We start from the raw sequence: 72,089 nt of genomic DNA, 5'->3' as shown, positions 1-72,089 counted from the left end.
GCATACACCCATACAACAAAACATAACACCATTCCAAGTATATACATTCAACCAAAATCCACCACAAACAAGGCATCCACACATCATTCACATACTATCATCTATCACATACAACCATCACATGTTATTCAACTCAAACCATACAAATTTCCACATCCATGAAAGGTATCATCATATGCATATACTTAAACCAATATTAGCCAATTTCAATGGTCATTTACAAAATGAATTATCAACCAACATAAGCCAACACATTTGGCCAAATCAATTATGACACATAACAAAAGACTAAGTCCCTATACATGCCATAACTCAAAACATTAAAATCATTGGTACCCAAAATATCAAGTTGATAGTGTGACTGGATCTCCGACAATCTCCAATCCCTGAGCTGGCTTGGTGACACTATAAGACAAGGGAAAAGAAAAGGAGTAAGCTTTAAAGCTTAGTAAGTTCCTATACAAATAATAAGCATCATAAACATACATTTATTATACAATTAACATGAAGTGAGTTAACATATATGTCATTATAAATCTCATAGTCCAACTTGGCATGGATATTATTATAACCTTAATATCATAACTTGTACAATCATAACCTTGCCGAGGGATTCATCACATATCGAGCTCATTAAGCATAAGTTTTACGTACATACCTGTTCCATCTTGCAATATACCATGGTCTTTCGCAACATTAACATTTCCGTTACGATTCCCGTTGAACCATTTGGAATACTAAAGATTACTCGGGAAATCTCACACTCATAGCACCATACCAATGTCATATCCCAGATATGGTCTTACATGGGATCTCATATCGATTCCAATAACCCAGCTATGGTCTCACACGAAGTCTCATATCGATGATATATCCCAGATATGGTTTTACACAAAGTCTCAAATAACCTTAATATCATGACATTTGTATCCTATCTATTCCTAAGGTTCAACCGGGTTTCTCTCTTGTCGAACTTTGTTGGTTACATCCAATGTAATACCCCCTAACCCAAAACCATCGTCGGAACAGGGTTACGGAGTATTACCGGAACTATCAGACAATTTACATAAAATACCTATGTTCAACCCATCTAAACACATTTAAATATGCTCAAAACTTGCTAAATTCAGACATTTTATATATTATCCAATACTCAATTCCTATCACTTATCATATATTATCAATATGATTCAAATTCATACTAAATTAGTCAAGTCCTATTATATACCATTACCAAGCTTAATTCTACTTATTTCATCAATACATTAACAATCCAAAATGACACATACATAAAACATCTTAGGTACATGCAATTACCAACTATTAACACGCTTTAGCTCATTGAATTCGGGATCGGCCTGGGATGCTGATTCAACGATCTAGCTTTAACTTAACCTGCGCACGGAAACAATCGTACGTTAAGTATGAACTCAGTGGTATTTCTATAATCCAAATATTAATTAGTAAAACATACACTTAATATCGTTTAATGATCATAAATATTCATTTATTCATTTCATGGATAAATTCTTTACAACTCATTCAATTTTTATCATCTATTAACCCAATTAACTTTTCAAATAAATTCACAATCATTTAAATAATAATATTTTCCATTCATATGTCTCACTTATACTTCTGTTCACTATTCAATATCAGTAAAAAAATTTAAGTATCGATCAATTTATCTGTTTCATTCAGTAACATTCAATCATTCAATAACAATTAGTCGTTCAATAATATTCAGTCAATCTTTAACAGTCAGTTATTCAGTAACGATAAACTATTCAGTAACAGTCAATTATTTAGTAGCAGTCAGTTATCCAGTAATAGTCAGTTATTCGGTATTTTTATTTACCCCTATTAACATGACTTGGACTCAGACGGATACACAGATTCAACCCACACACCGAGATAGCATACAGTGTTTCATCGACCGGAGCCGAAATACACCGTAATATGATAAAGAATAAGAATAACGATGGCGGTACACGAGTACCTCATCGGAATAAATCAGGGACAAGAATAAGATAAGAAGAGTACAGAGTACCTCTTGAACGAATCCGAACGATGTGATGAAGGCGACACTTATAGTGTCTCATCGACACAAAGTCAGAATATCCCTGAACACTTCCAATCCTATGACATGCCAACTATATCCGACTTAGCCCGATACTGTTAATAAGGTTTCTACTTCATTTTCCAGTTTCCAATCATTACACATCTCAACAATCATATATATTCATAATTCAATATAATTCATTTCACTTTTCGATAACAAATATTCAATTTTCACAATAATCACATATATCTGTATAAATTCAATAAATTTAACACATACCTAATCAATCCATTTCAATTATAAAACACAATATTTCTCACCTTAATTACTATCATAATATTCAATCAAAATCAACAATTAATAAATAATTTCACTTTTCAATTCTAACCGATATCTATTCTAATTCAAATATTCATCTCAAAGCACTTTCTATACATATTAAGTAATAAATTCAATAATTAAATATTAAGTTCAGATTATAGAAATACAAACCGTAATTTTCAAGCTAACCCTCGTCAACTTTGCCTTTTTCTTGCTTAGCCTAGATTTTCGGCACAACGTTAGCTAAGAAAATTTAACAAACTAAATATCAATACACTACCAGTCAAGTTCACATTAAATATTTCAATTTTTATTCAACTTTTGCCTAAATTCCAATTTAATCCTAATTAACACATTTGCTTTTATCACTCAATTCATACTTCATTAATATTCAATTTTCTATCATATTCAACATAAATATCCAATGTTCATGATAAAACTCTAATTTCAAATTTCTTCCAATTTAGTCCCTCAAACATAAAACTTATAGCTTCCTTTACAATTTAATCCCTTAATCAATTCTATCTTGATATGTATTCAATTAAATCCCAAATTCGTCATTTTATTCAACATGAACCATATTTGAAAACCTATGAATTTTCAAAATATCAACTTAATTTCTACAAAACTTTGTTCTAAAACTTTTAAAACATCAAAATTAAAAAAAAAAGTGCTAAATTGACATACCTATTTAAACCTCAAGCTTCAAACCCTCAAATTTCACTTTCTTCTTTCTTTTCTTTCTTTCCTTCTTTCCTTCCCCCTACTAACGTTTCATATTCTGTTTCTTTTTCTCATCTCTTTTGTTTTCTTTTATTTTATGTCTTAACTTTATATATATAATATAATAACATTAATAACTATAAAAATATCTATTTAATATCAAATATTCATTTTACATTTGTATATCATCATCTCCGTACACTTGTCATAATTTGATAATGCTCTAAAATAACGTATTTTTATGTATTAATCATGTGTTTATTCTGAGCTTGATCCTACTAATTTGAGCTATTTATGTCTTTTTATCGATTAGGGACTGATTTGGACGAAAAAGCAAAATTAAGGGACAAAAGTGCGAATTTGGAGACACAATGGGCTGATATGCGACACAGGAAAAAGATTGTGCCAAAAGTGCGAGCATGGAAGACACAAGGACTAAAAACGCAAAAAGAAGAGATTTTATTTTATAAGACTCCATTTTATTTATATTAGGATAATTAATATTAAGATAATTATTAGGATTATTTAATTTTAGGATTTTATTTTAATTATCTTTTTTTATCTTTAATTAAATGTATTTATCTTTTTAGAATTTAAGTTAAATTAGGCTATCTCCCTAGCACTATAAATAGGGGGTGAAGTGACTCTATTTGGGGTTCATCTTTTTCTGTAAACACTCTCCCCCTGAAAGCCTAGGCTTTTGTTTCTTCATATTTTCTTTCAATAAAATTCCCTTTTCCATTTTTATATTTATTTCTTTTTCCACCATTATCATAGCCACTAAAACCTATCTAGCCGAAAGTTGTTAATATTCCCCAAAAAGGGTTCTTGAGGCCTAGAATCCGTACTTAGCCTTCTCGCCAAGTATTCATCGTTTCTCCACACAACGGGCTGACGCTTCCGTCCATAGCCCTTAAGAAGTAAGCTTTTCAGCATATGCAAAGGCGGTTGCTTTATATGTTTTGGAAGGATTGCATAGTCAGTTCGTTAATTTACTGCGTCAGAGGTTGACAAGCCAAAGAGACAAAATGGCGTGGGATTCGCCATTGAGAAGCGTTGATCTAGCATTGATTACTAGCTAGAGTCAGGTTCCCTAAAAATCGTAAGTCTAATCTTTGGAGCTGGTGGTCATAGGCGTCCTCTTCCACTATAACTGGCTTACTTGAGTTGAGAAGGGTCATTTAAAAGCCGAGGATCGAACCCAAGGCGGAATGAGACAACTGGAGGCTGGAATCTACCAATAAGAATTTCTTTTCCTTCAACTCTCTTTATTATTTTTATTATTTTCGTAATCACAATTTCAGTCAACTTTAGATTCTATTTTTTATTTTTTCCAAATCAAATCTTTAATTCTGTTATTTTTTTATTTTTTTCTATCACGCAGGTTTTCTTGGGCATGATTCTGCCCAGGATTTTGAGAAACAAGCATTCGTATAATCCGATCCCTGAGGATTCGACCCTACTTCCCCTTTACTGTTCTCTTTTATTATTTTATAGGGAATAGGATATTTTTGGTGCTCTCAACGACCGCATCAAATTTTGGCACCGTTACCGGGGATCGGTAACTTACTAATCTTGTTTTTTTGTTTCTTATGACCAGATCTGCTCCAGGAACTCTTGCGTTTGATTCAGAAATTGAAAAGAATGCAAGAGCTAATCGCAAGGAAACAAAGCTAAAGAAAAAGCAGTCAGCGGTGGTTAGGACTCAAAGTAATCCACCGCCAGGAATTAGAATCTACGACGAAGTAGAGTCTAGGGTTAACGAAAACCCTACTCAAACTTTTGAAGACAAAAAATTAGAAGTCGATTTCCCAGAAGAAGTGTTTAACGCTAGTGTTGACGTAAACCCTAATTTTGCACCTCAACCTATGGCTTAGACAATTCGGCAATTGGCCGAAGCGCCAATGGAACAACCGTCATTATGCATCACGTATCCTACTATGGATACTGATTTCGAGCTAAAATCAGGATTGATTCAGCTACTGCCAACTTTCCGTGGGTTACAAAATGAAAACCCCCACAAGAATTTAAAAGAATTCCATATGGTTTGTTTGAGTATGAAACCTTAGGGGGTAACTGAAGATCAAATTAAATTGCGCACTTTTCCTTTTTCTCTAGCAAATTCAGCTAGGGAATGGTTATTTTATTTACTCCTAGATCCATTACAACTTGGGCTGATCTATCTCGCTTATTTCTTAACAGGTTTTTCCCAGCATCACGAGCGGCTGAGCTAATAAGGGAGATCGTGAGAGTAAGGCAAAAAGAGGCAGAATCTCTGTGCGACTATTGGGAACGATTTAAGAAGTTGTGTGCGAGTTGCCCACAACATGGTATAACAGAGCAATCTCTCCTCCAATACTTTTATGAAGGCCTGAAACCCATGGAGATGAATATGGTAGACGCCGCTAGTGGAGGAGCATTAGTCAACATGACTCCCCAACAAGCAAGAGACTTGATTTCCACAATGGCGGCAAATTCTCAGTAATTTTGAGCTAATCCTGAACCCCCTAGAAGGGTTCACCAGCTAAGTAATTCTACCTTTGAGGATAGACTTGATAGACTTACTAATATTGTGAATTCTCTTGTTGCAGAAAAAGCAAAACCAGCCCGAGTATGCGGAATATGTGCTACACCTGAACATACGACTGATGCGTGCCCTAGTCTGTGTGACGATACTATGGCCCATTTAGATACTGTGGGAAATTTTTCTGGGCCACCACAAAGGCGATACGACCCTTACGCCAATACCTACAACCCAGGATGGAGGGACCACCCTAACTTTAGTTATGGGGCTAATCCATGATATAACTAGCCATACCAAAATCGGGTCCCACAACAGCCACAAGATTCAGGTAATTCTTTGGAAACTTTGGTCAATAAATTAGCAGCTAATGTCCTTGATTTTCAACAGCAAACTCTTAATTTCCAAAAAGAAACGAAGGCATCTATAAGAGAATTGACCACGTCAATTGAGAAATTGATTTCTCAAAGGAAGCTGCCATCATAAACAGAACCAAACCCGAGACAGAATGTAAATGTAGTAACGTTCCAAAGTGGAAAGGTGCTGGAACCAATTCCTAGAAAGAATCTTGGCCAAGAAATCGCCCAGGAAACTCAAGAAAACGACGAACAGATCTGAGCGAAACCCACAATGCCAAAAATCCGACTTCCATTTCCAGGACGACTAAACCAGTGTCGGAAAGGTAAGGAAGACAAAGAAATCTTAGAAACATTCAGAAATATCGAGATCAACATACCACTGTTGGATGCCATCAGACAGATTCCAAGGTATGCCAAATTCCTTAAAGAGCTTTGCACCAACAAATGAAAGTTAACAGGCAATGAAAAGGTAAGTGTTGGTGAAAATGTTTCGGCAGTGCTACAGCGAAAAATGCCGGTTAAATGCAAAGATAGGGGTATGTTCGCTATTTTATGCAAAATTGGCCATTTAGGAATTAAAAAGGCTATGTGCGATTTAGGGGCGTCTATAAATATAATGCCTTATTCTATTTATGAATCACTTAACGCGGGTTTTTTGACGAAGACAGGTGTTATTATTCAATTGGCGGACAGGTCTATTGTGCATCCCGAAGGAGTCCTCGAGGACGTCTTGGTAAAAGTTAATGAACTTATTTTTCCTGCAGATTTCTACTTAATAAAGATGGAGGAGGACAACACTGCTGGATCTTCAGACCTCCTGTTGGGCAGACCCTTCCTTAGTACTGCTAGCACCAAGATCAATGTTCGAAGCAGCACTCTTACGATGGAATTTGATAGGGAGATTGTGAAATTTAATGTTTACGATGCCATTAGCCATCCAAACAAAATCTTGAGCGTAAACCATGTTGACATGATTGACTCATTAGTAGACGAGACTTTTGAGTCAACTTATGAAGACCAATCTGAATATAGAACTGATGATTATGAATTTGTTAATACATTATTGTCCCCATCAGAAACTAAACTTCTACCTTTTGTCGTGCAGGCTCCAGATTTGGAAATGAAACCGCTTCCCGAGCATCTTAAGTATGCATTTTTAGGAAAAGGTAATATCTTACCCATTATAATTTCAAATAAACTCTCTAAACCCGAGGAAAAAATTTGATCCAGGTACTAAAAAGTCATAAGGAGGTGATTGGCTAGACCATTGCCAACTTAAAAGGGATAAGCCCTTTGACATGCACCCACAAGATTTACTTAGAGGAAAACATAAAACCAATGAGAGAGGCACAAAGACGTTTAAACCCGAATATGATGGAGGTGGTAAAAAAAATAATTAAGTTGTTGGATGCTGACATTATCTTCCCCATTTCTGACAGCAGATGGGTAAGTCCAATACAAGCCGTGCCCAAGAAAACGGGCGTGACAGTAAAGAAAAATGCTGAGGGGGACTTAGTACCGGTCCGAGTGCAAAACGGGTGGCGTGTCTGCATCGATTATAGGAAGTTGAACGCTTATACTAGAAAAGATCATTTCCCTCTTTCTTTTATGGATCAAATGCTTGAACGTTTAGCTGGTAAAACTCACTTTTGTTGCCTTGATGGATATTCAGGTTTCTTCCAGATCCCTATTGCGCTAGAAGACCAGGAAAAGACCACTTTTACATGCCCTTTCGGCACATTTGTGTACAGGAGGATACCATTTGGACTTTGCAATGTACCAGCTACCTTCCAGAGATGCATGATGAGTATATTTTCTGAATATGTAGAAAAACTTATTGAAGTTTTTATGGATGATTTTACCGTGTATGGGAACTATTTTATTGAATGTCTTGAAAATCTCACGATAATTTTGAACAAGTGCATAGAATTTAATCTTGTCTTGAACAATGAAAAGTGTTATTTTATGGTAGACAAAGGTTTGATTCTAGGTCATATAGTCTCGTCTAAGGGAATTGAGGTTGATAAGGCCAAAATTGGCATTATAAATTCTCTGCCATATCCCTCTACTGTTAGAGAGATACGTTCTTTTCTTGGCCATGCAGGATTTTACCGGCGTTTTATTAAGAACTTCTAAAAAATAACTGAACCATTGTGCGAGTTGTTGCAGAAAGATAAGAAATTTGAGTTCAGTCCAAAATGCAAAGAGGCTTTTGATACACTCAAGCAAAAGTTGGTAACTGCTCCTATAGTACAGGTACCAGACTGGAACTATCCCTTTGAAATTATGTGCGATGCATGCGAACGTAGCGTGGGATCCGTATTGGGACAAAAAATAGCCAAAGAGCCTCATGTCATCTGCTATGCCTCAAAAATCCTAGATGCTGTACAAAGCAACTACACGACCACAAAAAAAGAACTTTTAGCTATTGTATTTGCTTTAGATAAATTTCTATCATATTTACTGGGATCTAAGGTGATTATTTTTTCTGACCATGCAGCTCTTAAGTACTTGATAGCAAAGAAGGAAGCAAAATCAAGGCTCATTAGGTGGATATTACTGCTCCAAGAATTTGACATCGAGATTCGTGACAAAAAGGGGTGTGAAAACCTAGTGGCCGACCACTTGAGTAGGATAAAAACTTCGTTCGATGATTTTCCCATAAAGGATGAGTTCCCTGATGAAATCTTCTTTTCGACCAAGGCTCACTATCCGTGGTATGCAGATATAGTTAATCTCTTAACCACGGGATCGTTACCCACTGAGTTAGCACGTTCTGTGAAGGACAAGCTTAGACGGAAAGCTCGGTATTATATTTGGGACGACCCATACTTGTGGAAACACTGTTCAGATCAGATAATAAGACGATGTGTTCCAGAAACTGAGGTAACCTCTATCCTTACTTTTTGTCATACAAAAGCTTGTGGAGGTCACTTTGGCCCTAAACGGACAGCTCACAAGGTATTGGAGTATGGGCTATATTGGCCCACAATCTTTCGCGACGCATATAACTTTTGTAAGTCTTGCAATAAATGCCAGCATACAGGTAACATCATTAAAAGAAATCAAATGCCCCTATCCCCGATTCATGTATGTGAGATTTTTGATGTATGGGGCATCGATTCATGGGCCCCTTTATTTCTTCGTTTGGAAACATATATATACTCCTTGCAGTAGACTATGTTTCTAAGTGGACAGAAGCAAAGCCTACTCGCAATGATAATGCTAAAACTGTTGTGGATTTTCTAAAACAAACTATTTTTTCTAGGTTTGGCACACCTCGAGCTTTGATCAGTGATCGTGGTACCCACTTTTGCAACAAGGTCATGGAGGCACTATTATCCAAATACGGAGTTATCATCGTATATCGACGGCCTACCATCCCTAAACGAATGGGCTAGCAGAGGTTTCGAACAGGGAAATCAAGTCTATTTTGGAAAAAAATAGTTTGGTCCAACCGAAAGGATTGGAGTCTTCGGCTCAATGATGCGCTTTGGGCCTATCGGACGGCATATAAGAGCCCAATTGGCATGACCCCGTATTGACTTTTTTTTGGCAAAGAGTGTCATCTACCAGTAGAACTGGAGCACAAAGCTTATTGAGCTATTCGACAATGTAACATGGAGTTAGAGCCCGCAGGGAAGGCAAGGAAATTGGACATTCAAGAATTGGAGGAGATTCGCAATGATGCCTACGAGAATGCTCGAATTTATAAAAACAAAACAAAACTGTTTCATGATAGGAAAATAGCTCAGAAACATTTCTCGGTAGGGCAAAAAGTTTTGCTTTATAACTCCGTATTAAAGCTGTTCCTAGGTAAGCTTCGATCTCGGTGGCAAGGACCTTTTATTGTGACTGAAGTATTTACGCATGGCGCAGTTGAAATAGAAAGTGAAGAATTAGGAAAGCGGTTCACAGTCAATGGCGGCTGAAGCCATTTTACGAAAATTTACAAGCCCACACGGTCGAAAAAATTCAGTTGGAACCACCATAAAACCGTTCAAGGCGTCGAGCTAACGACGTTAAACAAGCGCTTGTTGGGAGGCAACCCAATTTTTATTTTTATTTTTATTTTTAGTTATTTTATCTTATTATTTTATTTTATTCAGATATTAATAAAATTCTCTTCTTCTAAGTAAATCGAAACGAAGATAGGAAGAAAGGAGGAACGACAAATCTATAGCCAAACAGCTCCTACTCAACACTTTTGGCCAGCGACTAGCGGATCTCATTGCCATCATACGTGAACGACAGTAAATACACGGGGAGTTCCTCTACACCTTTTTCTCCTATTTTATTTATTCCACATCGAGGACTATGTGTTTTAAGTAGGGGGAGGCATTCCTCATTATTTCTGTCATTTTAGATGCTGAATTTTTGTTGTTGCTGCTCATAATTTTTTTTTTTAGGAATATTTTACCTCTTTTCATGCCCAAGAATTTGACCACGACTTGCCCACTGTTTGACTCACATGCATGATTCTTATCTATTGAGTTAATTATGATTTTGCTTAATAAATTTCATCTCCACTGTTTTATTTCTTTTAGTTTAAATAATTATGATTAATGAAGTTAACCCTATCTTGATTTTGTTAAATTTGATTAAGTCTAAATACAATAGGACACTTAATATAATTGCATGCTTAAAATATTTTCATGACTATTAAGGTGGTTATTGAAACTTATTTTTGACACTTGATTGTTTTTCCTAAGTCCTCCAAAATTAAAATTTTGTTTAATAATAATAATGTTTTCGTGGTTATGAGTGCAGCTTAAGACGTGACTAGCTGAGTAACCGGGGTAGGGTGCTTGGGTTGTCATCCTATTTCACGTTAAAAAGTTGTGTGACGTGTTAGGTAAAACTCCGCTAACCGGAATTAATTTCTAAAAATGTGTTGGGCTGAGTAACGGGGGTGAGGTGCTTGACTGTCATCTCTCTTCGCGTCAAAAGGTTCGATATGTTCTTAGGAAAAATAAAAATTAGGAATGTGTTGGGCTGAGTAACCGGGGTGGGGTGCTTGGTTGTCATCTCTCTTCACGTCAAAAGGTTCAATATTTTTCCTAAGTAAAAGTAAATAAATAAAGTTGAAATTTATTTATTATATAAATATCTTATAATATAATTACTTAATTAATAAATATCTTTTATAAATAATAAATTTCTATTAATAATTAAATACATGTATTACAAATGTATGTATTTTTATTAATAAACTTGTATCAAATCATAACCACACATTTGTCTTTCAATTATTTATTTTATTTATTTCATATAAAAATCTATTTACTTAAATAAAAAGCAATTAAATAAAATATATTACAATTGTACAAATATATGTATTACACTTATATATTTTATTTACTATACATTTATCTTTATTTAATTTATTTCATAATATAGTATCAACTTAATAATAACAATAACATTAATATTTACTTAAATAATAAGAAAATATGGACATATATTACAAATGTATGTATAATATTTATTACATATATATTTTATTTTTATCACACACTTGTCACAATTTAATTTATTTATCATATAAATATCTTATAATATAATTATAATAAATTAATTTAATATTATTTATTACTAATAAATATATATATTATAATTAAAATCTAAGTAAAAATCTTAGATTTTTACTTTATATGTCACTCACTTATGCTAAATGGCATAATTGCCATTTTCGTTTTTTTATTTTCTTTTAATCTATAATTCAACTTTCACACTTTATTCAATTTTAATCCTTTTATCCAATTATTCTTAATTAAGATAAATTCACTTAATTAAACTCTAATTAACCACTCAATTAAATTTTTAAATTTTTTATAAATATTTACTTAATCCGTTTTTCAATAACAGAGGCTCGAAAATACACTTTTTCGATAACTGTAAAATTCGGGTCATTACATCAAAGGAGTCAATCATAATTCATACAATATTAAAGCAATTAGAGCATAAATAATAATTCATTATTTACATACGAACTTACCTCGGTATAAAAATAGTGGAAATGAACCTAATCGTCAAAGACTTTGTTTTTCCCCCGATCTAGGTCTGAATCTCATTTCTCTTTATCTATAATAGCAAATTTAACTCATTTATTAACCACATTACTCAATTCAATCCAAAAATCACACTATGGAAAAATTACATTTTTTCCCCTAAACTTTGTCATATTTATATTTTGGTCCTCAGGCTCGTAATATGAAATCTATTCAATTTCATCAAGACCCAAGCCTAGCCGAACCCTATACATGCTTATAATAGCCCACATTTTTCATTAAATCACACTTTTACATATATTTTGAAATCTTTTTAATAATAGGTCCTTTTGACATTTTCATCAAAAATCATCTAGCAAAAGTTGTTTATCTAACATTAAACTTGCATAATCTACCATTAGGCATCAAAATGCACAAATATCTAACATGGGTCACATCCTAGGCCTCAATCATAGCTCAAATTGATGGTAGAAATAGCTAGATCGGATGATAACATCTTCAAAAATGTAAAGAGCATTAAAAATGAGGCTAGGATGCACTTACAATCAAGCTTGGATGTTGAACAAACCCTAGTTATGTAGCCTTCTAATTTTCGGCACATGGAAAAAAAGATGTACAAAAAGTTTGGCTTTATTTTCCCTTTTTATTCATTTATTTACCAAATGACTAAAAGGCCCTTAATGCATAACTTTGAAATTTCATCTATTCATGTCCATTTTTATCCACTAACTTATCCAATGGTCTAATTGCCAACTAAAGACCTCTAATTTTAAATCCCATAGCAATTGGACACCTTTAATGTAACGCCCCAAAAATCCTTAAGTTTATTTTTGTATGTTGTGTTACACAACTGTGTATCTATTTCAGTGGTTAAGTGTCTTGGGAAATGTCTGAGAAGTCTTGGGTTCAAGTCTTGGCTTGTGAAAAATTTTTGTTTCTAACATGAATAAACCCTGCCTTTAGTCAATAGGCTTTTAAATAAATATGGGTAAAACATGTCAGAAAAGGGCCTGCTGGTTTAGGGGATAGGTGGCGTGTGATAGTTACTTGAGGTCTGAAGTTCGAGTCCTGCCTTGCGCATTGGGGTGTTTTATTTTGCTACCTTTTCCATGTAGGAAGTAGAGGTTGACTGAAACACTGCAGAGTTGAGTGGGGTTTGAATTTGGTAGTTGAGGGGATTCTGTTGGAGGGATTTTAGGAGAAAAATATGGGGTTTTGAAATTGTGGGAGAGTTGGTGCCGAATTGGTATTCTAATCACTCAGAATTCATCTTTGGGTTAGTATTGCTCTTCATTTCGGTCGCTGTGAACATTTTTTTAGTTCTTTTCTTTTCTTTGGAAGCCGAATTGTGCTAGGAAGTTGGGCAGTATCTTTTATTTTTGCTTATTTCGGGTTTGCACTTCTCTTAAGGTCCCTTACTTGTCATTTTTGCTCTTCTTCCGCTTTTCTCCTTAGCTGAATGCTCTCCTTCCCTCTCTCTCAATTCTTTTAGGTCTAGAAATTACCCTCTTTTGCTTCTTGTTGCTTGGCTGATTCTCCTTACTTCTCCCCCTCTCTTAATTGATTTTGTTGAGGCTGAATACCTTCTCTCCTTGTAGCCGAATTTTGCCTTTCCTCTATCAATCTCTTCCTCCCCTTCATAGCCGGCTCTCATCCCCTCTTTCTTATTGATGTATTTCTTTCGGTTTCTAAAACTTCTCAAGGAGTGAAGGATTATTCATTGATATTGAAATGATCGAAACCTCTCTCTTGTCACTCGATCAAAGGTAACGCTGTCCTTAGTCATCGTGTTCGACTCGAGTGTTTTGGCTTGCATTCTTGGGTGTAGGCCAATTGCTTTATTCCCCTACTTTTGGGTTCTGTGTTTTCTGTAAATTAGTATACGTTTGATTCAAGCCATGTGTATGAGCAATCATGATCAATAGAATTCGCTTGTAATGCAGATATTCATCAAGAAACTTGTATTCAATCTTTGTCAACGATTTAAATGGGCTAAGCCACATTCGTTCAATCATGGCGGGCAATAATTATTATTTTAGGTTAAGTGTTAAAAAGGGTTGTTTAACCCTATTGATTAAAGGGCTGATAGAGTGTCTTGCATGAATATAGGTTTGGTGCTCGTGGGCATTTGCACATTTTCGCAAACAAGATGTGTAACCACAAACCCAACTTTGAAAATCGACAAAAGTCAGAATAAGTGAACCATGACGCTACACAGGCGTGTGCTCGCTCACGGTGGTCTGTGTTACTAAACATGGGCATTTGATCGTTGAGGCTGGCCATGAGTGATTTCATGGGCCGAGGTCGTTTTGGGCCATTTTGGACCGAATTGGGCCTTGTGGGCCCACGGGCATGTGGGCCCCACACGAACGTGTGAAGAATTTAGGCCAGGTTGTGTAATTCACACGAAAGAGGTTATTTCTGGGCTATGTAGGCCACAGGGGCCTGTGGACCCACATGGGCCCGCAATATGGGCATTGGGGCCATTTTTCCTTTGTTGGATCATTAAGGTTGCACGGTGCCTTGAGACGCATTGTGGACTCTCTTGTTGGGTCGGTAAGTATACCTAGACCCCTAAATTGTTAAAATGACTATTATGCCCCTTTGCACTAAAATGACTGTTATGCCCTATGTGATGTATGATTATGTTAAGCATGTCATTTTAGACATATTGAGTACATGTATGATATTATGACATGATGCATGATGTGTTGCATGGGGATTAGGTTTTATATTGAAAGAAGTGTACTGTATTGGTAGCTCTGCTGTAAATACTGTTTAGTGCTGCAACAGGTACTATTTGGAGTGTAGGGATGGGTGGGTTGATTATATCCCCACATGGAGTGCAGGGTTGGACGGAGATGGAGTGTAGAGGTTGGTTGGGTAGGATCACTTGATTGCATATCTATACTGTTACTGTCACTGAGATAGGCTCAGGCCCAAACTGATACTAATATTTTAATGGGCTAAGGCCCTAACTAAGACTGAACCTTTACTGAATAGGGCTTAGGCCCAGACTGTATGTGCCTACTGTTTGGTTATTTGATATGGGATTACATAATGAGTTTTCATAACTCACCCATCTGTTTATCTGTACAGGTAATCCTCATTGCAGACCGGTGCTGCGAGGGACTCAAAGGTGGCCACACAACAGTTCATACTTTCATATTTGATTTATAAATCATAAGTAATTTTATTTTGGGTAATTTTTATTGTAATAAGGCCTCTTTGGATTTTATTTTTAATTTGGGGTTTTTATTTGCTTTCATTTATAACTGCTAGCAGTAGAAAAAGACGCGGGTTTTCAAAAAGATAAATGTCTTCAAAAATACCACAAATACGCAACCTGTTTTAAGAGCTTCCACAAGAAATAACGTTTTATAAATTAATGATGTTTTAAAATGATTAACTTTTTGCCAAACGACTTGCATTTTGGAAAATGAACGAGACGTCCTAAAAACATCGTTAAAATCACAAGAAGGTTAAATATAAAACGGGTTTTTCAACGATATCTCACTTTACGAAAAATACTTCAATGTGACATCGCCAGATTCAGCCATAACATCCAAGCCGGGTTTCGGGTGTTACATTTAACATGTAGAACTCAACTTTTGCACTCTTTAAAATTTAGTCCTTTTTGCTAAATTGAGTGCTCAAATGTCAAAATTTTCAAAAAAAATTTTCACAAAATCATTCTGTAAAACTTAATACCATGAAAATGTAATTAAAAACAAATTTTTCTACATTGGATTCGTGGTCCCGAAACCATTGTTCTGACTAGGCTCAAAATCGGGCTACCACATAGGACCTCGAAATGCCCATCCAACCCTACACACCACGTATGTGAACTAGGCCACTCAGATGATAATATGTAGCAGAGCTATCATATGTGTCGTACAGTGCAGTAAATCGTAGTACTAATGAGTTACAGTAAAAACTGTCAAAACAAAATAGATCAAACTTCCTTCTCTTCATAACCAAACCCAAAATTTTAATGCAAATGCAAAAATCCACACCATTTGAAGACAGATATACAGAAACAGGATACAGAATTAGAAATTTTATGCGAATGCTTGTATACAAACAGATTATTAACTGGCTTACAGAAACAATACGTAGAACTTTCGAACATTTATACTTCAGTCAAATAGAATCAGAAATACACATAATCAAATGACCAAATTTAGAATCAGAGGTCACGGTACCTAACTACTAGGTAACATCACTTAGGCAAGTTATTAAGTTAGTGCTTTGCTAACAATTAACACTTAAATCAGAGCCAAATGAAGTCTCAGGTACTCTTGCTAAGGCTTAGCCAAAGTTTGGAACACACAAGAACACAAAACAGTCACAATCTGACTCGAAATAAAAAATTGCAAAACATGGCCACACGGTCGTGTGTCCGACTGTGTGGAAGTGCTTAGGTCGTGTAGGGTCAACACGCCCATATGAATGAGACACACACCTGTGTGAAAGGAGGCACACAACCATGTGACTATGACACACACCCGTGTAACCCAAGAGCATGGTCGTGTGGGGTCAACACGCCCATATGAAAGAGACACACACCTGTGTGAAAGGAGGCACACAACCATGTGACTCTGACACACACCCGTGTGACCCAAGAGCATGGCCGTGTGGATAACCCATGTAACTCTCTTTCCATTTGTGCTAAAATAAGTTGCAGGGCATACATGACTATGTAGAAGCCTCACATGCTCGTGTGGCCAGGCCGTGCGGCACCAAAATTTTCCCAAAAACCCTAATTCCCAAATACACACAGCCGTGTGTAGCACACATCCATATGGCAACCCATGTGGCCATGAAACCACCTCAAAACAGCCTGTAAATCGTGAATTTCATCCCCAAACACTCATTAACCTCCAATAATTCAGAAACATACTATAAACCAAATTTGATGCAATCTAATATCAAAACAACATTACGACTGCACCATTACCGAAACACACACGAATTTTCCAAATCCCACCGCCTTTCGACACCAAATTAAAAAATTCACAAATAAAGTTGAAGAGTTCTGAACCCACACTTGATTTCGCGATCAAAGCACCACACCCTCGATTTGGAACTCAATTACCCACTGTCCCGAGACCGTATTTAAGGAAATAGTAAAATCTCCCCAACAAAAAATTTTGGAACCAAAGAAAATGGAAAAATCTCACGTGAGGAAGAATGAGAGAAGAAACTAACAAAAGAAAATGGGAGAGAGGAACGCGAGAAAATTTTGGCCTCTTTCAAAATAAAAATAATTGACATAAATAATAATAAAAGAATAACTAAATATTTAAATTTAAAAAAAAAACTAAACTAAACTAAATCAAAAGTAGTCCTCAAAACACACATGAGAACTTGAACCCGGGAGCCAAAGGTACACCAGCACACAACTAACCACCAAACCAACAAGCCCATTTTGACATAAAACATAACAACAAACCCAATTTTCCGATTTAGCCACTGAACCTACTTACCAATCTCAAAACTTCTAACCCCAAAATCTGGGGTGTTACAAAAATACTTTGAAATTTCAAAATCCATAGCACCTTTAATATTAATAGTCACAAAAACACTATATAAACTAGCAGCCATAAAGATAGAAGAAACAAACAATAACCACAAAAAAAAAAAAGCTTTTCTACATTGGAGAAGAAAACCAAGCACCATTTGCAAAAGAACAAACAAGCCAAAAGACTTTTTTTAAAAAAAAAAAAGAAAAGAAAAGAAAATTAAAAAAAAAAAATCTTGGACTTGTCTAGTTTAGGTGGTTTGAGTTAATCTCTTGGTGATCTCAACAGTCAAAAGTTAGTCGTTAACTAGGGGAGCAAGAAAAGGCCAGAGAAGTCAGTGGCTGGAGAAGATGATCTAAACAATGGTACAACCATTGAAGAAGTAGTTGTTGGAAAAATCCGTTTTAGAAAATGGTTTTCAGTCATAGCAAAAGTTTAAAAAATTTAAAAACTGAGCCAATTTGTGATATTTATAGCAATAAATTTTTTCCCAAAAAGTACCTGTATTTTGTGTGAGACAATATGTATCATTCCCAGCTCTCAACTGAGCGGCCTTCTCCGCTATCCTCGTACCGCAAATTGTGTTGATATGGGCTTGAGCAACACAAACCAAACATAAAATAATAAATAATTTAATTACTTTCAATAGGAAAGTGATTCTCTCAAATAAAAATCAGTAGAAATTGTAATTCCCAAAAAATAGAATTTATTCTTAGAAAATAAATTCTCACTACTTTCTGACAGAATAACAATATATTAAATTTATGTTGTTAATAACTCTACCAAAACCATCTATTTATAGAGAAAATAGGAGAATCCTAAGTATAACGTAAATAATATTTATTTAATAGCAAAACACTCTTTGTCTAACTAGAAGAGGGGTGGCACACCCTAGATAAAAACACTAGGGTTGTCGCCCCTCACATGTAAAATGAAGGGTATTGGGCCTCTCATGTATTGGGTCCAATTATATGTATTTTCTAGATTATTTACCCAGCCATTTATAATTTAATTCAATTCAATATTTGTTTTTTATTTCCCAAAGTAAATATTAATTAATTAATTAATTAATTTAATTGATCAAATTAACTAAATGATAATGAATGATGTGGATGATTGCGAAAGCGGATCGTAATATTTATTCAAGTTGTGAATTTGACTTAGGGCTCTAGACGTTGGGAAAGAAATTTGGATTCTGACACAACTTGAAACACAATCAAATCCAAATTAGATAAAACAATTCAAATAAATAGCTAAGATAATCAAAATAGAATAATAAATTTACGATTAGAACAATAAGGAAGAAAATAAAGAAGATAGATAGAAAGATTGAACGTGGTATGCAAAAGTCCTAAGAAGTCTCGAAAACACGAAGAATCCACAACTCCCTTTAAGCGGCTCTAATTTCCCCTTAAAGAAAGAAAACTTGGCAAGAAAAAGTTTGAAGATGATTCCCACAATCTGAAAAGATTGTTAAAGCTCTTCTAAAAGAAACTCGAGAAATTCTTGAAAAGAAAACTCAAAGAGAATTTATTAACTCAAAAGAATAGTTGAATAATAATGAATTGTTTTCATTGTGTACAATGCAAAGGCCTATATATAGGCTAGCTAAATAAATCTAAACAAGAAGTAAATTTAAACTAAACTTTCTTATTAACATAAAACTCCTAACTAACTTAAAATACTTAATAATTATAAAAAATTTAGAATAAAATAATAAGAGCTGATAAATAAAATATTTGGCTCATATATAATAAAAGTTAAGCCCAAAACTTGAACCAAATATAATTTAAACTCGAATTAAAAGCCTGAAACTCGTAATTCCCGTCATAATCTCGTCCAAAATTCTGCTTGTGCAGTCTTCACTAAAACAGTCATAACTTGATCTCCCGAACTTAAAATCAAGTTATTCAAAGTGTGTTTCAAAGCTAAGATATAGATGTTCGAACTTCATGAAGACATCTCAACCTAGAAATGTTAGGATCCCATCAAAAAGTCATTGCAATTCTGCTGATTCCCAAACTTGAAAATTAGTAGCTTTGGTAAATGTAATTTAATAAATTTCACCCCATTTGTACATGTGTCATTCCCCCTTTCGTTGAAAAGATTCATCCTCGAATCTTGTCTTTGATCAAATCTTGACTTGATTTGCTTGGACTTTCACATTCTTGTTGGGCTTTGAGGTAGTGTAAGCCCATCACATCCATGGGTTTGAAATTGGGTCTTGAGACTCACATCACTAAATTAATTTCTCAATTAAATAATTTTCTCAACCCAATTCTTATTCCGTTAAAATCATGGCAATTTTATCTTAAAAGAATCTATGAGGAAATATATGTAATTTTCATATTCAACGGATTCATAATGACTAATTAATTTCATTTCATTTTAAACTTCAATTATTTAATTACAAATAATTAATTAATAATTTGAAAACCTTAAATTAAGTCTCAAGTCATTTCTATAATCAGTGAGAAAACGCATTCATTTATGAATGCGGCCCATTTCTCTGACTTTATCATTTCTATTCGTTTATGTTCATTTGCTTCTACATGCAATTCATTTCTGGTTTCAACAAATTAGATGAGGGACCAATTAGACATATGTAATTAGGGATCAAATAATTTATAATTAACTTCTAGCTTTTCGCCTATTAATTATAAACTTATTTAGTCACAAAGTCATTCCACTATAGTATCGTGACTAAGCCTCCCTAATTACATACTATTATGAAAGCTACTTAATCAGTGGTTGTCTAATAACCTTGTCGAAACTGGGTTTCCCTCATAGGATATATTTAATCTCTTTGGATTAAATTCGTTTTCCAAATATGATCCTATTTTATCTCATGGTAACCATTATATCTTCCTTCATGAAATGTCAATTACTATAAAATAGTAATCAAGTCATTTATCACAAAGACAAACGACTCATGGTCACGTTTACTTTTAATCTATCATGTAATGTCAAAAAGAGGATATCATTTACTCATTAGTTGGGTTATGAATTCCACTATTGTAAATAATGCTACATACTATAGCAGTCATATACACAACGCACTTGCTTTCGATTTCTTATCTATTTGAACTCAGGCTTTTACTTCCATCAAAGTATACGAATCACTCATACATAATACATCATTCACTTAAGATTAAGGTATATCACACTATAAACGTCACAAGTGAATAAATCTATAAACAGATTTGGGATTTATGCCAAGAGTAAGAGAGGATCCAAATGTTTTTCGATAGAATTTGTTAAATTTTTTTTATTTAGGATCAAATTGACAGAATGCGTAAACAATAAAGGCCTAAATATGTTATTAAGCTAATAAAAAGCCTACATCAGCTTTTTGTCCCTCAGCTAAAAGCAATTAACGAAAGAGTGACTAAAATATTTACTTTTGAAAAATTGAGTAACTAAATAAAAAATTAATAATTGAGTGATTAAAATAAAATTAAGTGCATAATTGGATAACTATTCTCATACTTTACCCAAATTTTGTTAAAACATAATAGAAATCATATTTTGACTATTGAATGAAAATTTATTATAATTAATAGATTATTTTTAAATTGTTGTCAATATATATATGATGGACCATAAAAGATAAAAATTTCAATGCACATTTTAATTTTTAAAGTATATAGTTGTTCCTGTTTTAGTTCTTAAAATTTTCTTGGTCCATTTCAGTCTCTAATATTATCAAATTATCTTTGTTTAGTCTTTTAGATGTTAAAAAATTAATTAGAATATCTAGCCAAATATAAATTGCCATGTGCCATACAATGACATTATCATTGGGGATTAAAAATCTTTTAAATATGAAAATAATAAAAATATATATAGAAAAATATTACACATTTTAAAATATTAAAAGATATTTAAAATTATAAAATATATATAAAAAGTTAAAATAATTTAAAAATACAAAAGTGTACAAATTTAAAGTAATTAAAAATATAAAATTGTTTTAATTTTTAATAAATTGTAAAAAAATATTAAAATGACAAAAAAATTATAAAAAAAGTATAAAATTATACTTTGCCTATTTTTCAATGGGGCATGTTTCTTCACTTCTTTGTCTTTGTTTTTCATCAATCCTTTCGTTCATAAGAAGCATTAAATGCCATTGGATCATCATAGTCTGCTTCTTCATCAGCATGGTCTCCATTATCGTCACCATAAACCATTTGAGAATGTTGCATGATATTTCTTCTGGATTAAGTCGTTCTCTTGACACGATATGTAAACTCTCTCGATGATAATAACTGATGCAAAGAAGTTTTATTGCATATCGTCTTCCCAAAAACTACACAAGTTAAAAGATAAAAATTGTACCAAAATTGTCAGTTTTTTCACTAAAATAATTAGAATTTTCAAAAATAAAATTAGAAAAGACCTTTAAAATAATTATAGTAATTAAGAAAGAAATTGTGTTCTCTCTAAAATATAGAATGCTTTGACAGTGAAATAGCTTTGTTATTTATAGTGTAGGATTAAGAAATATTATTACTAACTGAGTCCTAACTTGGTTGGCATTGACATTGTTGTCTATATAAGATAAAGTAGATTCGAGAGCAAGCGCACTAAAGCACATTTGTAACCTCTCAAACTCGGCCTAAACGTTACTACTAGATTGAGAAGGCTACATTAGCCACCAAAATAGCTAAGCTAACTAGCGTTACTTTTTAAGACTTAAAATAAACTCATTTTAGAGAAAATCCTAGTTGTACTTTGAGTTAGCTTAAAAGCATTCATTCATTAGGTCATGTATGCTTAGGATTCATTTTATTGTTAACAATACTATTTTAGAAAAACCATTTGCTTGTGGCTCTTCTTTAAAAAAAAAAAACTCAAAGTCAAACTAATGCAGCGGAAAAATCATTTTTCAAGTCATTTTAGAAAATTAGTTGTCTTATCGATTTGTTTTTCAAAAACAGTTCCTTTGCGGTGTAGTGGAAACTAGGGAATAGTATCAAATTTTACTTAAGCCCAATATCATGTATTATCCAATTACTATGCTTGAGTAATTCATGCATGCAAAAATCCTCAAAAGAAAAGTTACCAAGCCACAAACCAAAAATAATTAAAAATTACAAGTCAAAACCAATAAAGACTTAATAATACTTAATTAAATAATAATAATCTGAGGTCCAAGTTGATTCTTCAAATGTCGAGCCCAGTCCTAATTTTGAGGTTTACCTGAAAAGTTAAATATTATTGGGGGTAAGCTTATGAAAAGCTCAGTGTGAGTCGAATAATTATTTAAAAGGGCAAAAACATCAAATATAATGAAACATATTAGCATTAACATAAGAAAACAGAACCATCATAGAAATTTCATGTCATTACATAGTCATTATCAAATTGATGTCAAACAGTGTATGACCATAGGTCATCATTCATTCGAGTAACAATCATTAATTCCGGTACCATTCAATACAACAAAATACAATGCGTAGCATAAATCAATAACATTCAAATATGTCGTGCACATGATGCAATGCAAAAAGGTTCCTACCCATACCATCCGCTGCACACCACGAGTTTCCCAGAACCCGCCTGCCAAACTCCAAAACATTATGAGCATAGCTCAATATGGTAAAACAACTGAATAATTAATAATGCAGAAAATCTGTAGGATATCAAATAGTGCGATACAATCGCCAATAACATATAATATGCGATAAAATCGCTAATCCCCTCGGTACTTCAGGTGCAGTGCACTGACTACAAATAATGCGGACTTAATATGCTGTCGGTACTCCACGGAACTCCTCCATCAACCACAAAATCTCAACCCAATGTATATGCAATATGTCACACAATCTCATACATAATCATATCTCAATACTTTTCACATTCATTTGACATGCTCAGCATGTCCTCCATAATCACATACTTTCAATAAATGGAAACAGTGTTCCGATCTTTCAAATCACCATTGTGATGGTATCAATCAATATCGTTCAATTTCACATACTTTACGGATTTTCATTGTGCATAAATGGCACCCTTTTTAGTACACAATATAACAAATATCTCATGCGTTTAAATCATACATAAGCTTAATATCTCAAAAAATATCATTCAGTCAAACATTCTCATATCTCATAACTCCAATATACAATTACAAACTCAATCAAACATTCATACTATCAAACTAGCAATTTTGCCAACATGTCAATCTTTTAAGGCTCAAAACATACCTGGTTCAGCCGCTCACAAAATCAATAATTTGGCTATTAAGACAATCCAATTAGAAATCTAATTTATCATATATAACATGATATTTAACATTTTCAAACAATCTTATGAGTTTAGGACTCACACCTTATTTTTCGCTTCTTCGCAGCACACTAGTGAATCTTCCAATTTTCCTTAATAATTCCTAAAACGAACCTTAACCAAAATTCAGTATAAATTCAATCAATTTACCATTAAACCAACCCTCAAATACCTAGTTATGAGTTCAAACCAATCGTTGAAATTATAACTATTTTATGAATCCAAACTAGTTAGATTCCTTACACTGTATCGATGCAAACCGTACGTACAATCATTCTTAGCCTTTACGGATGATTTGGAGTGTTTGGGTCAGCACCTAATTCAATAATATACTGGAAAATAAGTAGTTAATTAATCATTAAATTTCTTCATTTAATCAATTCATAACCTTTATCTAACAAATATGTTGAAATAACAAACTAGTTACCCTTAATTGCACTTACGCTTCACAATTTGTGAGATCCGAATTGCCAATCGATCAAGAATGTTTTTCCCTAATTGAAATGGGTTTAAAAGCTTATTAAGAGGGTTCAAGAACTCAAATTAATGCTGGAAAAATATAGGCAAGAACCAAGAAACAAAACAATCTCCTTTTTTGCACATAGGCGCACGCACCACCACCCATGGTGGCCAAAATTGGGACTAAATTTTAAAACGGTTTGAGATCTCATTAAATTCTAAAAAATACCTTTGAAATCATTTAAAATCCCTCAAATTCTAGATCTAGTAATTTAGGTTTTTAATGGACAAGATTAATTAAGAAATTAAAAAGAGAAGAGACCTTACCCAAGCTAGTCGAGAGAAACGACAATAGCACTTTCTTGGCAATGTTCGATATTGATCTTAGAGTTCAAGATTTTAGATTTGTGGCTGATTTTAATGAGGAAAAATGACAGCAGCATAGTGGAGAATATGTTAACAAATCTTGTGGCAAAAAGAAAAAGAAAAAAAAAAGATAGATGGTAAAACTAGGTGTAGGTGACGACAATAACGGAGGAAAGGAAAAAAAATTAAAATCAAAGAGAATGAGAGGAGGAGAGGAATGGGCAGGGCAATGAAGAGGAGGATTAAAGGTTGATTATTAGTAAAATTAATATTTATACCTAGGTTAACTAGGCTTGGTTGGCCCACACATTAAAATAATGGGTTTTTGTCAAAAAATTAAATTATTTGCATGGGAAGGGAATTGAAGTTAAAACCTCAAGGATAATTTCATTAATGTTTGACCATCAAACCAATAACTCATTCTTGATATAATTTGAAATATTTATTTTAAAAAAACAAGGCATGTCACATACTAGGGTTTAAGGCAAAATTTGTAAAATAATAAAAATGTTGCTACTTGGGTTTCAAAAAACTTTACACTAATACTTAACCAACAAACCAATACATCATTTATTTCCTAAAAATGCATAGATAATTTAAAAAATTAAGGCATGATCATTCTCTCTCAATTCACAAACCTGATTCTACTAACCCTTGATTTTTGGGATGTTACAGCATTTATCCTCCTATTGAAGGGTTGAAGAAGGACTATGGGTAATTTTAGATATTTTTATAATAAAAAAAATCATTTTAAATATAATGAAATTTATGGAGCTATATTTTGATTTCAGAGAAGCCATTTCATCACTTATTTGAAAGTTAAACAAACCAAAAGGGTGCACACTAGAGGTGTACATGGGCCGGGCTATCCGGCCCGACCCAAAGGCTCGCCTGAAAAATAGGAGGGTTCGGGTAAAAATATAGGCCCAAAATATGGGTTTGGGCAAAAAAATAGGCCCGTTTAGAAAATGGGCCGAGCTCGGGTAAAACTTTTTTGGCTCGGGCCCGGCCCGAATTATATACTAAATATATATTTTTTTATTTTTAATCATATTTACATTTTATTTTTAATTTTAATATAATTATTTTTATTATATTTTCAATTTGTGTATTGTTTTAAGAATTATTTTAATATAATTTTTTATTTGTTTCTTATTTTAATATTTGTTTTAAATGTATTTGATGATTTATTATATTTTAAAATTTTTTATTTAATGAAATAAGTTAAAAAAATTTAATATGGGCCGGGCCGGGCCGAGCTCAGGCTTAATAATTTTATTTTGGGCCGGACTTGGACAAATTTTTAAGCCCATATTTTGGGCCGGGACGGGCTATGCCTAGAAAATGGGTCTAAATTTTTGTATGGGCCCGGCCCGGCCCATGCACACCTCTAGTGCACACATATTTCTTTAATAGTCTTTACTATTCTTTTTACAATTTTCAATAATTTTTCAAATATTTTTATAATTATTTGGTATTTTAATATTTTTAAAATTTCTAATAATTTATTACAGTTTTATAATATTTTTGGCAAAATTTTATAGTATTTTTCATTTTAAAAGATTTTTAAACTTTTTTATTAGTGATGTCATAGTATAACATATGGCAATTTATGATTAGTTGAATATTCCAACTATTTTTTAACATTCAAAGGACTAAACTGAAATTTTTTGATAATATTAGGGATTGAAGTGGGCTCAAAAAACTTGAAAGACCAAAGTGAGAAAAACAGTATACTTTAGGGACTAAATGTGCATTAAACCAAAATAAAAATAAAATGGGTCTGATATGCAATTCATTGGAAAAGTAGGGACCAAAATCTAATATCAAAACTTTACCCAAACAACTGGCGGTAGGTCCCACAAATTCTTTTCGGCGGTTTTTTTAATTAAGTTTGACTGTTTACCTCGTTTAACTTTTGGTTTGGTACAAAGATTGACCGATAATTAATAAATCACCATTTTTTTAAAGGAAATATAAGGTATTTATAGTAAGAGTTAAATTATATTATATTATATTTTTATTTAAAAATAAATAAATTAGTCTTTGTATGTTAAATTAAAGAATAAATTAATCTTTTTGTTAAAATTTTTATTTATTTGTATTGTTAAAAATTGATGTGATGATGAAATAATCGAGATAGTGACACATAACGTGTCATATGTACCTTGTATTAATGTACAAAGACTAATTTTAATAGTAAAATTAACGGAATTTTTAATAAAATGACTAGTTTGATCTTTGACCTAACGATATAGTGACTAATTTATTTATTTTTAAGTAGAAGGAGTAGAATACAATCCTATTTTTAATATAGGGATCTCGATAGTACTTTTATATTTTTTAAAAACATTTATACAGAAATTATAGAAAAAATTCCAGTGTTTAGAGAACAATAGGTTTAATAAAGGTAGTATTTTTTTTAGAGATTAATTTTTTAAAGATAAAAGATTCAAAACTATAATTCTAATAAGTTACTAATGAGGCTTTGGTATTAGAAAATTTAAGATCCAATATTCGAATTTTACGTCGTGTAAATGTGAGTTAAATGGTGAGAATTTTATTATTTTCCCAATTAAGTAAAAAGAAAATAGTGTCATTTTATTTATAAATAGAGTCAAGCTCTCAACAATTTTATTTAAATGAAGAAATGTTGTGAGAGAGCTTATTAAAATTTTGTATTATACGAAATAAAGAAGTAAGAAAAATAGTCAAAATATTAAACTAAATTCAACATCAATAAATAAAAAGAAATTCGATTTCAATAAATAAAAGAAATTCGATAAATATGAGATTTGGAATCAAAAGTTAAGACTTATTACATGAAATTTTGCTTCCTTGTTCCTCTTTATTCCCAAGAAAATTGATAATCAGAACTCTATACTATGCTCGATTCTCATGATTGTCGAGGTACTAAAAGATTCATAATAATAATAATAAAATTATTGGATTATCTTAATTAAATTTTCAAAATTTAATCACTAAAATGAGAAAATATTAAGTGTTTTTTAAATCATAGTGGGATTATATCAAAATTTATATCATAATTTAAACAAAAATATTGGTAAAAATGAAAATAATATTAATTCATAAAATAGTTTAGTTACATTATCTTAATCAAGCCATGTGTGATTTAATTTTTACTAAATTTTATATATAGCAGCAAATTGTTATCTAAAATGTTTTCTTTTTGGTAACCAAGCCCATTAGCTATTTACATGCATGTTGTCATGTAGTATTTTGCATTTGGCTAAATTAAAAAAAAAATATTGTAGAAAACTATACTTGAAGGCTCTAAAAGCAAAGGAATCCAATCTAAAGATGGTACAAAAATTGTACAAATTAAGTTTTTGTCGAGGGATTTCAACTAAAGTTTACGAAATGTGGTTCGTTTGCAAACGTTGACAATGTTGAATATTTAGTGGGAAAAGTTATATTCTTTGTTTTCGGAGACTTGTAGTTCAGTTCCCCATTGTTGCATTCGTTCAGATGCTTGCTCAACCTAAAAAAAAAAACTCTTTTATTATTAGATTTTATAAACTTAGCTCAAAATATCCATTAATGTTTTAGGAAAAGAATGCCCCACCTCTGTGTTCCAATTAGTTTGATAAATAATGTACAAGAGGATCAACGTTTGCAAGAATGTCCCACAAATCATGCCAACCCAAATTCCCTGCAAAATCAAGCTTTCAATATTATTATTATTAAATTCCATCATCATGTTCATGTGATCTGTAGATGAATGGGTTAATTCCATCAAGTATGCTCAAACCATTGCTCACATCCTTAGATTTTATACTGGTTTAATTGAGTTTTAAAATATCAAAATTGTATTAATCAAATCCTTTTGTTAATCTAACCATCAATTTAGGCATTAAATACAAGTTCAAATATGATACAAAGCATATTTAAAATACTTAAAATAATTTATAAACTTGTGTACACCTACTACGTTGATAACTTCGATATGATGTATTGAAAAAAATGTTAACAAAATTCAAGAGTATGTTATTTTTCTTTTAAACATGTCATGGTCAAGTTGTTTATGTAAATAGGTTCCATGTTAAACTTGAGTTGACATTTAACACCTAAACTAATAGAAAGATTAATATTTTTAAAATCGGACTAGTGGTCAAACAGGTTAGATAACCGATTCTTGGCCAAATTGGTTCAATCAGTCCAATCGAACCAAAAATAAAAATAAATATAAATATAAATTATAAACACAAATAAATAACAATAATAACATAAGATACCAATTATATGCTCCAATTTAGGTTAGTATTTCTCTTCTCCTTTTTTTTTTTTCCTTCATTTTTTAAGTATTTGGGTGGGTTGGCTTGTTTGGTTTAAGTATTTGGGTTGGGCTGTTTGGACTTTTTTTCCGGATCATTAAATTTAGCTAAAACTATAAAAAAAATTAATTTGCACTTCAAACTCAACCCTAATTTTGAGCAATTTGTTCTAAAACCGGTCTAATCCATTTGTTTGGACCGGTATACAGACGATTCAATTCAATTTAAACAACAATGAAAAACCTAATTGATACTATATCATTACTTTAAGTCCTTAATAAGATCATCTTGAAGCATGGGAAACATAGTGTATGAAAGATTACCTCGACCCCAAAATGAATGTGATAACCGAGAAAAAATCCAAGTGGGAGGCCAACAATGTAATAGCAGAACAAGTTTATATAAGCTACCAAGGCTTGCCAACCTCCTCCCACAGCAACACCTGCATGTTGCAATGATTATGGCACCAATTATTTGACCTCTCAAATGCTAATTTTCCATTTTTGTGTGTGTGAAGGGGTAGAATTTGCTTGCCTGATATAACTGGCTGCACACTATTTAGCACCATGGTTATGCCAAGAAGATGAGCCAAACTAGCCACCCCTTTTTGCATTTCTACGCTATCTGTAAATATGATAGCAAATTTGTTCCTGGTAGCCATGATTACAAGTGCTGAAAGTAACCCTATCAGAAGAGATTGCACAACAATGACTATCACTGAATATTTGGCTGCCCTTGGATGGCCTGATCCAAGCTCATTAGACACTCTTACACTGCATAAAAATAAAAATAAAATAAAAAAAACCCAATTTCAACATCAATAACATAAGAAAATCCTAGTTTTCTTGGGGTATGCATAGGAAGCCCCCTAACTATTGCCCGAAATTTAAATTGGTTTATAAACTTTGAAAGGCAATAGTTGAGTTTTCAAAGTATTGGTATTGTATTAATCAGGTGATTCTGTCAATCCAACTATCAATTTAAGAATTAAATATCAATTTGGACATAACGTAGAGTAGTGTATTTAAAACACATGTGTGTCCACCATATGAACAATTTGAATTTAACGTGTTAAAAAATATAAACAATGTCAATAAAATTTAGGAAGGCTATATTTTTTTTTAACACATCAAATCCAAATTGTCCATATTGTAAATTTACATACGTTTACAATTTGATCAATGTGTTTTAAATATGCTTTACATCAAATTTCAGCTGACATATAACGTGCAAGCAAATAGTTAGAATAATAGAACTTAAATGATATGATACTAATGGGGTTCAATTAAAATATTTTGAAGTTTAAGGACTAATTTAAATTCTAAATCGTAGTTTGAGGATGATTAGTGAAATTAAACCTTCTTTTTAAGGTTACCTTATAGCTGCATTTAGCCCGATAAATAGCATGCCTTCCCAGCCATTGATGTTCATGCTGAAACATTGAATTGAATAAAAACTCAATTTACTTTAAAAAAAAAAACGTAAGAATGAAAAAAAAATTGAGAGAATATAGAGTAGAGATGTTTATGGTCCGCCAAATTTTGGGTTTCGATTTAACTTTGGCTCGACCTTGAACATACCATATTGAAAGGGACCCAACCGCAATGACTGGATCTTCAAGGTGACCAGTAAGAACAATTATCATCATGAAGTACCAAATCTCTAAACAAAGCATCACCGCCGAAGCTATAGAAAGCTTAGCAAAACTCCAAAGATCCTTAAAAGCTAGCCACGACAACCCGGACCAGCCATCCTTACACCATCCCACCACATATATAAGCTGAGCCAAAGCAACCAACCAAGCTGATATATCATAAGCCACCGCAGCACCTGTGGTACCCCATTTGAAGACATTAACAAAGAGGAAAATGATTAGGATGTGTCCGACGAAGGCGGCGAAGCCTATCCAGGCTAAGACCCCGACTTTGCTTTGTGCTTGTAAGAACTTTTGGGTGGGGAAATTGATGGCTAATGAGAACATTTGGGGCATGACTTGCATGGTGAATTCTCCGGCGAGGTCGGCAATGCCAGGTTCTTGACCGAGGAGTTTTAGTAGTGGGGTGGCGTATAAGTAGAGAGGCAACAAGGCGAAACAGGCGGCGAATAAGATTATCCAGGATCGTTGCATGTATATGCCGAGTAAATCTATTTGTCCAGCACCGAATGCTTGCCCACATAGGGTCTCGAGTGCACTCGCCATTCCTAACTGCAGTTTATAAAAATAGTCACGAAATATATTTAAAAAATAAAATATGATATGTTTTTCAGTGAGCTAATTTCACCGTACAATCTTTAGATTTTAAATTTATTTCATAACTTCAAAATGTTCTAATCAAATCTTTAATATTGTATCAATTAGATCCTTTCATTTAACATAAGTAATAAGTTGAGCATTAAATGTCAACTCAAATATTACATGGTGCATATTTAAATCACGTTAATCGAATAATAAACACATTGATACGTATTGTATGTAAATTCAAGGGGACACATAGTGACATTGGCCCTCCAAAATTGGTAAAACAGTGAAAAATTATAAAAATACGAGTAATATAATGATAAAATTATCTTTTGACCCCCTAAATTATTTTCCTGCCTTTGTCCCTATTTATATAGACAACTTAAATATGATATGTAAAAAAAATTAACCTTGCTAAATTTTATTGACACACAAAATTATTTTTTTAAAAGGTGAAATCCAAACTGTTCGTGCAATAAGTATATTTGTGTTCACAATTTGATTCTCATGTTTCTAATATGCTTCACATTATATCTAAACTGCTATTTAACACATAAATTAATAACTATTTGATTGAAAGATTTGATTGATATAATACTTATACCTTAGCAAGGCAAAGCATGCAAGACTGGGCCCCTTGATTAAATAAAAAATAACTTTTTTGGTCCCTCCTAGAAATTAATATTTTAATTTAAGCCTTTTTAACATAAATTTTTAGAGGTAACCCCCAAAATTTTATAACAATTTTATGTTTGCTCTACTGACACAAAATTTTGGCTTTGTCCCCGAGCACTATCAATTTAGAATTTGAACGGTAATGCGGGGATTTTGTTGCAATTAACCCCTTTTTCATTGAATTGCACCAAGAAGCTAACCAAATAAAGGAAAGGAAACAACACATAAACGTGAGAGAAGCTAACCAAGAAACCAAATGAAAAATTCGCGACGACCGACAAAGCAATGGCGACAGCCGATAGCTCGATATCGCCGATATGACCCGCGAAAATGTTGGTGAAGGAGTTGATCCCATAATTGCACCAAATATTGAACGCAATAGGAGTTGCAATAGACCATATCTTAGAAGACTCCACAAACAATATGTTCCTAACATCCGCAAAGCTTTGTACCTGAGGATAATCCCCTCCCTCGATGATTAAACTCGACGGTGCCGGATGTAGCTCGGCAACTTCAAAAAGGGGTAACGTCGACGATGGCGTAGCATGCAGTTGGTCCTCCATAACAGAAGATGGACTAATTATTGTCCCTTCTGCTGCATTTTGCAGCTCGTACTCTTTAGTATTCGCAATTTTGGCACAATTTTAGTGAACCCTTCTGAGTAAATTTTCTGGGTTTTTTCTTCTATAAAATTTGATTGTATGGATTCAAGGGAGTCAATGTGAAGAAAAATTCAATCTTTGTCCTTTTTTTCTTAATTTTTGTTTTATACATTTGCCTTGTTTTTGTTTTGGTGGAAGTTTAGGAAAGGGTTTTAGCAAGTGGTGGGTTATGGCTATAAATTAGGATGACCATGGAAACATCAAACATGAGGGACGGGATTTGAGTTGACTCGGTCTTTTTAGCTTCTTAGGACAAAGCTTGTTCAATGTTTTTCAATTTGGTCTGTTTGTTCGTTAATGTAGTTATTTTCTGTTCGTGGGGGTCCACGATCTTGTGTTGCGCAATCCCTGGAATAATGTTGTACACCATATAGTTCACATGGTGACGTATAGGGATGGATTCCCAATGGTTAAATTATAATAATTTAGCTTCAATTATTAATTTAGTATTTAAATTAAACGAATCAAAAAATGTTTGACTTGTGTATTCTAGTAAAAAACTTTATAGGTACTTAATTGAAATTAAAAAAAGTTTAAGTACTAAATTAAACATAAAATTAAATTTAGATATGTAATCGGGACAAAAATATATAAGTATCAAACTAAAAATCAAGCCAAACTCGGATACTAAATAGTATATTATAATTTTGGACTCTCTATATGCTCAAAGTTTGGATTTAGTTTTTATAGTAATTTGGGCATAATACCATATTTAACCTTCAATGTTTACATCATTTATCAATTTGATCCTTATTCTTCTTTTTAGCAAAATTTGACCATTAGCCTTTGAAAAATAGTCAAATTGTCTCTTTAACGGAAATGTTGGTGTCATAACCCACATATACTTTATATTGATATGACAAGATTTGTCTTATATGTCATGTCAACAAATACTTTAATTTATATAAAAATATTCAAAAAATAAATATAAAAAGTTCATAAAATTAAAAAAACATGAACTACATATGGATTTTCATGTGGACTGCTATGTTTAAAAATAGTAAGTATTTTCATTAAAAATAATAATTTGACTCTTTTTAAAAGGTTGATGCCAACTTGACTCTTTTTAAAAGGTAAAAGGTCAAATTTAACTCCAAAAAAAAGAGAGACAAGCATACAAAAATATAAATATTGAAGACTAAATTTGACATTATATCTTTAATTTAACATAATTTGATCATTTTATCTTTATAATATCATTTAATTAATTTAAATAGATAACACCGTTAACTATTACAATTAAAATATAAAATATGATTATGTATTTTTGTTTTAAATCTATATTAGCAAGATAAGTTAGAACAATATTTTAAGAAAATCCATATAAATATTTTAATCAAAATAATTGTATTAGCTATTTGGGTTAACAATGTTAGCATACCTAGCCAAGGTCGGGTTCATTACATATCATCAATACTCTATGATTGTAAGCTTTTCTTTAAAATTCGATATCCAAATTTCATTTAATTCTGCTTATATTTGTTGTACTTTACTCGATCTGATCGACGTACCCAAGTAAAAAACATATTACAACAAAAATTAATAATTGATAGATACTTTACTAAACAAAAACTCACTAAATTAAATAACATATAATCAAACATATTAAAATTTTGAACACTGTAAGGACCTAATTGTGAAATTCAAGCATGTAATAGGTTCGAATTATAAAATCTTAAGGTTTATAGGTCAATAATGAAAATCTATAGTTGGTATCGATATGAATCGATACCTTTTTGAAAATTGATACCAAAATTCATTATTGTTTTCTTTGCAAAACAAAGGTATTGATAAATATTTTATGAAAATCTATAGTTGGTATCGATATGAATCGATACCTTTTTGAAAATTGATACCAAAATTCATTATTGTTTTCTTTGCAAAACAAAGGTATTGATAAATATTTTATGGTATCGATATTTTATGCAAAAGTATCGATAGCCAAATAAAAATTGATAACATTTTGGTATCTTGATTGTTTTAAAGTTGTTCATGTAGTCATGTATCAATATCAAATGCCAAAATATCGATACCTAAATTCAAAATGGTAAAATCTATCTTTAGAAAGTTCATTTCTTACTAGATTCACCTATCAAGTTAGAAACTATAATATCTTCCAATTAAACACTTAAATGTCAACCAATATGCCTCAAATAGCACCTCAATAATCAAGCTAATCATGAACACAATCAACATTCCATATTTGATTTTCATCTTATCTAAATAACCTAGACACAAAGGCTACCTAAACATTCAAATAGGTCATAAACATAAAAGTATTCTTGACTAAACTCATGCTAAGATACCAACTAAGTACATCATAAAACGCAACTAAGCTCAACCATCAAACAAGCATAATGTCTAACATATACCATCCCATTCATGAAAGCATTAAGCAATTAACTAAGAAACTATCATGCTAACCACAATTTGACCATTTCTTTTACACTTATACATATTCACATAGTACTCAAAATACCATCATGCTACAAAATAATTATATCAATCAAAGATCCCCTAGGTACATGCTAAGACCAAAATAGAAACATCACCAACACTTGAGGTCAGTATCGTTGCTGGATGCTGAGTTGATACTAGAACTACTAGGTACTTAACTTGCGCATGAGAAAAAATAAACGTATATAACTCAATGGTGATCCTATAAATCCGAATAATTAAACATAATATAAAACATTTAATTATATAACTAAAAAGTAATTGCAATGAGAATAATTCAAATAGACATATATTTTTCATTCATCTTTTATAACTTCAACATTCAATTCAATCATAAGCATTTCATGGTTCATTATACTTTTATTTTTATACATTCATTGGAAAAAGAATATTTAAAATCTCACAACTTCCTTATTTCCATTCAATTCACTTACCATAATTTCAAATTTCCATTGTCATTTTCAATTTCTATCTCTTTCTTTTATTTTCCCTATTAACATGACTTGGACTCATATACACGGATCCAATCAACACAACAAATTTTGACACCCAGTGCATATTATACGAATTTTTGAGTTTGAAAGAATAACCCGATCCTTGAATGAGTCCAGTCCTAAAGATTTTTAGAACCTTTTAGTTTAAAGGCTTAAAAGTGTGGGGTTAGCTAAACCTATTCACAGGTCAAGTTATTTGTCCAAACTCAAAAGTTCACCTGAAATTTAGGAGGGTTTAAGCAAAAAAAATTAGGCCTGTTTAAAATACGCGTCGAACTTAAACTAGAGCACCAAAGGCTTGAGTCCAGCCCACTTTTTTTAGTTTGTAATTTTTATATTATGTTATATTATTTTTATATATTATGTAATTTATAATACATAAAAATTAAAGCTATAATACTACTATAATATAAATATTAAAAATGTTAAGATGACTATATATAAAATTTTAGTAAATTAAAAGGCTTAATGACAAATTTAGCTACTAACGTTTACATGTTTTGTCAAAATGTCCCTAATTGTATTTTTAAGCCAACGTTTGTTTTATTTTTTCTAACGCATTTTCTAAAAGATTTTATGAAAGTATTGTTAAATAAATTAAGAGGATGATATGGAATAATTTTAATGAGATGTAATTTATTACTTAGCTAACTCAATAAAATAATTATATTTATTTTGATTACGTTTATTTTCTTTAAATTAAGAGTTATTTTTTAACTTCATGAACTATTTATTTTATTATTTTCCACATGTAATTATTTTATTGAGTTATTTAAGTATTAAATTACATATCATTAAAATATTCCATGTATGAAATTCCACATCATCCCATTAACTTTTTAACCATATTTTCATTAAATTTATTAAAAAAAAAAGCAATTTGAAAAAAATAACAAAGGCAAGGCTGATGGCTAAAAGAGGTTAAAAAATACAATTAGAGTCATTTTGACAAAACATTTAAACGTTAGTGGCCAAATTTGTTATTAAACCAATTAAAAGTTTATAAAAATAATATCGGCGAACTTAAAATGGGCTTAAACAGAATTTTAAAACTATATTTCAAGCTATCCCGAGCTTGAAGAAATATAAAATATATGAAAATTATATTTAAACTCGACCCGAACAATTAACACTAGCCCATGGTAATATTTTTGGGTCGAAATCTAGAAGCTGCCACCATGGGAAACGGAGCTCAATATCCGACTACATTCCAAAATGGTCAAGATTTTAGGTCCCCACAGATCAACCATGAACGCCTAAAGTTTTGGATTTAGGTAAGAATCACTAAAAAGTCTACTATAAATTGTCAATAAAAAGGAGATAATGACTCTTTTGGAATCCAATGACATTACACTATATTGGTAAAGCAAAAGCAAAAAGGGGGTGATGCAATGCAAGTGTTGGCAATGATGATGGTTGTGTCATTTGCACATTATTTTGATGTCAAAGTTGTAATCATATGCCAATGTCCCCAAAGTTGAAATTAGTGATTCACTGAACAAAAATTTGGGAATTTTAATGTTGTTGAAGCCCATACATAAGTTACTAGTATGGAACTACATTTATCATTCGATTAGACTTCCGAATTTTGGTTCCAACGGAGAAGAGAGGTTACTAAGAGATGATCGTGAACCAGCACTTGAAAACCCAACGTTGTAGTCAGAGCATCCATCAACTTTTGACATGCCGGAATTTGTTCCAATTCCGTGATAAGATTCGCCTGCAACTATTGCTTGTATTAGTTTTGGTGGTGGAGGGATGGTCACTTCCACCACTCCTTCTAACATCTTTACTACCATGCCCATTGTAGGCCTCATTTCCTCATCATCTTGTATACACCATATTGCTACCAATGCAAGACGGTTGGCCTCCTCTAAATTGTATGCAACACCAAGCCTACTATCCACGATTGCGGCAACATTGCCCTCAATTATTCGACGTGCTGCCCATGGAGGGAAAAACCATTTCTCTCCATCCCTTCCTTCATTGAATACATTGCCATTCCCTGCGGATTGTGGTGCTTGCACGTTTCTACGGCCGCCGATTATTTCCAACAATGTCATCCCATAGCTATAAACATCAGCTTTTGGTGTAATAGCCATACCGGATATCCATTCTGGAGCAACATAGCCCCAAGTACCCCTCATTGTAGCTAATACCCTACTAAAATCCCTTCCAACAAGCTTTGCTAATCCGAAATCCGATACTTTCGCAATGTAATCACTATCCAAGAGAATGTTTTCTGGTTTGATATCGCAATGAATGATGCAATCCCTGCATTCCTCGTGCAAATATGCTATGCCCTTTGCAGTGCCAACCGCCACCCGAAACCTCACATCCCAACACAAATTAGGACTATCCGGTATTAAAAATGCACTCAGAGGACCATTAGGCATGTAATCGTAAACCAACAATCTATGGGAATTCTCGGAACAAAACCCTCTGAGTCTCACAAGATTAACATGTTGAATGTTGCCGATAGTGCACACCTCGGCCCGAAATTCTTTCTCACCACTCCCCGGCCTTTCAAGGCGTTTAACAGCAACAACAGTCGAATCCGATAACTTGCCTCGAAAGACCACCCCGAATCCACCATGACCTAGTTTCTCTGAGAACCCCCGAGTCACACCATTGAGTTCTTTATAAGTGAATACCTTGAGATTCAACCCGGGGCAAACACCATCGTCATCATATCTATCTTTCCTCTTGTAATCTATTATCTTTTTAAAAACCAACAAAATCATTCCCATGAACCCTAAAGCAACAATGGACCCAACAACGCTACCAACGAAAACCATAGTTCTATGCACATTTTTCTTCACAATTCCTCTCGGAACCCTAATGTAAAACACATCCTTTTTTAAACCATTAGAGCTTGAATTTCTCAAATTCAACAAAGACCCATAAACATTCTTACATGTATTAGACCCCTCGTTATGATACAATCCAATACAAGAACAATTACTCAAACAAGACTTTTCACAAATACTCCTAGTACCTTGAAACGACACCGTTTTCCCTCCATCAAACCTCACATCACCTATTTCATTAAACCCATCATTATCAGCACAAAGACCACCACTTTCTCGCCGGCAACCACCGGTAAAATCCCCATATCCCCACTCTCTCTCATTAAAAGGCCTAAATCCATTAACACAAGCACAAGGTTTTAACGTTGTACTTACAAGACAAGACGCGAAATCGCCGCACAAACCGTAGACTCCACACTTATCCTCCGGCACCGACCAAAACATGTTCCAACTCTCTGTCTCCGCCGACCATGTGTATTGTTTCAGCTGCCCGTTGACATCAACCTGGAACCTCGTCAAAGGCAGTTCAACACTGCCGTCTAACGATCTTTCCGTGTACCCAAACGACGCCGTCGGCAAGAAAGGGTCGGAGAAACGGAAGTTGTAAATGTACGGGATTGTCATTTGCGGGACATCGACGAAAGCTTTTCCGGTCCAGTTTCCGGTAGACCAATACACATTGATCGAATTATGAACGAGCTCGAACTCGTTGAACAATTGAGGATTTAGCCTCAAAGAGAAAAGCCCCGGTGATGGGTCGAACGAGCTCTTCCATGAAGTTAAAGCTTGCTGGGCGGTTAAATTCATGTCCGGCAACCACGTATCCGTCGGAAAATCAAAGCTTTGCCATACTTTTAACCCATTTGAAGAATACAAAACGAGATTCCCAGTCTCTAAAAAAACAAACCTTTTCGCTTTTTCAACGTTGTCGCTCTGCCAAACGACGGAATCCGGTGATTCCTTCACCACCAACCGCCCTGTTCCGGTGATTTCCAGTGAAGATCCGGTGATATTTTTTATGGGTTTTTCACGATTCGCAACCCAAACCCGGGTTTGAGTCGGGATCGAAGAGTACCAAATTCCTAAATACCAATCGGATTCACCATTTATGGTGAAAAAACCCAGTTCGAAAGTGCGGTTAACGCTAAGAATAGTTGCGTTTCCTTTGAGAATCACAACAGTGGACTCCATTTTTGTAGCTTGGGAACTGGTTTTCAATGTTTCTTCATGTGAAAAGGGGGGTTTTGAAGAAGGGTCATTTGGTGAAGAATTAGTGACAAAGATTGCATTTTGGGTGTGAAATGAAAGGAGTAGAAGGAAGAAGATGAAGGAAAGAGAAGACATGAAACAAAGGTTTGAGAGCTTATAGTGTTTGGTCCGAAATTAAAGGATAAGAGTTGGTTCTCGTAACAAAGGTTGTAGGTAGGAATTAGTAAAGCAGAGCATTAAGTTGGATTCGAATGAGAGAAAGAGACAAGACAATGGTGGATTATTTTCTGGCTTAAACTGTAAATTTAGCTTAGTAAATTCTACAGTTTGGGTCATTCAACTTTCATAACTTTTCATAATGTTGATAATTAGGGTATTACGCAATGTTTTTGTAGATTCATTTTAATATATTTTTGAAAATTGAATTCTTGCGAAATGTTGAGTTATTCAATTGTGGAGATGAAATGTAATTTTTTTAATTTTATGTAAAAGATTAAACTTTTGCTGTAAAACTCATGCTTTCCCTTTTAACGAAAAAATAAAATAAATAAAAAGATAAAATGATTTTAAACCTCAAAATTTTATTAGGAAAAACTTAAATTACTTTTAAAATGAAAAATAAGATGATTTGTTAAAACCCAGATTTTTCTTGTAAAAACCTAAGATTTTCTCTATAAAATCCAGGCCCTTTCCCTTTATCCAAAAAAAACTAAAATTAATTAACTAAAATGAGCGTACATTGCCTAGCCCCATCGGTAACCAAAATAAACCCAGTTGGCAACGGTGGTGCCCCTTTTATGCAATTTTTATTTTGATTTAAGTCTTTAAAACATTTTTACATTAAAAATAATATTTAAATTATCATTTTATTTAAAAAGTCTATGAGATTTAATTAAAATATATAACGTGTGATATTTTTATAAGCTTGTAAGTGAAAGATAGACAAAATTAATAATTTCAACAAATAAGGTTTTTTTTTTTTTTAAATCTTAATAATGACTAAAAGCTGCCTATAGTGGACCAACACTAAACAACCAATGAAAAAGATGGAACTTTTTGGAAATATAAGCATTAGCTGGACCAGTCTACTCTAATATGAACTCAATTCAATTGAAGGACCTAATTTTAAATTTTCAAATTTTAAATAATTTGAAATTATTCAAAAAATTTTGGAGTAAATTGTATCAAAGGTTACAAAATTATTAATGAGTTTACATTTTAGGTATTTAATTTCAAAAAGTTATAAAATAGTCATTTCTAAAGTTTTTATATAAATTATTGGGGTTAGAGAACTTCAAGAGATGATTTGACGATCAATAAGGCGGATCAATATGGATCGACAAATAAAAAAATATATCTTAGGTTCAAGTCTATTTGACGATTAATGTTAAAGATTGAAAAAGAAAATTATTTGAATTTTGATTATAGATTCATAATATTCAAAGTTGTTTTATAAAAATTAAATTGTAAAAAAATTCGATTAATACAAATGATGCGAACAGAGAAATTAGAAGCTAAAACTTTCAGAAAAATTTAAAAAAAAAGTAAATTATTCTACAAACAAACTTGATTTAATTTCTCTTGTAAAAATATTTTTCATCCTTTGTTGTTGTGTTTTACAATTTCTTTTAATTTTTAAGTCTAATTTCAAAAATAATTAAATAAGAAAATTGATTCAATTTCAAAATATACAATCATCAGTCACTAAATTCAAGACATAATTTCCATAAAGTTGAAAAAAACACCTACCTACTTTGAATTTTTTTGTATAATTAGTTTTCTCAAGTGGTTGCAAAAATGGTCTTTCTATTTGCCAAAAATTATATTTTTTTCAACTTAAGGGGCCCATGGAGGTTCTAGAATCCTTAACTAGCCATCTCTTTATTATATTTTAAATAATTGTGCTCATTTTTGACCATTTTTAAAATATATAAGAATTTTACAAATTTAAGGTTTGATATCTATAAATGAATTACGAGAATCTTTGTACTAGAAATCAAATTACATTTTACTCTTTCTATTTAAAAAATATATAAATTAATCCCTATACATTATATTAAAAAAGCAAACTGATCATTTTGTTAAAAATTCTATTCATCTTTATTGTTAAAAACTGCTCATTGTACGTTAGCATAAAGTACATTTGGCATGCCACGTGTATTTTATTAGTCACATCAATTTTTAACTGTATAAATAAATGAAACTTTTAAGAGAAATAATTAATTTGTTCATTGATCTAATGTACATAGTCTAACTTTAAAATAAAACAAAATATAATCTAACTCATACTATAGGAGCATTTATGATACTTTTACCTCGATATCCACTCAAACTTAAGTAACATAACTAGTTGTTAGTAGCTTTATATTGAAAAAATTGTTAAAAAATTCCGGATGTAATTTGATTGCATAATGAAAAGAGATTAAAAATTTCCAAAAGAAGAGTAAAAAGTGTTTACAAGTTGGGGTTCCCCATCTCCCCCACTATAAAATAGGGCAAGTTTCTCGTAAGCTTATTCCTCAAAATTTTTAATAAAGAATTCAATTTATAACATTTCAAAGCTCGATTTTCAAAATTAAAAACTCATTCTTACTTAATCAGAATAGATCAGAACGTATCGATTTCGAGTCTACCTAATTTCATTTTCATTGTAATCTTAAAAATTGTTCAACCATCAGCTTAATTGTAACTTACTCTAAAACCTTAACTTAAAGTTGGGTTAATTTACTAAAAAGCAATCTTAACAACCCCACAATAATTTTTTAATAACTAAATCAAGAAACATCATTACCTTTTTCTCTTCTCCTTTTAAGGAAGATGACAATACTTGTTATGATACAATTTTACAAAAAAGAAAAAAAGAAATTTAACCACTAATTTTACAATATGGAAATAATTATCCCATATAACAAAAAAAAAAAAAAAAAAAAAAGAAAATAAAATCCAAGCAAAACATGATTTGTAACATTCAAGTTGTAAGAACCATAAATGGGAAACTTTTATCCCTTTTTGCTTTTTAGTTATGCACCAAATGCCCTAAAGTTGATTATGAGTTTGGTTAAATTTCAATTTCAATTTAGAAATAGATTATTCAAATTTTTATATTATAATATTATATATTAACTTTTATATGATATAGACTACCGATATATAAATATAAAATGTAGTCTTTTTTTTAAATATCGTTTTCTTTTTACTCTTTTTAATTTAATAATTGTTAAATTGAATTATATAACTTTTGTATTAATAAAATTTCACATAACCAATATCATAATCATGGAATAAAAATATTGAGCATGGGAAATCTTAAAAAATTTAGCCGCTCAATTTTTTAAAATCAAATATTAATTTTATCAGCGACGACATTAACCTCCAAACTGGTTGTTGGTCCACTCTATTTTATTTCACTGTAATCTTTTATTTATATTTTAACTTTAGTTTTAATCCATTCTATTTTCTTTGAAAACTTTGGTGGTTATTATTTTAATCAACACTATCCAAGTTTTGTTGTTATTCAACCTATTTTCTCTTAAATTTTCATGGTTATTATTTATTTTATTTTCTCAAAATTAGAAATGTTTTTGGTTTTAATTTTTAATTTATAATCATGTTCTAGTATGAAATTTGTCAAGATAAGGTATTAAAATTATTCTCAAAAATCTTCTCTTATTATATGTCCATGTCTTTGCATTTTATTTCCATGGTTCTTATTAATAAAAATATTTTATTCAAAAACATGTTGAACGTGACGTTCTAAGTAGGGATGTTCAAACTTCGGTTAAAACTAAATTAATCGATTTAATTCGGTTAATCGATTAGTAGCCTAACTTAGTTCATCGGAGGTCGATTAATGGATTTTAAAATTTCAATTATGTAGTGTTTCAATACATAAAATTTCGATTATTTTAGTTAACTTTCAAGGAAAAATATATATATCGGTTAATTTCAATGTATTTTCTTATATGTTTTAAAAAAATAAAACATATAAATTTCGATTAATTTAATCGATAATCAATGTATAATAAAAATAAAGAAAATAAAATGCGAGCAAAATTATAGGTATAAAAAGAGTAAGAAAAATAAAATGGTGGATTTTATTGAATTCTTAAGAACCCAAAAATCATATTTTTAACCTAAAACTTATCAAATTCTTTTCGAATATATAAAATTTAGCCTAAAAAAGGGATAATCTTTTGATCCGTGTACATTTATAATGTACAATTTTTTTCACTAAACTAAATGGATAACACAAAAATTTACAACCCGGCAACGGAACCGTACTCACTGTAAAAATCGACGATTCCAGAAGCTGCCCAGAGCCGTTGATTAAACTCAGCTTGCATCTCATCAGGTACAAACGATGTCCTACAAAGCGGACACGTCACCTGATCGTGATCCATCCAGCGGTCTAAACACGTTCTATGAAAAACATGCTTACAATTCTTCAACCACCTGATCTCTTCCTTTCCTTCGAACTCGCACAAGCAAACGGCGCAACTCTCCGGCGGATCACCACCACCGACCACCGCTAGTTCCTCGAACTTTACGACGGGTAGGATTTCACGGATCAAGAGAGCGGATACCGGCGGTTTAAAAGGTGTGGTTCGGGTCGGGTTTTCCGGCCAAACGGTGTCGGTTTCGAGGAAATCGGAGAGTCCGAGGTAATTAAAAAGTGAGAGGATTAGGTTTCTGATGAAACCCAAAAACGATAGCGTGTGAACGAAGAATTTGGGTACGAAAACGTCTGTGTAAACCACAGGGAATCCCATTGATGAACAAAAAAATAATAATAACAGAAAATTAAAAAAAAAAACAGAATAAATTATAAAGAGAGCTATTGATTTGGGTATTTATAGAGAGAGAAAAGAGGAAAAACGAGTGAAGGAGAGAGATAAAAAGAAAAGGAAGCTTCTGCTTTTTTTCAGAACTAAATTCTAACTGATCGAGTCACCGGCTGTGACGTGGGTAGGGAATTTTTGGTGGCGCGATGAAAGGCCTAAATATGAGTTTGGTCCCTTTACTTTGTTGAAATTTGGTGAAAGTACCTCGGAGATCCCCATATCAAATTAGTTCCTCTATTATTAAATACATCAATTTAGTCCATATAATATTAAAAAGAATCAAATAAAGCTAAATTGAAATAGAGTTAACATTTACTTTTTGAAAAACATCCTCTACTGTTTAACGAAGGTAATATTTTTAAAATTCTTTTTATGATTTTGTAAATGAAATTTTTGTTTGGAATTGAATCGCAATTGAAAAAATAATTAAAGATATTTTTATACAACAAATGTTAAATTTGTTACAATTTGAACTTATTCAATTCTTTTTAATAGTATAAGGACTAAATTGATCTATTTAATAATAGAGAGAATAGCTTGATATAGTCCATATAATATAGGGATCTTCCAAGTGCTTTAACCATTGAAATTTCAAATTTAATTTTTCCATTTTAATTCCGGATTAAATTTTTTTTTTTTGGGTAATGTTAGTGCAAATATAAATATAAGCACAAACATGATGTAATTATATACATGTCTCAACAACTACAAAACCAATACACGGTACAAATGGCTAAAGAACTAAAATATAACAAAACAAAACTTACACATGGCGACTACTCACGGTGAAACTGGAGACTAATTTATTGCATTTATAATATAATATAACTCAAATTTAAACAAATTAATCCATATGGCATGCATTTTTAATAAAAAGAGAAAGAGGTTACCCATCTATCATTATTAACGGTGTTAATTGTTTGGATCTATTATCCAATACTATAAGAATAGAAGATATCAAATTAAAATAAAAGGACCAAAACTAAAATTTTAACAAAGTAGAGGGACCAAACCAAGAAATAGACCTAGAGTGAAACAAGGAGTAAACTAAGGCTACCCACTATAAAGTAAGAATATGTAAGAAAAATAGCACACGTGTCACGTGGCGTAAATGGAAGGGGTGAGGAATTGAGTGAAACGCGGGATACGCCAAATCCACCAATAAATAATTAAATAAATTAATAATTATTTTATAAGTATATCAATTACTAATGGGTATTATATTTTAAAAATAGAATATAAATTACAACAGCACTTTGGTAGAATGCTGGATTTGATGTTAATTAAATTTTGATTCCATTTTTTTTTATTGTATCATGAGTTTGGTTGATAATATAATAAAGAGTTAATATATTATTTGGTATTCATATTTAGCTTTAATGTTTAAATATTAATTTAATATTTGAGTGTTTTGTTTTAATTTAATATTTAAATTTAATTTTAATATTCAATTGACACTTAAACTAAACTATAGCACGTAGTCGAATAAATATTTGACATTTATGTTCTAGTAAAAAAAAGATATAGGTACTTAAAAAATTTAATTACCAAATTAAGCATTCAAGTCAAATATAAGTAAAAATAGTAAATCAATTTTATAATAAATGTTTTTTATTTTAATTATTATAAATTATATTTATTTATTTTACACAACATCTAAAACTACATGTAACTTTTCCTCAAATTATAAATAAAAGATTAAAACTCACGTCCCATTACATTGGACTTAGTGACAATATACCATATATTTAATGGATTATTATTAAATAATAGAATACTACATGATGGGCCTTCTTGCATTTTATACAAACTTTCAATTTTGCAATGATTTATTATTATTTTTAGAAGGACCACAATTATTAAAAAGAAAAAATTAGAGTCTAGATTTGAGGTTTTTGTGACAAGGTTCCCAGAAAACAAGGATTTAAAGCTGCAAAATCAGACTTTTTTTTTTTTATCATGTTTCGAAACTGTCCATCCTATCACTAATGATTGTCTGCAGGCCTCACTTTTTAATAATGGTTAAAATATGTTGTTAGTCCTTGTACTTCTATAGATTTTGATTTTTAGTTTTTATACTTTGAAAGTTAAAAGTTTAATCCTTTTACCGTTCAATTTATAAATCCTAGTCCAATTATTATTTTCATTCGAGTATTTTTGCTAAAATTTGTTAACATAGTATGTTTATTTTGGTTAAAATATGTCATAAGTCATTGTACTATTTATAAATTTATATTTTAGTCCTTATGCTTTTATTTTTAAGTCCATCCACTTTTCAAATTTTAAAATTCATCTTTATATAACTATAGGTGTTTTTATCGTTTTACAATTTGAGAACCCTAAAGTTCAAGTTCTTGATATTTTATCGTTTTAGTCCTTGATATTTTTTTGAAAACCCTAAAGTTTAGGTTCTAATCTGTGAACTATTGCCAAATTTACAGGCTAACTTAGAAAAAAAAGTGCCAAGGTCATGGACTAACTTGGATGAAAAAAATTTCGATCCAATATAAAAATTATTGTCAAGTTCAAGTCCCAAATAACGATTTAATCCTTTTTTTAAAAAAGGAAGAAAAAATAATGAATAACATCAACCTTGTCCAACCAACAGGAAATCATAGGTGGGTTATGGACTTAGGGTAACGTCCAATTGAAAGTGAATCAATGAAAAGTGGGGGAATGCATTCCCTCCTTATTCATTGAATGGTAAACTATTCATTTGTTTGGTTGAACGTAATACTAATCCAATGGAATGAACATTATTTCTCTGTTACTTGTCTTTTCATAATAGTTATTCTTTGGTATCACCAAAGAATAGTTATTCCATACAACATTGAATAACAAAAAAAAAAATTCAAGTTAGTCCTTTAAAACTTGGACTTAGAAAATATAAAATAAAATATTTGAAATATTTTAATATAATTTAATATAAAATATTTAATTTTAAAATATAATTTTAAATAAAATATTTTAATAAAATTTAATATAAAAATATTATTAAATTATATATTTTATTTTTATTAAAATATATTTAATAATAATTATATTAAAATATAATTAAATTATTTTTATTTAATTATTATTTTATTAAAATTTAATAACAATAACAATAATCATCCACCTAAAAAATTTTGCTAAAGGTACTTTGATCATTTCAGGTTTTTTTTCATATGCTATTACAACACTATTTCATTCAACTAAATACAAGAATATTAATACAGTTCTATTCCATTCTATTCAACCAAACAATTAAATTACTAATTACAACTTTATTCCATTACAGTAAATATAAGAGTCTAAAGTAAACCTGATATAATTATTATGGTTTAAAAGCTTAAAAGCAAACATGTCAATGGACCCAAAACCTCCAAATGTGTTTGACATTGTCTCATCTTTTACTATCTTTGTCCTGCTTGTTTGCCCATGGGAGTCAATTGTAGTCCTTGTCTTATCTTTATTTTATGTGGCTTTTCATTTGTTTTTTATTTTTATTTTTGGTAATATATTTTTTTATTTTGAATTTTATAATTAGTTTCATTTTAAAATTTGTATTGTTTATTTGTACATTTTGGCATTTGAATATAGCAATTAAATCAATTTTTCTTCCTGCATTTGGAGAAATATAAAAGTTTGATAATGTGATACTCGAAATTTACAAAAAAGTATAGGTTAAATCATATTATGGGATCTAAACTTGACAAATTTTATCACATTAGAGCTTAAAATTTTATTTCTAAATTAGACCTTGAACTTGACAATTGTTCTCATATTAGGGCTTGAACTTTTTAATGTCCACGTTAATCCTTAGAAATCCTAAAGTTCATGCCTAATGTGGGAACAAATGTCAAGTTTAGGCTCCAATGAAAATAATTGTCTAATTTAGAGGTTAACTTAGAAAAAAAAAGTTCAAGCCTAAATACGAAAATAGTATCTAATTCAGGTCTTAATGTGAGAATAAACGTAACTTAAATAAAAAAAATTAATCCTTAAATAATGATTTAATCCAAAAGTAAATATATTATGTATTTTGCTGAACTGTAAAGATAAATGGGCTTGAGACCACCAAAATATGAGGGGAAGTCCAATGATCATCATATTTATACTATACTTCAAAGTTAAAACTATCTCTACTTAAATTGAATGAGTTGACCAACCATTAACTAAATTAAAAGTTATTTTTATTATAAATATATAAACTCATCTATACTTAAAATCAATAAAATTACATATAAGGTAGAGTATATACTTTCTAAAACTTTAAATTTACCATTTCAATCAAAATGAAGATTAACCAAGTTTTTCGTTCTAATACTCATTCCGAGAGTTATCAAATTTGTTCTTATCTAAGAGAAGATTATTGGATCAAATGACAGACATGTTGAGAAAACTAAAGCTTTTCCCGGATGAAATGAAAATTGGAACTATATAACCAGATTAAGCCTTTTCCAAGCAGTATAGCAATATGAACAACAATTCCAGTATCACCAATCCACCATCTCAGACATAATCAATGTAGAATAGGTATAGAATACAACATTATATACTGCTAATACAGCTTTTGCATACAGATTACTAGACAAAACCTCGAATTTAAACACGAAGAAACCATTAACAGATTGGAACTGCAAACCTTCAAACGTTCCCAGTATGCCCCCACTAGCTACTTGTAAATAGTATATTATAAAGCCAGTGGATTTGGATCTTTACAATGTTTATGTAACAATGTTTGATAGTTGTAGTTTGGCTTGCTTTGGAGAGATTTCATGGATATCCGTAGGCAGTTTCGACCATGGGAACAATTCCGCATTACTCTTCCTCCTATGCACAATGGCAGATAAGCTCAACAGCAAACAGGCGAGAGCAATCAAAGGAAGCAGAATCCCAAGAGTTCTTCTTGGCCAACACTTCATAATCAACTCCGCAGGCACCTTACCGTCAAGACTACAAACGGAGTTATTCATCTTCATGATCTCCACTCCGTTTAGAATCGCATCAACCGTATACCCCATGCTCTTGCTAGAAGGTCCAACGCTTACGGTAATGACCCCGGAACGACCAGCATCAACCACAAAATCAGCATAAAACGGAGAAGCAAGCATGTAATTCGTAACATCCGAGAGATCCAAATCTTTATATGCCAAATGTTCATTGACATAAACATTGAAATACAACAATCCAAGGGATATACTAGCAATATCACAAAAATGCATCCTAACAAGATACTTATAATCCTCACTCACTGGAAATTCCCAAGTGAGGTTTACATTAGGGATGGAAGCATTCTTGCTTCGAATCAACCGAGCTGAATCGTACACATTATCAGGACCAACCTCACGACTCGCCCCACCATCTTGGTACTTAATCCGACCACCGAAGTACACCTTATTGGAACCCTCACTTGATTTCAAATACTCATCATCAGGGATCCAAGTTCTCCACAAAGAATCATTGAACGGAGTAACTTTAGGACCTCCGACAGTTACCCTATACATAGTTTCAAATGCTTGTTTATTTAAACCCTGAAATTCCTCAATTTTATCACCATTAACATACTGAGCAGTTTCTAGTACCAAATCTTTTGGTGCAGATATCACTTCGATTGCATTAACGAAAGCAAAATTCGATTTTTTTGCTGGAACGAAACGAATTTCAACCTTGTCTGAATTAACCCGAAGCAAATATTCTATAACTTTAGGATTTACTAAATCCCCACCGCTAAAATTGGTTAAAGCTACTAACCCATTAACCAAAACGTGAAATCGAGAGTTACCCAGATCCAATCTCGATGAATTAAATCGATGGAAATGGAGACGTACCATGTGCGTCCCTGGATCTTTGACATTGAAGACGTATTTCGACGGCGAATTAAAAACCCTAGCGGTGTGGTAGATTTGAGGCAGACCAGGAAGGAGAGTTCCGGCACAGAGCGAAAAGGTCCGACCAGAAGAGAGATGGGAATCGGGTGAATTCGACGAGTCGGAGATGAATCGACGGTTGTCTACAACGGAATCGAGGGAGGCACCGCTGTTGATGAGGTAATTGTCGATCGGAGAGAAGGATAAACAGAGACCGTATAAAGTGAAGGTCCAAAGAAGGAACAAGGAGAAACCATGGCTTGAAAGTAAAGTTCCCATGAGAGAAAACAAGGTCAATGATCAAAGAACATGAACAAATAATAATAATAAAAAGATTAAGGATGTGAAGGAAAAGGGGAAAAATGGCGGTGGTAATTTTGAGCGCGTTATTGATGGACCGAGTCAAACGCGGTGACTTGAGTTTAGTGGTTGTCTGAGTCAAGACAGTTGTCACTAACACACTTGCCATGACATAAAAGAGATTCTACTTTCTTTGGGTTATTTTCATCAAAAGTCCTCACATTATTGTTTGATTACCAAACTTTAAAACATTTTAATTGAGTTTTAAAGTATTAGTATTGTAATGGAAATAAGGACTTGGTACAATTGACAAAGGTGGAGGCATTGGTTCTTAAGTACTCAGGTTTGAGATTTATTATGCACAATTACATGCGCAAGTTTTCAAGTCTCACAATGTGCGATTGCCATGTCTAACCAGAATATTATGTTGGATCTGGTGTCGTAATATTTTCGTTTTTGTATATTTGTATTTTTCGAACAAATTAATTTAATAAAAAATTAATTAATTACATTAATACCCTTTGTATATTGTCATCAATGTTTTTACACGCAAAGCAAAATGGAAGCAAATATTGGTTCATTGGTTATCTAACATTTAACGAATATTAAGCGGTATTACGTGGTCGGATCGTAATACGAGAAGGAAACATGTATTAGTAGATGTACCTAAAAATATCTTTAGTCTAATTGGAAATAAGCAAATCGATTGAAAGACTAATATGTCGTCTATCGGAGCAATTGACTCCACGGGTAGAGACATAGATGTATTCATTGGTAGAATGATACATTGGACTAGATCCAAGATGAATTAATTCTAAATCCGTTTGTGAATTAATTCACTTGTGACATTCATGGTGTAATTTACTTAAATCCTGAGTTAGTTACTGATCATGCGTATGTAACTCATGTACTTTGATATAAGTGGAGGCTTAAGCTCTAAAAATGATCAAGCCTATAGCCGGTATGTTGGGTACATGACTTATATATGACATGGTTTTACTAGCAACAGTGGAATTCATAGCTCAATTAAAGATTTAATGATATCCTCTCATTGGCATTGTATGGATTAATAAATATGGAATGTTGCCACGGGTTACCTGTTCTTGATTGAGAAATTTATCACAGTAATTTGTTGACAGTGATCATATTAGTCATTAAGAAGACACTATGGTGACAATGAGATAAAATAGGATTGTATTGAGTGAACGAATATAACTCAAAGGAATCAAGGATATTATATGAGGGTAACACACACATTACAAGATCATTGGACAAAGCACTTGGATGAATTGCTTTTGTAAAGAGTATACAATAAGGAGTTTTCAATCATGGTACTTTTTGTGGACTAACTTCAAGATTAAGTAATTGCGAATTATCATAATAATGTTTCTGGACATAATTGCAATCACTAGAGCCTAATTGTATATGTCTGATTGGTTCCTCTGCTAGCTTAACAAAAGCTCGATTGAACTGCATTTGAATCAAAAGAAAATTTTACGACTTTGGGAATAATTTAATTGAGTCGATTTATTCGATGTGGAATTAAATTAGGTGGTCATGAGAATTGTTCAACTAGAGAATTTGATTAAAGAATTTTTTTTGAAAAATTAATTTGGAAAATCTAAGTGATTTTTGGAAGAATTAATTTTGATAAAGTAAAATTAAATTAACCAAATAAATTAAAATTAATATGATATTTTTGGAAGTTATTTTTTAAGTCAGACAGTTGGCCCAATGGGTGATTGAACTTGAAAATTGGACTTGAGATCGTAAATTTGAGCCCCGGAGCCCCAAATTGAGACCAAGACCCAAACTAGTCGAACTGGGCCGATGGTTCAATTGGTGGTTGGATCGAGCCGAAATAAATTGAACCAGCTCGGGGTGCCGATGATTACGATGGTGGCATTCTGGTGGCCAAAAAATGGTCAGCGATGGCGGGTCTTCGGTGGTTGAGTAGTGGAAAAATTACACTGTTACTAGGACCCTACTAGATAATTTGATTTCCAATTAACTATTTCAAAAATAATATTATTTTAATAGATTTAATATTTAATTAAAATTAATATTTATGTTAATAGTATTTTATTAATTTAATATTAAAGTAATTATTTTAATATTAAATTTAATTTAATATTTATCTTGTAGAAAAATATTCTATTAATTTAATATTAAAGTGATTACGTTTAATTATAGTTGAACTCTCTAAACTCTCCTATATAAAAAGTCTTGGGTCATTATTTACACACACTTAAATTCAAGAAAAAGTTGTAGAGAGAAAAATTTCTGAAGAAATTATTTCAGAAAATTTCTAGAGATATTTTTCTTATTAATAACTTGGCTAAAAAATTTAGAGAAATTGTGAAATTACCTTACTAGTAATTTTTGTGAAAATTTTTCTAATTTGAAACGAGCCTACACTTGGTAGACGTGAGCTTGAGGATAACAGAAAAGACTACTCGGTTGAAGCGTTCATCGTAGACGAATCGAAAAGGTACAAGTTTGATTAAATGTTTATTACTTTAGATATCACATGTAACACCCCCTACCCGTATCCGTCATCGAAACAGGGTACAAGGCACTACCAGAGCTTATTGAATCATTATTAATTAGGGGAAAAAGTAAAACAAAGTAAACATGTAATATTTAATAAATTCGTAAAACATGGTAATTAACTTACCGCTTCTCTATATTCAACATAATTATGCAAAGCATAATTATTCGAATTGATCATTAGCCCTATACCTATTCTTATCACATTATTAGTCATATAATTCATATAAATATCAAGAAACATGTATGGGCTCAACTTTCATTAAATTTCTCATATGCATATACATTTACACATCATTTATTCACATAACTTATAACAATCATATCAATGTATTTTAAATACTCTTTCATAACAATTTGTCTTGATTTCAAACTATCTCACATTGGAGCTTTACTCATCAAATCATTTGAAATACTATCTTTATACAAATAGTACACTTGAGTTGCACAATTCTATAATTATGAACGAACACATTTATAAAATATATTTCATGTTCATATATCATAGTCTTATGTCTCCATATATCAAATATATAACCATCATTTTCTTGTGTTTCAGATAAATACATATAACCATACATTAGCATGCCATTCACTATTTCTTCCTGTCTATCACAATTTCAAATGACAGATTCATGTGAATGAGCTTAATAATAACCATGAAAATACTTACCACATTCTTTCACCCATATTCCACTTATAATATATATATTTTTATATTTGGCTTGACATTTACTAAGCAATATCGGATATTCATTTATTAGGCAATATCAAATATTCAAATTATTCTTTAACATATATAACATTTAATTCAAACATGAATTTATAACATTTTCATTTTAACAAAGTTTAACATTTACCAAATATAATCGAGCACTTATGCATAAGCCACTCACATATTTTTCTCCTTCTCCTTTCCATTTCACATCCTTAATGTATATAACACACTTGTAAGTAACATTATCTATAATTTTTACTATTTACTTATATGAATATTCAAGCTGTCCATTTGCATTATAGTCACTTAATTATTTTTATCTTGAGCTACAGAACTCCGAATTAAGATACGATAATTTTCACTGAAACTAGACTCATGTTTATTCTTACCATAAAATTTTAAAATTTTTTGGTTTAACCAATAAGTACAGTTTATTCTTTAAAGTCACCCCTGTTCTGCTGTCTAACAGTTCCGACCCTTCTTCACTAAAAATTAATTATCTTCTCTTACGGGATTCAAATAATGTTCTAGTTTGTTTCTCTTGAAAAGAGACTCATTCAGGATTCTAAACATATATATTTATGCCCCTAATAATTTTTAATAAATTTTTTATGATTTTCCAAAGTCAAAACAGGAGAACCCAAAATCATTCTGACCTTATCTCATAAAATTTATTATATCTCATGATTTACAAATTAATTGCTTACATCGTTTCTTCTATAAGAAACTAGACTCAATAAATTTTAATTTCATATTTTATTCATCTCTAATTCGATTTCTAAAATTTTTGGTGATTTTTCAAAGTTAGACTACTGCTGCTGTCCAAAACAGTTTTAATGCAAAATGTTGATTTCCATTTTACCCCAAATTTCACAGTTCATACAATTCAGTCCTTGCTCAATTAACCCCTCATTTGAGCTAATTTTTCCCAATTAATACTTTAGTATATCATTTTAAACTACTTCATAACCCCTGAAAATCAGAACTTTAGCACTAGACCTTAATTCCAAACTCTTTCATAATTAGGTCCTAAAATCAATTTCCATCAATTTTACTTGATAAAATCATCATACATCAAAATTAAAGCTTCAATTATATATTTATCCATCATATGCTTCCAGCACTCATCTATAGCAACTTTAAAAATTAGCCATGGAATCAAAAACTAATGACATAATAAGTTGGACCCGATTGTAAAAGTCTAAAATCTTAGAAATTTCAAGGAGAAAGCAAGAATTAAACTTACATGAAGCTAGAGTATGAAAGCCAGCTTGAAACCTCTTCCATGGCTATTTTTCAGCTGATGAAAATGAAGAGAAATGAAGAGAATTCTAGATATTCCATTCTAGTTCCCTTTTTATTTAGTAAATTTTGTTATTTTCCCATTTTGCCCTTATTTCCTCAATTTTCCTTATTTTTCTCTGTTTGTGCAGCCCAAAATATCTCCTTTAGGCTTATTTGCACTTTAGGTCCTTCCACATTTGACAATTGAGATATTTAATCCTCCTAGAAACTTTTACACCTTTTTCAATTTAGTTCTTTTTATTTAATTAATCACCCAAACGTCAAAATTTTCTAACAAAATTTTAATACTACCTTATTGACACTCCATAAATATTTATAAAAATATTTATGGCTCAATTTATAACACCAAGATCTCGATACTTTTTTTCTTAATTTCTTGACCAAATAAATCTTTATAAAACACAATTTACTATTTCAAAAAACTTTTAAAAGCTACATTTGGCTCATAAATATTAAATAATATAATCTAAGAGTTCATTTTTTGGATTTGGTGGTCTAGAATCACTATTTTCGACATCGCTAAAATTTGGGCTATTACATCACAACCAAGTTATTGTTTTAGAAAAATAAAATTAAAACTCTAGTTTTTCCCTAAATTTATTTTCCACTGCGTTTTCCTAACACAATTTTTCAACACGAGCACCATTGGGAGAGTGTCTCAATGGACCTCTTCGTAGGGTTCCTGAAGGTCAACTGTTATGGATGCATTATGGTGGTTGTCGACTGATTTTCAAAGTATGCGACCTTCATTCTCAAAGTATGCGACCTTCATTCTTGCCATGAACTATTGTCTGACCGAGGAGGTAGCCCAATTGTTCCTAAAGCATATGGTGAAATATTGGGGCATGCCTCAAACTATAGTGAGCGATTGAGATGGGAGATTTACAGGACATATGATAAAGAAGTGGCATGCATCCTTGCCAACTGAATTTATAGGCAACAATATCACATGCCTAGGCAAGAGTACCTTGTCGAGTGGAAGGGGCTACCCGATGTCAAGGCTAGTTGGGAACCAAGGGATGCCTTGTGGCAATTCAAGGATAAGATTAAAGATTTCCATGTGGAAGGAGCAATGAGGATGTCACTTAATCAAATGGGGGAGAATGACATGTCCTAGTAGAATTTGGAATCCATTCAGGCCACCAAAGAGCACCAAAAGGCTCAATTGTACTCAAAGGGGATTTTGTGGCCTACATGGACCATAGGGCCTTGGAGCATTCTAGATGGATGTAGATAAAATTGCCCCCACTTGACCATACTCCTTGTATAACCTTTATTATGAGTAGCTAAGAGATAGTAGAGATTAGATCTCCACTGTCTTTAGTGGACCTTATATCTCAATCTCAGCCGTTGATGTTTTTGGGCTATACCTATAAACAGAGGGACACCCCCAACCTCATTTGTACACACAAGCCATTTGAGAAATAGGAGTCTCACATTCTCTAATAGCTTTCTTGCTCTCTTGTTCTCATTGCCAAGGTTCTTATGGACGATCTAATTTAATGAGCAAGACGCTCACTCGAAAGCTTACTTAGGCATACTAGCGATTGAGTTTCCAAGCCTAAGGTCGTACAGTTGCTTGGCCAAATCTCTAAGCACATGACACGACTGCCATGTATAGAGTTTTGTCCAATTTGTTGGCTTTAGTCTGGATTATACTAGTTCTTATTTCGGTAGTGCTATAAATAGTTTAATTCTACTTTGTCATTCTTAAGACATTCTATGTTGTAATAGTTCGATACTTGTTGTTCCTCAAATATATATTTATATTTGTACTTTGATTGTACTTGCTTGCAACACTTTCAAAAAAAAAAAAAGTATTTGTATTGTATCAATTACGTCATTTAATCAATCTAATCGTGTTAAGTATATTTGAATCTAACGTAAAGCATATCTGAAACACATGGATCAAATTATAAATATATGTATACTTATCACATAGACAATTTGGATTTAATGTGTTAAAAAAACAATGTCAATAAAATTTAGAAGTGTTTGTTTAATACGTCAAATTTTAGTTTTTTTATATAGTAGGTATATAATATTTATAATTTGATATTTGTATTTTAAATATGTTTGATGTCAAACTTAAGTTAATATTTATAAATTTCGAACCATAAATAGGATGATAATGCGCTTTAACGCACTCGAACCCACGTCCTTCTACATTGATAATAATACTCATGCCAATCAAACTAAGGCTCAATTGATGAGAATATTAACATATTTAACCTCACAATTTTACACTAATTAAACTAAAATTCATTAGAGTAGAGGAAATTGATGTACTCATAAACCTTAAACTCCCACCACCCACGAAATTCTTCATTTGAAAAAGACTTAAACCTAATTTCATTTAATGTGTTACTTATGTTGAGTTTAATCTCACCACTAATAATATTTTTCTCTTGACAAAATCAGTGGGAGAAAAAGCAAATCATTTTGGTTAAATCACAATTATTCATGCTATTTGAATTTTATTATGTGTAATTATCAGTTTATTCAATTATATCTCACTTTTATTTGTTTATATTTTATATTAAATTTTATTTTATTTTATAATTAATCAAATATGTATTTATATTTGTAAACTTAAAAAAAGTTATATACAAATCATGCGAGAATCCTATCTCTTGATTATTGGCTAAGTCGAGTTAGAATATACTTGTCAAAATTTAACCTAAATTAAAATATGAGTGGTTATATCTATAAATAGTAAATCCAAACTCTTTTAGATATGTGATAGTAAAATAAATTCATATTTTAATATATTTATTTTGGCTAATTATTGGATAAAATGTTATTAAATTTGGACTTTTCTTATCGGAAAGAAGTTGTTGTGTTGAATTCAAACTCTTACAAAAATGAGTTAAATTGAAATAAAAAGCAAAGAGGAGGGCTTGATTGAAAATTAAAATTCAAAGATGACTAGATAAAAATTGAAGGGTTAAAGATTTTTTTCAAAAGTGGCTGGATAAAGATTGAAAGATTTTTTATATTGTTACAATTTTGTAATTAGTTTAAATTTAATCTCTAGTTTAAATATGATTTTAAATTTTGAATTATTTAATGATAATATTTAAGATTATTCAGTGATAATATTTAGGAAAAATCTAGCTAAATTTTAGCACTAAAAATATGTATAAATACCACAGCCAATTGAACACATACATGTTTGCCTTTAGCATTTAATAAAATTCTTTATTTTTTTCCCCATTTATGCATCATACTCAATTCTCTGTTTCATTCTCTTTTTTTTTTTTTTCTTTTGTTCCAAGGCCTTTTCCTTGTCTACTTTCTACAATTCCATTTAAACCATTTATTTTTAAAGTATGATTTTTTTCATGATTAACTAAACTACTTTTAGCCTTAGCTCAATTATCGCTTCGACAAAGTAATCGTGAGATATGAACCAACACTAAATACTTTACAATTCGATATTCGCTATATTTCCAGTATATGGGATAGTACAAATTCATCCCCTCAAAGTTGATTTGATTTCAATTCAAAAAGCACGAGTTTTGTAACAACCTGTTTTTAGTGAAATTGGAACAGTAGTTCTCGGACCACAAATTCGAAGTCGAAAAAATTTATTATTGTTATATGGTCTACGGTATGATAGAAATACCGTAAAAAAATTTCGTTAAGAAATTTTACCGTTTACATACCTAATTTAATGAAAAGGGCTAAATTGCATTAAGTGCAAAAGTTGAGTTCTAATAGCTGTTGGTATTAATGGCTATATAATTTTAAATTAGAGGTCCTTATATAGCAAATAAACCATTAAAATACTTAGTGGATAAGCATGAATAGTCATCATTGGAAATTTCATGAAACATTAAGGTTAATTTTTGGGATTATCAATTAAAGTTATGATAAATAAAATAAAATAATCTATTATCATCATTGATAGAAAGATAAATTTGTATTTTTAATATATTTATTTTGATTAATTATCAAATAAAATGTTATTAAATTTGGATTTTTCTTATCAGGAATGAAGTTGGTGTGTTGAATTCAAACTCTTAAAAAAATGGCTAAATTGGAACAAAAAGCAAAGAGGAGGGCTTGATTGAAAGATTGAAAATTCAAAGATGATTGGATAAAGACTGAAGGGTTGAAGATTTTTTTTAAAAGTGGTTGGATAAAGATTGAATGATTTTTGATTTTGCTACAACTCTGTAATTAATTTAAATTCTAGTTTAAATTTAATTTTTAAATTTTAAATTATTTAGTGATAATATTTAAAAAAATCTAACTAAATTTTAGCACTAAAAATATATATAAATACCTAGTGGAACACACTTTACCTTTTGCATTTAATAAATTCTTTATTTTTATTTTCTTTTCTCTCTTCCTTCGTCACCTCTGTTCTTTCATTTTTTTTCTTTAACTTTTAGCTTTTTGGTTTAATTGTCTTCCAAGGCCATTTCCCTTTTCACCTTTCACAATTCCACAAAACCACTTTCAAAGCATGATTTTTTTCATGATTAACTAAATCCTTTTTACCCTTAGCTTGGTTATCACTTCAACAAAGTAATCGTGAGATATAAACTCACACTAAAGACTTTGCAATTCGGTATTTGCTATCTCTCCAGTATATAGGATAGTACAAATTCGTCCCTTAAAACTGATTCAATTTCAATTCAAAAAGCACTTGTTGGGTTGGAATCGTTTGGCATACAGTTAGATTATATCAATAGAGATATTGATTGGATTTAAACGACTCACACAGTTGAGGCCGTTAATTCGAGTTGGCTTTTCAGATCGCAAGACTGTCGAAGTCTTAAATTACGGGTACGTGCCACATGGTTGGAAATTTGACAAAGGTAGATTTGCAAGTGATACAGGGTTCAACTACGAGAGGAAGTGTCGAAACCATTTTTTTGATAAAATGAGGATCGACTTTTAAAAGCAAATGTGGAGTCGCCACCAATCCTTTTTGTTTAAGTGTGATTGGATCACTTAATAAGACATTTTATTCTATTTAAATCAATTGTGGCTTACGTAAATTTGAGAAAACGGGTTCAGGAGCCGGTTACTTATGAGGAAGGATTGGCACCCTCACTATGCCCAAAATTGGTACCAAATTGATTAAGTACTGTCCTTATGTCTAAGATTTAAAACTATTTTTGAAATATGGTTCCTTTTAAAACACTTGAATGGCTCAAGTTGGTCGTCAAAATTCTCTTGTTTCAAGGGAATACAGCATCACATCCAGCACGATAGGACACGAGTCCTTTATACCTTCGAAAACACGATAAATTTTTTACTTCCAAAAGTTTATATGTTGAAAATTACAAAAGGGTGCCCAATTATTTAGTCCAACGAAAAACCAAAACCCAGCACGGTAGGGCACGATTCCTCGAATTTCCAAACATTGAGCATTGCCTTGTTTTAGAATTTAGAAAACACGAGTGAAATTCTAAAGGAATATTTGATTATTTTGAACAAACGGGAAATCGAAACCCATCACGATAGGTCACGATTCCCCGAATTTCCAAACATCAAACATTGCCTTCGTTTTAAGGAATTTTCAAATGAATTATTGTAAAACCAACTTAAAACGCATTAATTTGACTTGAAATAAAATGGAATAATTAATCTTAAAACAAAAAGCTGCAGATTACAAAGTAGCATTTGTAAACAAAAAGCGAAATCATAAACATGGGACAATATGCACAAATAAAGTACTATACTTGGTGAATGAAGATAATATAACCTTATTTAGCCAACTAACAAAATGAACAATTAAGTATGACTAATCCAAGACGTAACCAAATTCACAAGCATGAGTGAACAACAATTGATTTAATAATACATAAAACGAATAAATGTGGTGCAACAAATATACATAAAATAATATGAAAACAATTAACACGAAACAATATAGAAATTAGGAGTCAATATAATGTAAAAACAAATCAAAAACATTAAATGTATGAAAAATTTTAAAATGAACCACATATACTAAGGTTTGAAATAATTTTAAAAATATGTATATATATATAAAGGAGTATTAGAATAATATTATAAATAAAAAAGAAAATTAGAGTAAATAATATACAAAGTATTTTAAAAAACAAAACATGTCTATTTAGAATTAACAGTACACATATAAACATACAAAATCATAAACAATATACAACAAGGTAATAATGCATGGAAAGATTTTGAAATAACAAATATGTAATAAAATATGTTTTTAAAAGCTATATACGCAATTGATTAAAGATGAAATAGATATATAAATATATTTATAAGATATCTTGTATATAAAATATCATAAAATTAATACTGCATATTGAATATAACTCACTTTATCATAAACTATATATATATAGATGATTTAGATTAAATATTATACCATATCTCAAGGCATGAAAAAATACTGAAATAACGATTATATACTTTAGACAAAAATAACAAAACAAAGTAAAATTATCAAAATAATTTCAAATGTATATATATAAAAAAAAATTTTAAAAAAATGAATGTTAAGTGGACTAGAAAGTAAATTATACCGATTAAAAAGACTTAATTAAAATAAAATTAAACTAAAAGGGATACTTAATAAAATAAACCATTGAAATAAAAAGAAGGTCCAAAGCGCAACACGCGCGAATGTACAGGGATCAAAACTGGAAATATCCCCCAATCCCGACACGTTGCGTTGAAGCGCTGATTAAAATGAAAATATGTGCACATTACGAGACTGAATTAAAAAATGAAATAAAACAAATAGCCTGCAATTGAACAATCATGCGAATGGGGAGGACTTAGTGCGAAATTATCCCTCTCCGTAGAAACGCGAGGATCCCAAGGGTAAAGGAAACGGATTGGGTCGGGCAGGCCTACACGGTGCCGTTTCAAGGCTACAGACACATGCCTTAAACGGCATCACTCCATGTCACCCTTAAAAGAGAAAAAACAACTTAAAAAAAAGAAGAAAAAATCTGCATTCCAACGGAGCAGAAAGGGAAAATTAGAAACCCTAAATATCTGCCCCTTTATTCAGTCCACCATTCAGCCACCACTCCACCACTGGGATCGATGGACGATGGTCTATGGTGGTTCCTTTACTTTTATGTTCAAGGTTCGTCAATTTTAACCTCAAAGTCCCTCCCAAACTTCGATGACAACGAAGGAGATGAGGATTTCAGTGGCTCATTCACGAAGGTAAGTCTTCGTTTTGATTTTATTATGCTAAGAAATCACATGCAAAATCAAGAAAGATGAGCAAATTCGAAAGAGAGAAAAGTATGAGGCACCCGAAATCACCTTTTGCTAATTTTTGCCTTTTCTTTTTGGTATTTTTATTTCAATGCGCGTAAAAAAATTAAAATGGATTGTTCACGGCTTTATAGCCGAATGTTCAAAAGAATAAAAATACAATTTTTTTCTCTTTGTTCTTCGTATTGGCTGTTGCTTTGTTACTGTTTGTTTGTTTTTTTCTCGTAGGTATGGAGCGTGTGCTGGCATTCGGAGTAGGGCGCACAGAGGTCGCTCGTGGCGGTCGTATGGTGCTTGGGGTTGGGGTTTGGCTGCGGCGCAAAGGGGAGAAACTCTAGGGTTTCTTTTTGTGCTTTAATTTTGGGCCATTTGGGCCTTGTATTACTAGGCTAGGTTTTAGGTTTAAGTCGCATTTGTTGTTGGACTATGGACCATTGTAATTTAGGTTATAATTTTGGGCCCCGGACTGTTTAAAATTGGACTTTATAATACTTTTATTATAATTTATTCTCTCTTTTTTTGTTTTGTGTTTGTACGGGCCCGGGCCAAAATTGGACCTTATAGGAAGAGTTGGCAGTTTGAGAAATTCTCGATTACTATAATCAGCTTATCGGTTGGAAGGAAAAATTTATTTTAAGGATCGATTCAAGGTTGGAGTACACCGAGGCTAAGGCTAAACTTAAAAAATATTTTATTTATCCATTTATTTTATTTTCGTAAATTTATTTTTGCATTTTCAAATATATTTTTATTTTTTGTATTTTCTTATTTTATTATCTTAATCAATTTAAACCCCTATTTTTAATTTTATTTTCAGCACTTCTACGCACAGGTCATGAGCACGACTGTGACTGAGACAACGATTCTAGTCACGGAAAAAGGCGAAATTAGATAGCCAGTCCCTGTGGATTCGACCCTACTACTCTATACTATCAATTATTGTTATTTTGTCATAGGAATTTACATTTTGTGGTTTCGACGCCCATCAATATGCTCTTATTATTTATAACTTCTTCTTTTGTAAAGGAAGATATATGTTATCTTTATTTAATATTTGTTAATCTCGTTTATAGTTTACTTTTATTAAAATTTTAAACATAAACAACTTAAATATTTTTAATAATTATATTATAAAATTATACATTTAAGTTTTTATATAATATAAAATATGTAATATATAAGAAAATGAAAAAACAATTAACATATTATAAAATTAGAGAACACGTCATGCTAAACCTATCTCGTATTCTAAATGAATTTTTTATTTTTCACTTAAACTTAATATTTTATTCAAACCCTCTTATATATCGGATCAATTGAAACCAATAACTTCACCCTTGATTAAGTCTAGTGTTTAAAGATTGTAACTTTTTCTCTTTTCCAAATTTTATTTAGACGAGACTGACTGTTTAGTATATTATTAAAATTGTATTTCAATATTTATAATTCAAATTCGACTCATATTAATCCGAATTTGTTAACTTTTTGCTTTAAAAATTTTCAAACAATCAACAATGTAAAAACTTCCATCACTATGGATAATTATATTATCATGTGGTCTAAAATTTCTTTTTTTTTTTTTTAAAAAAAGGAAAAATAGTAAATAAATTATATTAAAGATCAAGGAAGAAAAAAAATAGAAAAATGCTCATCGCAATTCAATGACTTCATCATCTCCACATACTCCAACATCAATAACCATGGTGCCTTTCTTCTTTGTAGGTAACACCCTGCAACAATTCCTCCTTGGAGGCTGCACAAAACATACACAAGAACAAGGTCAATCACCCATCGATGCTAGATTTGAGCTTAAACCTTTGAGACCTTGAATGAATTAGGGTTAAACTTTTCCAAATAGTTTATGAAAGAATAAACTTTTTTACGGGCAATCGTATCACTCTTTAAAGTTCTTACTTGAACAAGATCGAAAATATTTAGTTCTTAATCAATCATTGTTAATCTGAAAAAGTCCTTATCCAAATAGGTCTATAAAAGTTTGATCTTTAAGTGACCATTATTTCCAATTCCCTAATAGTCTCAAAGGTTTAACCCAACATTTAACTATGAATTTAGTCTTTCTACTACGTACAAATTTAAACTTAAACTCTGAATTTTAATTTAATATAATTGAATTAGTAGGTCCAAATTAATAACACTATTAATTTTTACGTTACTATTATTTGATCACTAATCAACTATGCTCAATGGATAATATTAACATTGTCTTAGAAATAGTTTCAGGCTATCGGTTTAAAGATAACAACTAACAATGTTATTAATTTGGATCTAATGATAATATTATAAAATAGAGCAACCAAATTATGCCAAATTAAAGTTTATAAAGCAACATTTAGTCCTTGAACTTGACAATTATTTTTCAACTTCGCCCATGATTTTTTCTAGTCTACATTAATCTTGGAACTTAATAACTTTTTTCTAATTTAATCCTTAAACTTGGATTCAGTTAAGGTGGGATGACATGATACTTTGATGTAATCCAAAAAATACAAAAAATAATGTAATGTATATTTTAAAAAAAATCACGTGAATCTAATAGTGCCACACCATTAAACCTTAACAAAATCCAAGTTGAGAGATCAAATGGAGAAAAATTACTAAGTTCTAAGGTAGACAAAAATAAAATTTAGGGACCAAAGTGAAAAAATTTGTCAAGTTCAAAGACTAAACATTGTTTTATCCTAAAGAAAAAGACTAAATTTCAAATTTCAAACTAAAACCATAAATTGTAAACAAAGAATTTACCTTGTCCCATAAATTCGGATCGGGTTTTCTATAAACCTCAACTCTCTCAATCCGAGAAGGATCCGCCATCTTCCACTTGCAATCCGGGTTCGAAACTTGGTGCTGAACATGCTCGGAAACCGTCTGGTTCATTACCTTGTTGTACGACGCTTTAGACAAGTAATAAACGAACGGTTTTTGGCAGACATGTCGGGTAACGGGTCGGGTATTAAAAGCAAAACCGGTGTAATCCGCTCTTTTGTACCAATTGAGGAAAGTCCTGGCCGGCATTTCCATTTCTCTCACTGAGAATATGCCTCTGTATATTTGAACCGTGTAGCCCCATGAGACCGAAACGGTCCAACTCCGAGTTTTGTCGTAGCAAACCGATTGTTGCATCAATGCAGCCGAGTCAAGGTTTATTGGGATATTGAGACGTTTAAGGGCCTGGACCCGGTTCATGTTGGGGAATATGGGTTCGACCTTGTCTAGGTGGTGAATGGAGACCAGTGGAGCAACGGGGTGGGCGGATAAGAGACCCAAGAGGTTGCCAAATACGTCGTACTGATAAATAAAAAATAGATCACGTTAAAAACAATTAATAATTTGAATTTAATCCGGAAATGATTTAAAATTATCTAAATTTAATCTAAAAATCAATTAAATTGATTAAATGTGTAAGTATGGAGGGTTATATTTGTTGATTTTTTTAATTTAGATTAAATTAATTAAATATGTAAATGTTAAGGACTAAATTTATGATTATACTAATAAAATTATTTTAAAGTGATAAAAATATTAATATTGTTGTTGATTGTTCTTAATTACTCACTTTTGAAATTAATAATGACTAAATTGTTCCATTATTTTTCAGAGGAACCAATTTACTTAATATTAAAATGCGGAGGGATTGCAAAAGTCTTTTTTCCAATTAAATTCAATTCGGAAATGGTTTGAAGTGATATAAACCCAAGATGAATTGAAATGGAAAATCACCTAAAATCAGACCCAAAAAAATGATTAGAACTCGAAATGGTTTGAAATGACTGAACATAAGATAATTGAATTTGAAAATTAATTGACAACTTTTAATGATTTGAACCTAAAATAACCTAAAAAGTGGCATCTTGGCTCACCTAATCTAACTTAACCATAAATAAAAAAAAAAACCTTTGAACTTGCCTAAATTAAACTATAAAATGATTAGAAATTCTAATCTAAATTAATTTAATTCAAAACTAAAATGATTAAAGCGATCATAAATGATCAAAATGACTTAAAACTAAAAATTATGAGACCTAAAAGACTAAAATAAACTAGAATACTCAAACAAAAAATGACTTGAAAAATATTGAATATCAAATGACCCAAAAAAGTAACTTGAAATGACCCGGCCTTTATGTGCCCCAAATTGAAAAATTAACTTATAATTCAAAAAATTTAAATTTAAAATGATCTGAACTTGAAACGAACTCAAACTCAAAATAACAAAAACCCTAAATTAATTTGGACAAAAAATAGTCAAAAATTCCAAGACTTTGAATTAATCAAATTCAAATTAACTTGGTGTTACAATCAACTTAATTTGCCTAACCCGTTTTGAATATAATTTTTTTTAATTATGTCCATCCAAATCTATACGCCTCTATATAAATGTACCTTCTTGCATCGGCAAGGGGTGAATATGTTTTTTTTTTTTTGCACAGTAGATAAATGATTAAATTTCAATTTCGGTCTTTTTATTATACTTTAATTTGAAATTTAATATTATATTTTATTTTTAACATAATTTACGCTCTATATTTTTATGATATTTTAATTAATTCAAATAGTTAATAATATTAACTTTTTATTAAAAAGTTATGTGATTATATATAACTTTATACAAAACTTTTAAAATTGAAAATAAAAGTAAGAAAATTTAATTCCAAATATATGATGTGTATAAAGATTTAAAGCTATAGTTGTCTTAACTGATTCAGAGAAATGTATTAGATTAATTGAGCCACGAATCGATATAGAGTATAGACTAATTAAATTTTTTAATATTTATATTTTAATGATTTATTTAATTAAAGTCGTATCAACAAGCAAACTAATCAATTCAATTTGCTTAAAGTATATTTTGAGCTTGAAATTTTTAGAGGTAAAACTAATATAAGGAGATTAGGGAGGTAATTATGGGCAAAGCCATTGAATTTTGATTCAACCAAAAAGTAGTTGAAATGCGCCACTTACTAAGAATATGGGAAATCGGATTATTTTCAAATAAAAGGCACCAACATTGATGTTAACGCGTGTCTACGAGTTATTGTCCTACACGTAGACCAAGAAGAATCAAATTTTACTAAAAGACAAAAAAGGAGAGCATAACATCGAAAACGTCTCTGTGAGGCTACAAGTGTAAAATGGGGTCCAATTTTTCTTTTTCTAAAATAAAATAGGTTTATTTATGCCCCAAACTCCCTGTACTTTTAAGACTTTTGAATCTCGGTCTTTTCTATATTTAATTTTAGAAACTCAAACTTTTCTTTTTGGTGTAATGTGCAATAATATACAATTGCATACATAAAATTTTGATTTGATTTAATTCTTGTAAATTATTAATATAATTATTGATATAACATCATTTAGGTTTATATAAAATATATATAAATAATTATATTTATCCAATATAAAAATAAATTGATGTATTTATTTTTTAATGTGTATGATTAAATAAAATTAAAATTTCAAGTATATATTTAAACTATAAATATAATTTTACGTATATAATTATATCAAATTAAAATTCATATATACTTTTAAGATTTATCATTTTTTAAATTTAATTGATTGACACTATTAAATGAAGTTATGTTAAATTTGAATATGTAACATTTTAATCTATATTATTATTTAAGCATTTGACTGAGTTAAAACCCCATTAATTGAATTCCAACTCAATTATGAAACAGTAAAAACCCAAAATTAATTTTATTAATATTTCTATCTTTCTACATTCTTATATTAAATCAATAAAAATTCTTATATTAAATCAATAAAAATCCATATATAATAAAACTTTTAATAACTATAATGATGTAGTATTTATAGTTTGGTTTAAAATTTGAGTTAATATAATTTTTAGTCCATGAACGTGCAATTAATCTTACTTTGATACATGTATTCACTTTAGTATTTAAATTTAACAATTAAAACTATTTTAGTATTTAAATTTGAATTCCACTAAATTTTAACGATGTAATGTTATCAAACTTTTATATTTATTAAATTTAATGACCATAATAAATTAAATTGTCAAGTCTAAAACTTAAAAATTTCGATTAAATTTTAATCTTTAAATAAAAGATAGAAGGATGAGACAAGAACAAATGGTAGGGTTTAATTGGGTTTAGGTTCCACCGTCTTTAAGGTTCAAAAGGGGCGGTCAAGAAAGTGATAAGCATGGCCGATGATGATGCTCAAAAACATGTGAATAAAAACACAAGTCTTTCAAAAGCTGTGTGCCTTGTCAATGCCGTGATATACGATGATTGATGAGAATTAATTAACAACCGATTTTCCTATGCTTATTTATTTTTCAAAAATATTTAATTATTTATGATTATATTTTTCTTTTCTTTTTATTATTATTAAATATCGATGTTCAAATTTATTAATAAAAATATATTATTTCTATAAAATATTATATTTAACTGTAATATTCAATAAACCCAAAAAAGGGCTTTCAAGAAAAGGAATTAGGTTTACATAGGAATTAGGAATTTCACTTTTTATTTTTAAAGACCTAAAATAAATTCAACAACTCACTTTTAAATAAAACCCCAAAGAAGTAGGATTATAATTAGATTAGGTTATTAACAAATTCAAATTCAATTATTGCACTATCATCTAAAACACTTAAAACTTTCATCATTGAGTGAATTTAGGTTTGTTTACTTATTTATTCAAGTATATTTGGGAATAAAGTGCATTAGCTAAACCCAAACTTATTTTTAAAAGTTTTGGGTTAATATATTTTATATATTTTCTTAATTTAATATTTAAATTTAATTTCGTTTAATTTGACACATATATTCTAATAAAGAAAATATCAACATTTAATTGGAATAAAAATTTAAGCACTAAATTAGATGCTAAAACTAAAATTAAGTACTTGATTGAAAAAAAAACTCAAGTATCAATTTCAAGTTTATGTTTTAATGTTTTCTAAAAGTTATTAAAATTATATAATTATTTTATTTATTAGTGTTTATTAATTTTTAATGGTGCAATTAAATATAAATCCAAATAGTTAATTGATAAAAAAAAAAGAAAAAGAAGCAGCAAACCTGGTGAAATCCCGGTTCCTTGGTGAGTGGCACACCGAGCTCAGCCATGCAAGCATGAATCCGATCATCGGAGCCGTACAATCCCGGGTATCTCTGTATACACCGGTCTTGCATTTTAGCAAGTGCTTTAGCCAAAGGGTAACTAATAGCAAAACCTCCGCCGCCGTAAGCCATCCCGTAAGAGAAATTAATGTTCTGCAAATGACTCTCCGACGAACTTCCGATGTAATAAAACTGATTATGGTCGTATTTCGATAAAACCCGGACCAAATTATCGGGTACGAAGAACGTATCGTCGTCTCCCATAACGAACCACCTCACATCGTCCAAACCCAACCTTAAAGTCTCCGATACTATCCGGGATATCCTTATGGCCGACCGGTGACCCTTTGGGTTATTGTATTTGAACTTTGAAGTATCGCCGGAGATCATTTTTTGAGGCAAAAGATGGTCGTCGATTCCGGGTTTTACTCCCTTGTCTAACCAGACGACACCGCGCATCTGGGCTTTCCACCATAACTTGATGTAATTCTTCCTATGATCCCATAATCGAGCTGAGGCTGCAATGCCGAAAACTATCTGACGAAGAGTTGTTTTCGATGAGGGGCTTGGTTTTGGAGATGGAACTGGCGGTGGAGCTACGGCTACCTCCTCTCTTCCGCCGTGGACGGCGGTGATGATATTCAGGTCTTTATTTGATGAATTAGAGAAACTTACGGTGTAGAAGATGCAGAGAATTGAAATTAAAAGGATTGAAGAAAGAAGAAATTTGGGGAAAGTGGTGAAATGGTTTCTCATGGTTTGATCCCATGGGAAGTTATCTTCAACCTTTGGATTGTTTTTCATGGTGGGAATTTAAAACAAAAAGAAAGGGGGGTAGATTCTGGGTGTTGAAGAAGACAGTGAAAATCTGATCTTCGATTCCTTGCTCTAATTCAATACCCAGTGTTGATCATAGAGTAAACATGGATTTTTCATAAAGAATCTATGAATTAAAGAGGGAAAGAGTGGTGAAAAAGGAGAGAAATTATATGCTGAAGTTGCAGGGGGAATATTGAATCTTTATATAAGGCTAAATAGCAGACTTAAAATTGGATTAATTTAATTTTTGGTCCTTGAATTTACTAACCAAGCCCATTTTGGCACCTATTTTTTAGGGTCCATTTTAACACATGAATTGTAAATTAAGTCTATTTTAGTCTTTAAATTTGAATCATGTAAAATGTGATGTTATGAGATTTTAAAATTATCCCATATCATCTCTTAAAACTTAAAAAATAATATTTTTAATTTTTAAATAATAATAAAACGTAATTTTATAGTGTCATTCTCATCCTATTTTTATGAAATCCAAATTTAGATAGCAGTGAATCAATGAAAATATAAATGGCAAACTAGACTTAATTTTCCCTTTAAAATCCAATCATTTTGTTTTAAAATAATCTCTAAGCTCTCTTGGTAGCTAGATTAAATTTGGTCTAATTTTGTGTTTAGTCCCTTTAATATATTGAAATTTAAATTAATCCTTTTAATTTGGAAAAGTTTTATCTTTCATTTCTAAAATAAATTTATGAAAGCTTTTATAGCATTAATGTTCAATCCAAATTAATATTTTTTAGGATAATACCATTATTAACTATTCATATTAAAGTGACGACAAATTTTTATGAAATTGTTAATAGTATTAAAAATATTGTTTTTTTCTTTTAGTCAAGAAAATAGCAATAGCGAGGCAAAATGGTGCTCTAATTCAAAGCAGGCAGCCTAGAATCCACCATAAGCAACTCCCTAACTAACGGCGGGGGATCCTCCAATAGATAAAATTGTAATAACTCGGGATCTACATTTTTTGTTAATAGATTTGCTACAGTATTTTGAGTTCGAGGAATTTGTCTGACACGAACTTCCCAAAGACGAATAAGCATGCTATGTATCATTCTAAGTTCTGTCAGCTTGCTATCCACGACACCTCTAGCAAGAATAATCTCAATAACCAGGTATTGTCACACTCCAACTCCCGAAATCTTTTATCTCATGCTAAGCGAAGCCCTTCAAGCATTGCCCTTATTTCCACCTGAAATATTGTACTTTCTTGAATCGTTATTGTAAAACCATATTGCTACACCATATTAGCATCTCTAATAATGCCTCCAATAGAGGCACAAGCCCTTGAAGAGAATACAACACCATTAGTATTAAGTTTAACATAACGCTATTCTGGATGCGCCCAATATGAATCTATTGTCGTTGGATGAGAATAACAAGGTTCGGAACACGATGATAAAACATTTCGTGTCCAACTTGTGCCTTTATCCACAATTTCTTGCACACAACTGTGGTCGTCCAAAAAAAAATAAATTTTGATTCTTCTAAAGTAGCCAACAAATAATGGAAAATAAAGAATTCCAAATGATCCCATCATCAAAATAAAGAGTAACATCTTTCAAAGTCCATTCCAGCCAATCTTTAAGAGGTAGAGAGAAGAAAAGTACTTGACCTTAACTCGACATTAACGTTATCCAAATTGCCCTTGAAAAAGAGCAATCCTTCACTGCATGGAATTGGTTTCAACCCCACATTCACATATCGGGCAACAACTACTAGTGGTCATATGCCTTCTCACTCGTTCCTCATTAGTCAAAAGCCTATTCTACCAAAGGAGCCACATATTAGATTTTGACAACTAGTCAAGCCATTAAAATCAATTTGTTACAGGTTCTTATATGTTTCCTTGG

General features: G+C 31.3%; 7 protein-coding genes across 7 annotated transcripts; 2 read left to right on the top strand and 5 right to left on the bottom strand.

Moving 5' to 3' along the window:
• Nucleotides 1–6,257: 6,257 nt before the first annotated feature.
• On the top strand, nt 6,258–9,387 carry LOC128285449 (uncharacterized). The gene is made up of 6 exons (XM_053022940.1): nt 6,258–6,394; nt 6,680–7,152; nt 7,659–8,056; nt 8,156–8,242; nt 8,654–8,793; nt 9,255–9,387. The coding sequence occupies exons 1-6, from the start codon at nt 6,258–6,260 to the stop codon at nt 9,385–9,387; spliced, it is 1,368 nt and encodes a 455-aa protein (XP_052878900.1).
• Nucleotides 9,388–9,606: 219 nt separating this feature from the next.
• Nucleotides 9,607–9,918, top strand: LOC108477553 (uncharacterized). The gene has a single exon (XM_017780091.1). The coding sequence runs from the start codon at nt 9,607–9,609 to the stop codon at nt 9,916–9,918; it is 312 nt and encodes a 103-aa protein (XP_017635580.1).
• A 17,786-nt stretch (nt 9,919–27,704) lies between these two features.
• On the bottom strand, nt 27,705–32,654 carry LOC108477554 (protein DETOXIFICATION 34). The gene is made up of 7 exons (XM_017780092.2): nt 32,093–32,654; nt 30,514–31,139; nt 30,309–30,365; nt 29,468–29,706; nt 29,257–29,375; nt 28,225–28,311; nt 27,705–28,140 (listed from the first exon to the last, which is right to left on the bottom strand). The coding sequence occupies exons 1-7, from the start codon at nt 32,408–32,410 to the stop codon at nt 28,057–28,059; spliced, it is 1,530 nt and encodes a 509-aa protein (XP_017635581.1). The 5' UTR covers nt 32,411–32,654; the 3' UTR covers nt 27,705–28,056.
• A 4,238-nt stretch (nt 32,655–36,892) lies between these two features.
• LOC108476593 (G-type lectin S-receptor-like serine/threonine-protein kinase SD2-2) lies at nt 36,893–40,230 on the bottom strand. Its single transcript, XM_017778839.2, has one exon. The coding sequence runs from the start codon at nt 39,612–39,614 to the stop codon at nt 37,026–37,028; it is 2,589 nt and encodes an 862-aa protein (XP_017634328.1). The 5' UTR covers nt 39,615–40,230; the 3' UTR covers nt 36,893–37,025.
• Nucleotides 40,231–43,604: 3,374 nt separating this feature from the next.
• Nucleotides 43,605–44,408, bottom strand: LOC108478405 (brassinosteroid-responsive RING protein 1-like). The gene has a single exon (XM_017780861.2). The coding sequence runs from the start codon at nt 44,246–44,248 to the stop codon at nt 43,736–43,738; it is 513 nt and encodes a 170-aa protein (XP_017636350.1). The 5' UTR covers nt 44,249–44,408; the 3' UTR covers nt 43,605–43,735.
• Nucleotides 44,409–48,711: 4,303 nt separating this feature from the next.
• LOC108479400 (probable receptor-like protein kinase At5g24010) lies at nt 48,712–50,615 on the bottom strand. Its single transcript, XM_017781969.2, has one exon. The coding sequence runs from the start codon at nt 50,449–50,451 to the stop codon at nt 49,030–49,032; it is 1,422 nt and encodes a 473-aa protein (XP_017637458.1). The 5' UTR covers nt 50,452–50,615; the 3' UTR covers nt 48,712–49,029.
• Nucleotides 50,616–63,795: 13,180 nt separating this feature from the next.
• Nucleotides 63,796–70,398, bottom strand: LOC108479398 (uncharacterized). Its single transcript, XM_017781968.2, has 3 exons — nt 69,355–70,398; nt 65,042–65,584; nt 63,796–64,031 (listed from the first exon to the last, which is right to left on the bottom strand). Exons 1-3 carry the CDS (start codon nt 70,198–70,200, stop codon nt 63,927–63,929), a joined length of 1,494 nt encoding a protein of 497 aa, XP_017637457.1. The 5' UTR covers nt 70,201–70,398; the 3' UTR covers nt 63,796–63,926.
• Between the last annotated feature and the right edge of the window lie 1,691 nt (nt 70,399–72,089).

The sequence above is a fragment of the Gossypium arboreum genome, chromosome 12, assembly GCF_025698485.1.
Source record: "Gossypium arboreum isolate Shixiya-1 chromosome 12, ASM2569848v2, whole genome shotgun sequence".
NCBI lineage: Eukaryota > Viridiplantae > Streptophyta > Magnoliopsida > Malvales > Malvaceae > Gossypium > Gossypium arboreum.
The sequence above is the reverse complement of the archived record's forward strand: the minus strand, read 5'-3'. Positions and strand labels throughout refer to the sequence as shown.

What these genes read in the sequence shown, in the direction of transcription:
- LOC108479400 (XM_017781969.2), bottom strand. Translation starts at nt 50,451, where the DNA reads ATGGGAACTTTACTTTCAAGCCATGGTTTCTCCTTGTTCCTTCTTTGG.
- LOC108476593 (XM_017778839.2), bottom strand. Translation starts at nt 39,614, where the DNA reads ATGTCTTCTCTTTCCTTCATCTTCTTCCTTCTACTCCTTTCATTTCAC.
- LOC108477554 (XM_017780092.2), bottom strand. Translation starts at nt 32,410, where the DNA reads ATGGAGGACCAACTGCATGCTACGCCATCGTCGACGTTACCCCTTTTT. An exon ending in ATTTTTCATTTGGTTTCTTG is followed by an intron (nt 31,140 to 32,092) that starts GTTAGCTTCTCT and finishes TATAAACTGCAG; the next exon opens with TTAGGAATGGCGAGTGCACT. An exon ending in TGTGCAGCCAGTTATATCAG is followed by an intron (nt 29,376 to 29,467) that starts GCAAGCAAATTC and finishes TGCAACATGCAG; the next exon opens with GTGTTGCTGTGGGAGGAGGT.
- LOC108477553 (XM_017780091.1), top strand. Translation starts at nt 9,607, where the DNA reads ATGGAGTTAGAGCCCGCAGGGAAGGCAAGGAAATTGGACATTCAAGAA.
- LOC108478405 (XM_017780861.2), bottom strand. Translation starts at nt 44,248, where the DNA reads ATGGGATTCCCTGTGGTTTACACAGACGTTTTCGTACCCAAATTCTTC.
- LOC128285449 (XM_053022940.1), top strand. Translation starts at nt 6,258, where the DNA reads ATGCCAAAAATCCGACTTCCATTTCCAGGACGACTAAACCAGTGTCGG. An exon ending in GCCATCAGACAGATTCCAAG is followed by an intron (nt 6,395 to 6,679) that starts GTATGCCAAATT and finishes ATTGGCGGACAG; the next exon opens with GTCTATTGTGCATCCCGAAG. An exon ending in GTATGCATTTTTAGGAAAAG is followed by an intron (nt 7,153 to 7,658) that starts GTAATATCTTAC and finishes ATGGATATTCAG; the next exon opens with GTTTCTTCCAGATCCCTATT.
- LOC108479398 (XM_017781968.2), bottom strand. Translation starts at nt 70,200, where the DNA reads ATGAAAAACAATCCAAAGGTTGAAGATAACTTCCCATGGGATCAAACC. An exon ending in AGGAACCGGGATTTCACCAG is followed by an intron (nt 65,585 to 69,354) that starts GTTTGCTGCTTC and finishes TTTATTTATCAG; the next exon opens with TACGACGTATTTGGCAACCT. An exon ending in ATCCGAATTTATGGGACAAG is followed by an intron (nt 64,032 to 65,041) that starts GTAAATTCTTTG and finishes TGTTTTGTGCAG; the next exon opens with CCTCCAAGGAGGAATTGTTG.